The sequence below is a fragment of the Fragaria vesca genome, linkage group LG4, assembly GCF_000184155.1.
Source record: "Fragaria vesca subsp. vesca linkage group LG4, FraVesHawaii_1.0, whole genome shotgun sequence".
NCBI classification, from domain to species: Eukaryota; Viridiplantae; Streptophyta; class Magnoliopsida; order Rosales; family Rosaceae; genus Fragaria; species Fragaria vesca.
The window spans coordinates 521,513-591,953 of record NC_020494.1 but is presented as its reverse complement, the minus strand read 5'-3'; the positions used below and the strand labels follow the sequence as shown (position 1 = coordinate 591,953).

The 70,441-nt window shown below is 37.5% G+C and overlaps 8 protein-coding genes, 1 non-coding gene and 1 pseudogene across 9 annotated transcripts in view; 2 read left to right on the top strand and 8 right to left on the bottom strand.

The window, feature by feature from the left end:
- The window catches only part of LOC101308367 (probable cyclic nucleotide-gated ion channel 3-like), a 1,365-nt gene extending 447 nt beyond the window's left edge, over positions 1-918 (bottom strand). The window contains exons 1-3 of the mRNA XM_004296344.1: positions 830-918; positions 450-719; positions 1-322 (exon numbers count right to left, since the gene is read on the bottom strand). The exon at positions 1-322 is cut by the window's left edge and continues 447 nt beyond it. Of these exons, the coding sequence (XP_004296392.1) occupies positions 1-322; positions 450-719; positions 830-835 (598 nt within the window). The 5' untranslated portion in view covers positions 836-918. The remainder of the gene's footprint in view (positions 323-449; positions 720-829) is intronic.
- A 4,805-nt stretch (positions 919-5,723) lies between these two features.
- Positions 5,724-9,595, bottom strand: LOC101299290 (cyclic nucleotide-gated ion channel 1-like). Its single transcript, XM_004297790.1, has 8 exons — positions 9,571-9,595; positions 9,138-9,289; positions 8,497-8,959; positions 8,207-8,401; positions 7,808-8,103; positions 7,176-7,287; positions 6,519-6,785; positions 5,724-6,394 (listed from the first exon to the last, which is right to left on the bottom strand). Exons 2-8 carry the CDS (start codon positions 9,164-9,166, stop codon positions 5,834-5,836), a joined length of 1,923 nt encoding a protein of 640 aa, XP_004297838.1. The 5' UTR covers positions 9,167-9,289; positions 9,571-9,595; the 3' UTR covers positions 5,724-5,833.
- Positions 9,596-16,849: 7,254 nt separating this feature from the next.
- On the top strand, positions 16,850-22,742 carry LOC101298702 (annotated as a pseudogene).
- A 113-nt stretch (positions 22,743-22,855) lies between these two features.
- TRNAA-AGC lies at positions 22,856-22,928 on the top strand. The gene has a single exon. It is a non-coding gene; the product is annotated as a tRNA-Ala (tRNA).
- A 20-nt stretch (positions 22,929-22,948) lies between these two features.
- Positions 22,949-25,030, bottom strand: LOC101307774 (GDSL esterase/lipase At5g45910-like). Its single transcript, XM_004296343.1, has 5 exons — positions 24,748-25,030; positions 24,413-24,643; positions 24,177-24,325; positions 23,672-23,948; positions 22,949-23,290 (listed from the first exon to the last, which is right to left on the bottom strand). Exons 1-5 carry the CDS (start codon positions 24,983-24,985, stop codon positions 23,085-23,087), a joined length of 1,101 nt encoding a protein of 366 aa, XP_004296391.1. The 5' UTR covers positions 24,986-25,030; the 3' UTR covers positions 22,949-23,084.
- A 163-nt stretch (positions 25,031-25,193) lies between these two features.
- LOC101307480 (splicing factor U2AF 50 kDa subunit-like) lies at positions 25,194-32,243 on the bottom strand. The gene is made up of 9 exons (XM_004296342.1): positions 31,425-32,243; positions 31,185-31,322; positions 28,855-28,941; positions 27,968-28,009; positions 27,745-27,834; positions 27,129-27,236; positions 26,941-27,033; positions 26,346-26,425; positions 25,194-26,237 (listed from the first exon to the last, which is right to left on the bottom strand). The coding sequence occupies exons 1-9, from the start codon at positions 31,680-31,682 to the stop codon at positions 25,505-25,507; spliced, it is 1,629 nt and encodes a 542-aa protein (XP_004296390.1). The 5' UTR covers positions 31,683-32,243; the 3' UTR covers positions 25,194-25,504.
- LOC101298413 lies at positions 31,705-33,205 on the bottom strand. The gene is made up of 3 exons (XM_004297789.1): positions 33,067-33,205; positions 31,808-32,882; positions 31,705-31,718 (listed from the first exon to the last, which is right to left on the bottom strand). Exons 2-3 carry the CDS (start codon positions 32,787-32,789, stop codon positions 31,705-31,707), a joined length of 996 nt encoding a protein of 331 aa, XP_004297837.1. The 5' UTR covers positions 32,790-32,882; positions 33,067-33,205.
- Positions 33,206-35,116: 1,911 nt separating this feature from the next.
- LOC101298118 (translation initiation factor eIF-2B subunit beta-like) lies at positions 35,117-38,042 on the bottom strand. The gene is made up of 9 exons (XM_004297788.1): positions 37,990-38,042; positions 37,752-37,894; positions 37,264-37,500; positions 36,942-37,068; positions 36,494-36,601; positions 36,301-36,403; positions 36,092-36,217; positions 35,726-35,919; positions 35,117-35,207 (listed from the first exon to the last, which is right to left on the bottom strand). The coding sequence occupies exons 1-9, from the start codon at positions 38,040-38,042 to the stop codon at positions 35,117-35,119; spliced, it is 1,182 nt and encodes a 393-aa protein (XP_004297836.1).
- Positions 38,043-38,898: 856 nt separating this feature from the next.
- LOC101307194 (60S ribosomal protein L14-2-like) lies at positions 38,899-40,375 on the bottom strand. The gene is made up of 5 exons (XM_004296341.1): positions 40,300-40,375; positions 40,109-40,210; positions 39,497-39,626; positions 39,289-39,401; positions 38,899-39,131 (listed from the first exon to the last, which is right to left on the bottom strand). The coding sequence occupies exons 1-5, from the start codon at positions 40,300-40,302 to the stop codon at positions 39,075-39,077; spliced, it is 405 nt and encodes a 134-aa protein (XP_004296389.1). The 5' UTR covers positions 40,303-40,375; the 3' UTR covers positions 38,899-39,074.
- Positions 40,376-42,644: 2,269 nt separating this feature from the next.
- On the bottom strand, positions 42,645-49,056 carry LOC101306906 (tetratricopeptide repeat protein 7B-like). The gene is made up of 6 exons (XM_004296340.1): positions 48,879-49,056; positions 47,953-48,227; positions 45,741-45,993; positions 44,192-45,408; positions 43,701-43,854; positions 42,645-43,228 (listed from the first exon to the last, which is right to left on the bottom strand). The coding sequence occupies exons 2-6, from the start codon at positions 48,205-48,207 to the stop codon at positions 42,912-42,914; spliced, it is 2,196 nt and encodes a 731-aa protein (XP_004296388.1). The 5' UTR covers positions 48,208-48,227; positions 48,879-49,056; the 3' UTR covers positions 42,645-42,911.
- Between the last annotated feature and the right edge of the window lie 21,385 nt (positions 49,057-70,441).

Here is a 70,441-nt window from a genome sequence, read left to right as displayed (position 1 = left end):
CGGACATGTCGGGTGGTGACGCCCAACTCAAGAGTTGTTCATCTCCATAGACATCACCGTTCTCAAGGGAGCACCGGATTGTCGATGAGGAACCTATATTTGCTCTTCCAACTTCATAATCAGTTGTAGTGTTGGCGACGGCAGCAGCAGCAGTAGTAGTACTAGTCGGGTAGATCAACATAATACCTTCCATGATAAAGAGCATGCTATCAAGTGGTTCTCCCATTCGAAAAGCAATTTTTTTCTCAGTGTAGGTCACTGGCTTGAGATACTGACAGATCAGTCTCAATCCTCTTTCATCCATATGTTTGAGCCTTCGTACCTATGCACAAACACATAGTGGCCTTGTTAGAATCGAACTATATAGTGCAGCACACTAATCAATATCGAAGAACAAAATTTAATTGTTCGAAACTCCTTTAGCTGAAGGCCAGGCTATAGGAACATACTTTCTTTAGCATACTCATGCAGATTGAAAGTTTGAGATCTTTTACGGTATTCCAGGGAAGAAGAGAGAACAGATTTTGTACTTGAGCATTTTGGTCCTCTTTCAGATTTTCTGCTATCTTTGTCATGATCTCTATCCTCAGCTTCTGATCTGCGTCTTTGCCCAACTTCTCAGGGAGACCATTTTTGTCCATCCATTCTTGTAGTTCTTGCTCTTTCATTTGCACCTTATCAGTTGCCACATTCTTGTCCTCCGATGATTGCATACAATGCTGTCAGATACGTCGACATTATGACAAAGAATTAAGCTTAAATTACCCAAAGGTGGGTCTGTTTCTTAATCTTATGATTATAGTTGAAAGTTAGGGAAAACGTTACCAACCTGCATATTTCCAATAAGCAAAGCAAATAGTACTAATCCAGTAACAGACACAAAAATTGCAAAGCAATTTATCCACAGATATCTACTCGTATCGATATTTGTACCATAGTTGCTGCAATAAATTTGACAGTTGGGAACAAGAATATGTGAGATACGCATAATATATTGGAATTTTCTTACGTACATACCCAGTTGTATCAGATACCCTTATTTACTAATTACTGATATGACAACAAATTTGTTAGGGGTAATTTGAGTCATAACATAAGTACATATATATTTTAGTTCTATTAGGGATAATTACTCAATCTATGACTTTTTACAAGTTTATTATCAAATTGTTGTCAATGTTCACTTATATGTAAATGTGTAAAACTAATGTGGTAAATTTATTGTCAATGTTGTAAAATGTTGTAAATTTGGTTCAAATAAATTGTAATTTGTCCGATTAGTGGTAAATGAGCTAGGGTAGGTAATACATCGAGGTACCAACAACCCCATAATCTTCTTCAAGTTTCCTCAATGAAAAAATAACCAATTGGCCTTACCTTAGATTTTTTAGTCCCCACCACACAAAGTAAATTAACTTATCACGACGTATTTTACGTGATGTGTGGTCGGCCTGAATTGTCTTGAGAAAAAAATCATAATCAAATCTAGAACCTTCCGTAGAACTCTCTCCTGTAAAATTTTGGCAATCTGCATAAAGTTTGCTACTATCGGTTTCAGACAGACGATCGGCATCACATTGGAATATTGTGACATTTCCTTCCAAGACCGAGTTCCAACATATTGCCTGAATTTGAACGCAACTAACGTACCAAAAGGCTCCAATCACCTAAAATCAACAAAGAGTTCGTTATTGATACAAATAGAAGAAACATGGCAAGAAATGAAATTGCACAAAAAGAAAGATGAGAACTTAAATTGGGACCTCCAAATTTGCTCACTTGACCTCACTCTATTATGAATTATTAAATAACATATTTATCCTCTTACACAATGACTATTAAGGACACTAATTAAACAAAAAGTAATATTACATCTCTCTAAACTTTCTAATTCAATAATAATGGATTAATATGCATTTTATTATTTTCCTTATTGATTTTTATTTTCTAGTTTTACCACATACTTATTAAAGCATTTATATATTTATATTATCATACATGTCACATGCATATACAAAATGAAAAAATATTTTTACAAAAATAAATTATTAAAAAATAAATAAATAAGTATCATAATATTTTTACAAAAATCTATCAATTATTAAAATAATGTATCATCATGAGGTATAAAAACAAAACATATAAACTTACAAAAAAAAATAGTATATGTAAAATAGAAATACAAAAGTAACAAAAATATAGAATAATTCATGTAAGAACATTCTTTTGATGATCGATAAATAAAATTTGAGATAATCCTTGTTTTTATTTTTATTTTTAAGACAATAGTATTCTTCTTGATTCGAATTAACTTTTCTCAAAAATTGATATCATTGAAAATTATTTCTTACAATTTAATCAAAAAATGAATTTCTAGTGACATTTTATGCAAAATAAAAAATACAAAAAGTAAACAAAATCAAGAAATCAAGGTCGGGAATAGAGGCTTAGGGTTCAAAAGAGAAAAAAAAATTTAAAGAATAGAAAGTTGGGAATAGATGTTCGCATAGCAAAAAAGAAAAAATTGAAAAAAAAAAAGAATTAGAGGTATAGTGAGTGAATAAGAGGTGTAATGAGTAATATATCAATATATATATATATATATATGAATTACATAAACAAGGCTATTTTAGGAATTTGAAAAGAAGTCTAATGAGCAAATGTTTATATATAAAAGTAAAACGAATGTGTAGAGAGAATGAGAGGTATACTGAGCAAATTTGGAAGTCCTAATAGCCGTACTCATTAATTTTAACTTACATGACTTGAGAGGATGTACATTAAAAAATAAAATGTAGCGTTGACCCACATGCTACTGTGTCTTCTAAACAGCTTGGATGAAGTGAAGATCCGATACGTTCTTGGAACATATTGCGCAAGAAGCAAGTAATTCAAAGTCATTTTGTTATCTGTAAATTCATAATTGGGAGCATAAAAGAGAGCTAATAGTAGCACCTGCAATGGACAAAATTAACTATAAGAGTTAGAAATCTTCCAATATTAATCACCGGGCCAAAAAAACAAAGAAGAATGCTTAATTTCTGCTACATACGTGTGGAATTGGAAGAAGAGCTAAAATGTCAGTTAGGAAAGAACTCCATGATAACTTGTTAGCTATTGCCTTGGCGTGTCCAAACCAGTTGAAGAGTACTCTTGAGTTGCATCTTTGTACCTGCTGCTTGCGCTTGGACACAGAGGTCTTCACTGCTTTCATAGCTTCACGAAGTTGATATATGATGTGAATTAGGAACGTGAAATCTGTGAGTGATCGCGTAATGAGGACTGCGGTCCTCAGCCTTGTGTCCGTTTCGAGGCACACCTTCTTATAATCAAGGATTGGAATGTAAAGGAATAAGGGATCAACGGAGACTGCAATCATACATGAAATCACAGATATCTTATTCCAGAATGTAACTGAAAGCATCATTCTTTCCCATTTCTTCTTTGTTGCATTTACTATTATGGCTGACGCGCTAGCATTTCCGACAGCATAAGAGCTGATATCTGGGTAAGAGCTGATAAAAGAACAAAAATAAAATTATTTGCATAATGGAATCCAGAACGAAATTGGGAGGTAGCTAGCTGATGATATACTAACATAAGGAGTTAACTTGCTAGTTAATATTAAGCAAAGTATAATAATACAAAGACTTTCTTGCCTTGAGAAGCAAACAATAACTAAAGTTGTTAGAGCATATATGTGTGTGTCTGTGTGTGTGTGGATCTGCAGTTCGGCACTGCTCTTCAAATCAATCTGTCCTCAAATTTGTATGGGTAAAAAGGACAAAAAATATATGGGAAAGCAGTGGCCGGAGATGCTCGAAATGGGTTGAAATGTTGAATTCTGGGGATCGGCCCCAAAGAATTGCAACGAGGTCAATCAAAAGAAACAATACTACTAGCTTCATAGAAGTTAACCTCATTTCGATGTGGTTTTCGTGCTCATCCTTTGAGTGATTCATGATGTACACCTTTTTGTATCCAACGTAGTCTCCCTTAATAGTCAAATATGATTATCAGAAAAACCCTAATTCGTGAAAACTGCAGATAGAAGTAAGAGGCAGGTTAACCCTGCATCAAATATTTAAGCTAAACCTTTCAAACAAGTATCACCACGAAACTTTAACAATCAGTGCTGTGAAGTAAGATTTTTTTTTTTTTTTAATAGAATAAAGGATTAGGCGATATGCTGTGAAGTGAGATCTTCTACGTTAAGATTTAAGTATACTTACATCAGCGAATTAAGCAAGCATGGATTGGTATATGGAACACAGCATTTCTTCGAATTCAGTTTAGACTTGGTATGGTCTGTAGCTCTGTGTATGCAACTTATTGTCCGAATACAAATTTATAGACTGGGGAAGGAAGTGGCAAACTATTAACTATAGGACTACGTACCAATAATATTGGGAAGACTTGAAAGTTCTTTGAAACAGTCTACGCAGCTAGCTAGCTGCTCTATATATTATATGTTCTGTCATGTTTTCCTTCTTTGTTATTATCCCCTATATATCTGCGACGAGTGGCTAATTGATATATATATTAACGGATTCAAGGCCAACGTCGACGGTGATATGAAGCCATTATGAATTTAGGGTTGATTAAGACCTAGCTTAATGAATATATATATTTATATGTTAGGGTACGTACGTACGTACGGGTGTATTGCCATTCTAAATATAATTGTAATATCATATTCAGATTCACTTATCTAACCCGCCAACTCATATGAGAAATGAAAATCTGATATTTTCTATTGTTTCTTTCAATCTCATCAGTACGTGTTCCTCTATTTGAAGAAATTAAGATAAAATAATTTAATTGCAAGTCAGAAATTTAATTGAGCAACTAATTAAAGAGAGGATCGATGAACTTTGGATTTATTTTCGTTAATTAAAACAGAACAATTTTTGCAGCCAAAAAGAGTATGGAGATCGAATTAAGAAGATATACAACATTAATTGCTCAAGCTTTAATTAAAAAATTTATCAAATTGGCATGCAGGACGTTAATCTAATGTTCTACAAACACAAGGCTTCACGCTACATTAAAGTTAACCCTATAAATCATATGATTAATTTCTATTTTATTTTCGATCGGATTACATATCAAACCATGCATGCGTATAGGTTGTGTGACGATGTTACTATATATGTTAATTAGCATAATACGAGTTGACAATGTAAGAATATCTAAGCAATACAAAATTAAAAGATATACAGAGAAACGAATATAATGTTCGTACTTAAACCTCACCAATTAGAATGAAGTTGACAAAATGACAAGCGTACCAGCTGGAATTTGACAGCAATGTGAGTGTTTGTTGCATCTTCTGAATATATAATTTTGTGTATATCCTTATATATATAGAACGTTAGAATAACTTCTCGGGGTATTTAATGCCATTGTCGACACCAATTAGCTAGGGAGTTATATAAAACAATGCATGACCATGTTCATTATAAAGTTTCTAGAAATTAACAGGGCATGCTCATGGACGCTACTGCTGATGTTTGCTGATGTTGCATCATCGATCATAGTTTGCCTAAATTTTACATTGCACCCATTCATAAATCCCACGTTTGTTGAACTGCAACAATTGAAAGTAAGAAACCTATATTACAAAACGACTAAGCAATATATGTCACTAATTAATTCTAGTGCAATAATCAGTTTCTACAAAAGCACTTACACAGTTACACTCAAGAAACTCTCACGTATTACTACAAAGTAGCCAAGCTGCAGGTATGTGGCTGAACCAAATTGCAATCTCCCACACAGTATAGGACATTTCAGTAGTTGTTGGTTTGAAGCTTCAATAATTTCTGTTTCCTCATCCCTGAGCGCCGTCTGTGCCTTGCCGTGGACTAGGATTAATGTGATCGCGACGTATTGTTGATGGTTCTCTTGAGAAAGAAGTCGTAGAACGTTCCACTTCCACCACCAGATGGACGGAACTATTGTGATTCTCCTGTAAGTTATATACAGAGACTACATATTTCAAGTCCTTGGCATTGAGAACGAACCCTTCTACTTCTGAAAGACATTTTACATTTTCGGTCAATACAGGAAGGTCTGCATAAGAAATATCGGACATATCCAGTGGTGATGCCCAGCTCAAGAGTTGTTCATCTCCATAGACATCACCGTTCTCGAGGGAGCACCGGATTGTCGATGGGGAACCTACATTTGCTCTTCCAACTTCATGATCAGTTTTAGTAGTAGTAGTAGTATTATTCGGGTAGACCAACATAATACCTTCCATGATAAAGAGCATGCTATCAAGTGGCTCTCCCATTCGAAAAGCAAATGTTTTCTCAGTGTAGGTCACTGGCTTCAGATACTGGCAGATCAGTCTCAATCCTCTTTCATCCATAAGTTTGAGCCTTTGTACCTATACGCATACACATATGGTGGCCTCGTTAGAACTTGCAGCACACCAATTAGTATTGATCACTATGGAAGAACATAATTTGATTGTTAGATACTCTTAGCTTAAGGCAAGTCGAAGAACGTACTTTCTTTAGCATACTCGTGCAGACTGAAAGTTTGAGATCTTTTACGGTATTCCAGGGAAGAAGAGAGAACAAGTTTTGTACTTGAGCATTTTGGCCGTCCTTCAAGTTTTCTGTTATCTTTGTCATGATCTCTATCCTCAACTTCTCAGCGTCTTTACCCAACTTCTCAGGGAGGCCATTTTTGTCCATCCATTCTTGAAGTTCTTGCTCTTTCATTTGCACCTTATCAGTTGCCACATTCTTGTCCTCCGATGATTGCATACACAGCTGTTGGTTGTCGACATCAATTAAGGTTAAGTAGTTACCATAAAAATTTGACCGTGGTCTGCTAGCTTCTTATAAGAATTGAAATTTGTTTAGTCTTTGTGGTTTAAAGTTGATATATGTTCAATCTTTGTGATTTTATTTTAATCTGAATGGTCCTTCAAGTCACGATTTTTTATCCAAATAGTCTTTTTATCAATTTTTTTGTTACAATACTGACGTGGCCATTAAAGATAATGTAATTTTTAACGGCCACATCAGCCATTTAAGGGTCATTCAAATTAAAATAAAACCATAAGGACTAAACAGATGTCGACTTCAAACCACCAGGACTATACAATATTTTACCTTTCTTATAAATATAGATGAAAGTTAGGAAAATTCTTTACCAACCTGCATATTTCCAATGAGTAAAGCAAATAGCACCAGTCCAATACCAGAAACAAGAATGGCAAAGCAATTTTCCCAAATGAACTCACTTGTATCAATGTTTGTTCCAAAGTTACTGCAATCAGTTTAACAAATGGGAACAAGAGAATATGAGACACAAAATCTTCAAAGAGAATATGAGACACAAAATCTTCAAAGAAAAAATGACAATTGGTTGGCTTTATGGTACGTAAGGCTACGGTGCGTTAAACCCAATTAACTTCAAGTAACAGGAAAATTTTAATATATCATATGGTATAGTATGCCTTACAAAATGTATGACTATTATTGATATCATTGATTTAAGAAATAACTAAATGATCATGTAATAACTATTTACTCCTTCAAAATCCCAATGTGTCGTACAATTAGACACATTTGCAATAAGTATGTCATAACATATGATATGATAGACAAACCCCATGTAACATAACACTTCGAGCTAGAGATCATCTGGTAGCTAGAAAGAAAAGTCCTCATTGAAGTAAATAATATCCTCATGAGAGTAAATCAAGTTCTTGTTTAAGTAATAATTCTATGTATATCATACATTAACATATATATCGTAGAATTTTCGTTAGTGTTACGGTAGTTACCTTATATTTTTAAGTCCCCACCACACAAAGTAAAATAACTTTTCTTGAAATCTTGTACGTGTAGATCCTGTGTAGCCGGTTTGAACTGTCTTCCGAAACAATCCGTAATCATAACCTGAATCTCCCGTAAAATTTCTGCAACTTGCATAAATTTTCGTATGATTGATTTTAGATTGAGGATCTTCATCGGATATTCCACTTTCATGACATTGGAATTTAGCATTTCCTCCCAGGGCTATTTTCCAACATACTAACTCCATTAGAATAGTACTAAAGTACCAAAAGGCTCCGATTACCTAAAATCAACAAAAAGTTGGTTATTGATACAATAGAGAATCATAGCCAACTCTTGGTTTAACAATTTGACTTACATCCTTGACCAAAAAAAATTTGACTTACATGACTTGAGAGGATGTACATAAAAAAATAGAATGCAGATTTGACCCACACGCTACTGTTTTTCCTGAACATCTTAGATGAAGTGAAGATCCGATATGTTCTTGGAACGTATTGCGCAAGAAGCAAGTAATTCAAAGTCATTTTGTTCTGTGAAAATCCATAATTGGGAGAATAAAAGAGATCTAATATTAGCACCTGTTTGGACAACATAAACAACCAGAGTTAGAAATCCACCATTAAACACAAGACCCAAAAACAAAGAATAATGCTCAATTTCTGCTACTACGTACTTGTGGAATTGGAAGAATAGCTAAAATGTCAGTTAGGAAAGAGCTCCATGATAACTTGTTAGCTATTGCCTTGGCGTGTCCAAACCAGTTGAAGAGTACTCTTGAGTTTTTGTCTCTCTGTAACATCTTGTGCTTGGACTCAGAGGCCACTGCCTTCGCAGCTTCAAGAAGTTGATATACGATATGCAGTAGGAAGGTGAAATCTGAGAGTGATCGCGTAATGAAGACCACGGTCCTCAGCCTTTTGTCTTTCTTGAGGCAGAATTTTGAATGATCAAGAAATGGAATGTAAAAGAACAATGGATCCATTGAGACTGCAATCATACATACGATCACCGATATCTTCCTCCAGAATGAAGCTGAATGTAGCCTAATTTTCCATTTTTGACTAGTTGAAACTGAAAATGGCTTAATAGTAGTTTCATCATCAGGATTATTTATCTCTTGGTGGAGGCGATTAAACCTGACAAAGAAATTGTAATTAAAAAGGAAAGCAACAACAAATTAGAGCATGAGAGCAGAACACTGTAATTATTTCTTTTTAATTTGGGGTTACATAAATATTACATGAGTCAGCCCCAATGCAATCAATTTGAATTGTTCCATGCACAAGTATAGAAAATATGTTCTTAGAAACTAACCTCATTTCCTGCTTCTCTGAGTGAATCATGAATTTATACTCTGTTAGTGTTCGGTAGAAACTTGTAGATCGATCAGCCAAACCGGATTCTTGGCCGGACTACCACAAATGCCGGCTAGATGAAAATGTCAGGCGTTTTTGTTGCCGCCTAAGCTGTCATAGACGCCACCAGGCCTTTTAACACAGTGATATGATAGTAGGTGATATACATATAGAATCCATACATATATATATATATATATATATATATATACTGATATGATAGTAGGTGATATACATATAGAATCATATATATATATATATATATATAGTCCGGATCACAGATGGACGCCGCAAACTTGTAAAAGTGCGGATGTCCCGATCAAGCGCCAACTATATATATAGACACACACATCCAGCTAGTAGAGAATGAGCGATAGAACATAATTAGTTACCCGGTCTAGAATGGTTTCATGGATGAAAATAAGACTCCAGGCCAAAGCATGCAAGCATGAAGAGAGAGCTGTGTGCCTTCGAATATGGAGCACAATATAATATTGTTCAACTTCATATTCAGATTTATAGACTTTGGCATGGGAATGCGGTGGCGCAACCTATGGTCAAATATCCAATAGCCAATAAGAACTTTGCCAATTGGCCAATTGGGAATGAAGACTTGGAAAGTTCTTAGTCTATGCGCGCAGCACATGTATTGGTAGTTCCAAACTTCCATCTTCCAATAGGGCATTTTCTCAGACATAAAAAAATAAATCCAATATTGCATGGATTTATTAAGACTAACATTAATGAATTTAGGGCAACGTACCCTACGTCCACTAATGAATTTAGGGCAAACTAAGACTAACATTTGAGACCCTTTATTTTTGGGTGCTGTTAGATGTATCCAGCAAATGACTAAGTAAACCCAGCACTCAATTTTTCGTCATATATTTTCTTATTATGCCCCTGTAATTGAATATAAAAATATAACTATTATTATTGTTATTAAACAAGGAAACCCAGCATCTCTTCTTGTTGTTCTGTTTCAACTTTCAACAACAGTATGAAGATCAATGCCATCGATCTACCATTATTGTTCTTGTTCATATTTGTGCTTAGTTTCAAGATGCATTCAACTGAAATACAAAATATATGAAAGATGAAATTTCACAAGAAGGTGAAGAAGATCGCGGACAAAAGTTTGAGAGAGATCTAAGAGACCACCAAACAATTGACCATGCGACCATGATTCTTATTGTATATGGGCACTTCCCAGATTCCCAATGATCCAACCATCATTCTTCTTTCTCTTTAATTACACAATTATAAGAATAGGATTTGTAGTGATAGGATCCATCTCTCCGCATGAAGCAAACCATTGACGTGTGTCTCCTTGGAGTTTCTCCTCTACTTTTCAACTATCAACCTTATAATCAAATATACTTATACTTATAAGATCTCGATCTGTTCATCACACACATATACTTATCATGGTTTAGAAACACAAGATTGTGAATAGATCTTGTAGAGGATGAGTCCTAGAAGGAACGAACAAACCACAGTTTTATTTTAATTTATTTTCTTATATTGAAACAGGGATAAAATTGTCTTAAAAAATAATACTGGGTCTACTTAGACATTTGTTGGGTACATTTAGCAACACCCTTATTTTTTTGGACGAAAACGTTTCAGAACTGAGGACTATATGTTAGTGTACGTACGGCTATTATATACTTTCTTCTTTTTCTTCTTTTTAGTGGCCGGAAGACTTAGGTCTGGAGTATGGTAATAAGCCCCTAGCAATCGGGCTGCACATCTACATCAAAACTATTTAACTATAGCTAGCCGATCTATGAGCTACACTCAAAGTTCTATGGGGCATGAAATACATGAAATTGAGGAGCTCCACGCATGAAGAACAGATTTAATGTTCTAAAAAAAAAAGCTTCTAATTAAGGATCGATATATGCACGTCTTCCAGCTCCGCCGATTCCCCCGCCTAATCTATTGTATAAGTAGCCAGAAGACAGTAGCCACCAAAGTTGAATTGGGACTTCCTCATTGTTTCACTGTGACTCTTACTAGCCCACTGAAAATCTTGAAGCTTTGATGGTTTCATATATACTTCCAATTTCTACAATGCAAGTTGACGAAAGAAGATTCTCCTGAGAAAGAAATTCAGGGACGGATGGTAGTGGAAAGGTATCTGGGTTGTAGCCCATAGGAATTTCAGTTGCTCTTCATTTGTAAGCTAACTTAGGTTGAAATAAACTCTACTTTATGAATCATAGCCCACCCATTTTGAAATGAACGTAAGTGCAAGTCTATGCATGAATTAGCCAAATCATCAACAAGCCGTTTTCCTATCAACATTCCTCAAAAATGTCTCTTCTGCAAGGAGATCTATCAATATCCTTCTTTAATTCTTACCTTCTAAATCTTAAATTATAGGTGTAGAAATTTAAATGAGAATACAATCTAATAAAAAAAATTCTAAAGGTAATAAACCAAAAAAGTATACAAAAATTTAGTCGAATATAACCCAGACTACTTTAAAATCTTGGCTCCGTCTCGGAAAGAATAGCAACCAAATCACAAATCCATCATATCCAAACCGAGAGTTACATATATTGATTCACCCACTTGTAGCGTACGTAATGTCTTTGTTCCAATATTATTAGACTTCTGGCTTTCATATTGTATAGAGAAGCACAACTCTAACATGAAGATTCAATCTAAAAATAATAGACGACAAACACCATAACAAATGAAATTGTTAAGGTTTAGCCCTATAGTGTGTTATGGTACTATGTACGTAGAACTTCCCAAGTCATTATCCAATATGTAAGACCGATATGTGTATTTTAACTATCTTCTATATCATATCTGGTGTCATCACCAATATTGTCTTATATGTTGGAGACTGGCCTTCTTCAACTTGCCAACATCCCATCATAATCATCCAATGTATGAATAAGAAGTGAATAAGTGCTTTGCAGCAAGACAAAATGGTCGGCCACTTCCTACCTATTATAATGAATTGGTGGGAATGTTTCAGGAGATCGATCAACGTATTGCCTCTCAAAATAACACAGTAGCTGGAGTTGTTCAAGAAACGACTACTATGGCACGTATGCGAGTTCACATGTTCCTTAGTGGGCTCGATTCAGAGTATGATCAGATTTGTGGTGAAATCCTTTGCAAAGACCCAAAATTCACCTTGGAGCAAAGTTATGCCTATGTTTGAAAAGTGCATTCTAATCGACAAGTTATGGGACATGCCTCTGAGTCTTCTGTTATGGTTGTCCAACGCAAACAAGGACCTCCTCCAGGCTTCTCAAATGCTCCTCCACGTAGCTTCCCAGCAAAACCAAATCCCTATGCAAATGTCAAGTGTCCGGTTTGTGGCGACTTGGGTCATAGCAAGCGACGATGCTATGAAGTCATCGGTTACCCAGATTGATGGGATTTCACAAGAAAACCTCGAAAAAATCAAGCAAATGCTGCCTTAGCTACTACAGATGAAGATCAACCATCCACCGTTGCATCCACCAATGTCGCACAAACAGGTATGACCGGTAAGGTATCTAGGAATAGTTCTTGGATTATTGATTCAGGGGCGTCAGACCACATGGTTAATGATCCTAGTCGCTTGGAAAAATTTAAACCCTCCACTCAAAATATTGTTTCTACTGCTGATGGCTCTCACACTCCGGTTACCAGAGAAGGCACTATTGTCCTCTCCAACACATTAACCCTTGATTCTGTTTTAGTTGTCCCATCATTAGCATACAATCTCCTCCCAGTTGGCCAAATCATTCAAGCATTATCATGTATTGTGACTTTTTATCTTTCGTTTTGTGTGTTTCAAGACATTCTAACTCGACGGGTTCTCGGTTATGGTACTAGACAGGGAAAACTTTACTACCTGGATCTAACAGAGCAAGGAGAGCAACAGTTGGGACAAGTGAATCAGGTCAGTGGAGTAGAGAATGCAAAGGCAACAATATGGTTATGGCACAAGCAATTGGGACATCTATCTTTTGGTTATCTTAAGAAACTACAACCCCATTTATTTTCAACTATGAGTGATTCAGAGTTTCGTTGTGATGTATGTGAATTGGCTAAAAGCCAAAGGATTTCATATTCACCTAGTCTTAATAAAAGTCCTATTCCGTTCATGAAAATTCATTCTGATGTTTGGGGACTTGCCCAGATCCCTACTTATTCTGGAACTCGATATTATGTGACTTTTATTGATGACTGTACTCGAATGACTTGGGTGTCTCTATTGAACAATAAGAGTGATATTGTTCCTTGTTCAAAGAATTTCACAAGATGGTGTCTACACAGTATCAACATGCTATTCGAGTTTTTCAATCTGACAGTGGTGGCGAATATGTTAATGGTCCCATGCAAGAATTTATGCAAGCTCATGGAATTCGACATCAGACTTCAAATTCCTATACTCCTCAACAGAATGGCTTGGCAGAGCGAAAGAATCGTCAGTTGCTTGAAGTTGTTCGCGCATCCTTATTTGGCATGAATGTACCTCTTGAATATTGGGGAGAAGCTTTGAAGTCTGCTGCCTACCTCATTAATCGTACTCTCTCTCGGGTGATTGGATTTCAGAGTCCTCTACAGCAGCTTCAACATCTTCTTTCCATACCATCCTTGCCTAACTTGGAGCCCCATGTTTTCGGATGCGTAGTATATGTTCATGTTCCTAAGGCTCAAAGAAGCAAACTTGATCCTCGTGCCAAACGGTGTATCTTTCATGGGTATGCCGAGTTCCAGAAAGGCTATCGGTGTTACGATCCTCTCACCGACACCATTCATGTATCCTTGGACGTTTCTTTTCGTGAATCTGAACCATACTATTCATGGGGAGTCTCCGAGTCTTCCCTTCAGGGGGAGAGATATTGTGAAGGAAATACTCGACAATTATTTGACTTCGAAGAGTTTGATGAAATAGAATCTTTGGAGTCGAGATTTGGAATTAATACAGACATAGAACACAGCCCGGCATCATGTGGACCTGCCCAGCCTGTCATGTTAGCTATTAGGCCACGTGGTTCACAGCAACTTGCACGGGAAGAAAAGGAAGTTGAACAGACGCCTCCAAGCCTCGACGTTTCAGCTCCATCACTCAGCCAAGCCGCATTGTTTCAGCTCCCATCATTGAGCCGTACCAATCTTCACCAGAAGCCAAGCCGATACCTGAAACGGCTGGACAAGCCGCTAACACACATATGGATCCAGATGGGTCCCATGTTGAGATAAATCAGAGTTCTTCAGATTCAAGTTCAGGTCCGTCAAGATTTCCCCTGTCTACACCATTAGCTGAAGAATCTGCCAGAGATGTCCCCTCACAGGTACCTTTGTTTCAAAATAACTTGGATGGGGTAGATAATTTTGTGTCTAGGAAATCACAAAGGGTTACAAAGGGTATTCCAAAGAAACAATATGAACCTGATATCAAAGCCAAAGCTAAGTATCCTATAGCCAATTACATATCTAACCATAGATTGTCCGAGTCACACGCCCTTGTCATTAATCAATTATCCAATGTTTCTATTCCTAGTACTGTACAAGATGCAATGGTGGATTCAAAGTGGACTCAGGCGATGCACGAAGAACTAGAGCCATTACAGAAAAACTCGACTTGGGATATTGTACCTAAACCAGCTGGGAAGAAGACAGTTGGATGCCGTTGGGTATTCACCGTAAAGTTGAAAGCAGATGGGAGCATTGACAGGTATAAAGCAGGTTGGTTGCCAAGGGATACACCTAGCGGTATGACATTGATTATGAAGAAACATTTGCACCTGTAGCAAAGATTAATATTGTACGAATCTTGATTTCACTTGCAGCAACTAAAGATTGGCCTCTGCGACAGTTTGATGTGAAGAATGCTTTCCTCAATGGAAACTTGGAGGAAGAGGTGTATATGGACATGCCGCCAGGAGTCAAAAGTAAACCATGCGATGTCGGCAAGGTTTGTAAGTTGAAGAAGTCCTTGTATGGTTTGAAGCAATCTCCTAGAGCTTGGTTTGGAAGATTCTCCAAATCAATGAAGGTGTTTGGTTATAGACAAAGCAACTCAGACAACACTTTGTTCATCAAGTGTAGTCAGGGTAAGATCACTGCTCTGATCGTGTATGTTGATGATATGATTGTCACAAGGGATGACCCAAAGGAGATGGAGGCCCTACAGAAGTATTTTTCAAAGGAGTTTGAAATGAAGGACCTTGGACAATTGAACTATTTTCTTGGAATTGAAGTTGCAAGGTCAAAGAAGGGGATTTCTTTGTTCCAACGTAAGTATGTACTTGATTTGTTAGCTGAGACCGGAATGTTTGACTGCAAACCGGTTGAGACACCAATTGAGATGAACCACAACCTCGCCATTTATCTGGATCAAGTCCCGACTGATAAAGGAAGGTATCAACGTCTAGTAGGGAGACTTATTTATCTTTCTCATACCAGACCTGATATTGCTTATGCTGTGAGTGTGGTTAGTCAGTTTATGCATTGTCCCAGTGAAGAGCATATGGATGCAGTGTACCGTATTTTGAAGTATCTTAAGATGGCACCTGGCAAAGGCTTGTTGTTTGAAAAGAAGGGTGAGTTGGAAGTTGTGAGGTACACCGATGCTGATTGGGCTGGTGATAAGACTGACTGACGATCTACATCTGGGTATTTTACATTTGTTGGAGAAAACCTTGTAACTTGGCGTAGTAAGAAGCAGAAGGTTGTTGCCAGGTCAAGTACTGAAGCAGAATTTCGAGGAATGGCACATGAAGTTTGTGAGATGTTATGGATTTGTAATGTGTTAAAAGAATTGGGTTTTAAACTCAAACAACCTATGGACTTGCCTTGTGATAATACGTCTGCAATTGAAATTGCTCATAATCCTGTTCAACATGACCGGACCAAGCATGTGGAGGTAGATCAGCATTTTATCAAGGAAAACTTGGATAGGAAAATAATTTGTTTTCTTTTTGTGTATACAGAAGACCAATTGGCAGATGTTCTTATGAAAGGAGTGTCATGGAAAGTGTTTGACGACTCAGTTGGCAAGTTGAGCTTGATTGATATCTATGCACCAACTTGAGGGGGAGTGTAGAATATTTGTAAATATTTACTTTTCTTGTATGTGTAGGTTAAATATTATGTATAGGTGTAGGAGATATTTTTTTATTAGCACTACAATTGTATCTCTATATAAACCTTCTATATGGAGAAAAATATACATTGAACCATTCTAAATCATATTGAAACCTTATTTTCTACTGATATTGCCTTTTAGTGAAAGCAAAGCCATGAACCTCTCTCTTTTTGCAACCAAAAAAAGGGATCATCTCTTCCTTTTTTGCAACAAAAAAAAATGGTAATTTCTTTCATGGTGTCAATATAGAAATAGAAAAGCCAATTCTCTAAAAGTCCAAACCCAATTTGCCAAAAAATAAAGCTAGAGAATTGCATTTGAAGTTGAAACTTTGTCCCTTCTAAGCCAAGTGTAGTGGAATATTCTAACCAAACCTCGTTAGAGAGATAGGGTTTCATTTAGGAGATGCAATCAGATTGCTTGCAGCAACAAAATTACAGAATTGCACTCCAAACTTTCTCATGCTTTTGTCTATGAAACCATTACAAATCTGGAGACGAATGGAGCAAAGATTAAACATGTGACTGTATGGGATCATAAAATTCTTTTTCGTCATTCAAATGATGGAAGTAACCTACAAGGCTTCAAAGGTCAAGGTGATGATGCAAATAATCGTCACATAATCTTCTTCAAAATGCGTTCTAATTTTTCCGAGGAGTGTATATAAAGAGGGCGGTAAGACTCATCATCCCAACAAGAATGTTTGGTCACAAAAAAAGATGGATACCATTAGTAGTAAGCACAGCATTGCGAAAAGATGGAAGAAACTAAGCGGCGAAAACAACTGGGAAGGCCTATTGGATCCCCTCGACATAGATCTCCGAAAGTACATAATTCACTACGGTGAAATGGCTCAAGCTACATATGATGCCTTCAACACAGAGAGGGCATCAAAGTTTGCAGGAAGCAGCAGGTATGCTAGGAAGAGCTTCTTCTCGAGAGTTGGTTTAGAGAAGGGCAATGCATTTAGGTACAATGTGACCAAGTTTGTGTATGCAACTTCACAAATTCAAGTCCCGGAAGCATTTATCGTCAAGTCTTTGTCAAGGGAAGCTTGGAGCAAAAGAATTGAATTGGATAGGGTATGTTGTTGTTGCCACAGATGAGGGGAATGTTTTGTTGGGCAGGAGGGATATTGTGATTGCTTGGAGAGGTACTGTTAGATCCTTGGAGTGGGTTAATGACTTGCAGTTCAATATGGTTTCTGCTTCAAATATACTAGGTCATGAGTGATAGGAATCAAGGTTTATTGAATCTAAAGAGCTGAAAACGTAACGCAGAAGATATATGGACTACATCCTGACTGTGTTGTATTCAATCAGCAAGAGAGGTTTACAGCAATATATAGGCAATCATAGAAGATGACTAAGCATTATGGTTGCCTGCAAACTACACAACTATAGCCCAAAAAATACAAGATATCATCTCAAAATCAAAACCCAATATCACTGCAGCAATATGTGATTCTTCCAAACTTAGGATGCCTTGGTCGCAGTAGAGCAGAGGATAATCATGGCAGCAGGACAGCAAAGAAACCATCTAAAAGACTGAACAATTCTGGAAATCTGTATATCTATGAAAATTTGAAAAACTGATACATTGAAAATTGTTGATGGTTGCACACTACCATAATCATTCTTCTGCAATTTTATGGCCTTACACTCTTTGAAATCATTCATAATTACCACGACCAACAACATATAACCAACAAGAAGCAATATTGTCATCTCCTCTCGACAAGCGCCATTCAAGTCGTAACTACTGATAGCTAAATTAAAAGCTATTTATTTTCCTTATTCTCCTGTAAATTTGTCGATTGTCATATAGAGAAATAAGGGTCTCCCGCAGAGGATTAAGTTAAACTAAAAGCTTCAACAAAAGTCACAAAACGTGACTGCAGCTCCTATTGAACAACAGTCGAAAAATAAAAGTAAAACCTAATCTAGATTGCTCAGAAAAATAAGAAAATTTACAGAGGTATACTAGACACACAGAGCGTCTAGCACACAAAATTTGAGATAAATCGGAGTTGATTTGATAGGGAAATAAAATACGGGAATATGACGAACAGAAGATAAGAAAACTGAAAACTGATTTCAAAGTAGTTGAAAATCAAGATAATGAGACTAGCTAGGGAGGAAGTATCCACCCCCGACAATCACACACAACACACTTTGTCCAATTTGTGACCAACTAACTCAATTGAAGATGCTCAGATTGACTCGGTACGCTTGAGCACAATCTATTACTCTTTCTTACTTTGTACGTTAGGCAGGAAGTGTTCTACACCTAAACTATTCTCAAACATTGTAACCTAAAGGTACGTTTATTAGGTTAAACAAGCAGAGATCAATAAGCATGAAAAGAGTTTGAGCAAACACTAGGCATCGCAATAAACTTAGCGTCTTGCTAAACCTAGGGTTTCGTCTACTTGCTAGTGAAAACTACCGATTACTTCTCTAGACAATTTGAGGGATCCGATATTGACCCAGGCATCAAATAATCAAAGTATTAGAACCCTAACATGTATACTAAGTAGGCCTCCAAAGCACACACACAAAGAATTCATCGATGAACAATCGGTAAACAAAACCTCAATCTTATTAATTGCAAAAACAAATTGAAAATCAAAGCATGTTATGAATCATGTCTAGGGGCTTCAACAGCCGCCTAGCTACTATGAGTTTACTTACACATAATGAAAATTAAAAACACAAAAGAGTTCGTGGAAGGGGAAGACAACAATAACCGATCTTGGAGAATCCTTGAGAAGAGCTTGTTCGTCTGATTCTTGCGTTCTATTTCTTTCCCACTTCTTCCTTCTTTTTTTTTTCATCTTGTGTATCTGATGATATTAGGGTTAGAGAAGCCCCAATTTACGTTCATGGGCCAGCTGATTTGGATTGGGCCTTGAAATTGAAGTTTCGGTCCAAATCAAAAATTCGGGCAGACTGACTTTCGGCCACTAAAATGATCATAACTTCTTCTCCAAAATAGGTATTGACGATCCGTAAAAAGTTCTAGAAAGTAGACTCTCGTAGCTTTCTATTGATATATAACTCATCGTCTGGATCATTGTGAACTGATCACAATCCTCAGTCGAAGTTAGATGATAATTTCTGGCAGATCTTCATAATTATTTCCTTCCACGACATGGATTCATTTTCCTTCAAGATTTCTCCTCTTTTGCTTCAGATTCCCTTCTTTGCTCCGAAACACCTAATAAACATAAAAATAACTAAATCAAATGGAAAATACGATAAACTAACAAAGTAAAGAGGGGAATTAACCATCATATCGTCGCATATTTATGCTCCTTTCAACTACAACCAATCCCTCTTCAGAATGCTATTCACCAGAGTCATGAACCCATTCCCAGAACACATCTATCCAGAAAACCTCCATAGCAACTTGAAAATTTCAACACCATATCTCTCAATTAGGCAGAACAAGCACACAGACCCATACACCTAAACCATAATCCAACTCATTAGGCCGATTCACCGGTCCGAAAAATCAAGATTTAAAACTGCTTCATCACCTTCTTCTTTGGTTGATGGCAGACACATCTTTGATAAAAGAAAAGAAACGAAAAACTGACAGTATTGAGCACAATAGCCAAATCAAAGAAAGAATCCATGAATCCAAGTGATAGAATTACCAAATCTGAGAGATAATATCAAAATTTGCTATGTGTTCTGGATAGTTTGAAGAGATTAAACATGCAGCTGTGTGAGAGGCAGATGAAACTCCAATTGCAGATTCTCAATTCTAGCAAGTTCACAGCAACATTTCATCAAGGACCACCATTCAAATAGAAGCATCAAACAACAAAGCTGGAAATCCGGAGCAATTCAAGGCATAGAGCAACAACTTAGTAGTCTCCATCAACAAGAATACCAACTTATCATTGAGCTTTCATACTTTACAATTAAAAGACACAATAGAAGAATGCTGAAACCATAAGTAGCCCAAGAGTATGCGATTCCAGAACCATATCAATTAATATATATATATATATATATATATATATATCAGTCCCCTTCGAGAGTGGGATCCCTCTTTGAAATTAAAATAAGGGGCTTTTTATCTCACTCACTTTCAGGTCGTATTTCCACATCTCAACCTTACAATGTCTAAAGCACAGTGTGTAGATCATTCCTATAAAGTTTCATCAAATTTAAAGATCATTTGGATACCGAATTAGATTAAATAAATCAACAGAACAAAAGTTGTCCAAACTGAACCGTTCGTGTAAATTACGATTCCCCAATGACCTTCAAATTTGATGAAACTTTGTAAGAATGATCTACACACTGTGTTTTAGACATTGTACGGTTGAGATATGGAAATACGACCTGAAAGTGAGCGAAATAAGGAGTCCCTTACTTTAATTTCAAAAAGGGATCCCACTCTGAAAAGAGACTGATATATATATATAGCTTCTACTGTCCTCATCATCAAATGCAACAATACTACCAGAAAAGCATTCCAAAAACCATACTACCAACTGCTAGCTTCAATACTAGATCATAGGAAACTATCTCCCAAAAATAAACATAACCAGCACCCAGAGCCATTCAAATCAATTCTACAATCCAACTTCTCAACCCAATTCACCAGTCCAAAACAAAAGAAAAATAAACTGCTTCGTCACCTTTCTTCTTTTGGTTAACGGCAAACAAACTTTGATAGAAAAATAAATTGGAAAACTGATGAAGCAAATAGAACAATCGTATTTCAGAAAGAGATTTCATGTTCCAAGAGATAGATATCCCTAAATCAGGAAGAAATTACCAGATGCTATGAAATTGAAGCAAAGTGCTGGATGCTCTGAATTTGGACAAAACGACTGCGTTTTGGAGGATGAGAGGAACAGACCAGAGACCACTAACATCACCCCCTTAGACGTACGTAACACCAGAGTGACATCGGAAAATCAAAGAACCGAAACACCGATGAGCTCTCAGATTCAGGAACGAACCGATAGATGAAGCGTGTTTCGATGAACACAGAGCTCGAGGAGATGCAGAGGTAGCAACTAGCGATTCAGATCCGAGAGAATAAAAAATTGGGGGAAACGGCCTAGGGTTTTGAAATTGGGGGAAACCAAATCTAAGAGAATGAAAATTTGCGGAAGCAAAAACCTAATCACAGAAGCCACAAGGTACTAGATTGGATACCATGTTAGGAATAAGAGATTTATTGAAAATGAAAGAACAAGAAAGTAAAGAAACGTTGAAGAGTTCGGAGACTATATTGTGGCTATTCTCATTGATTGTAAAATGTAGATATAACAAGGTAACTAAGTTGGATAACTAAAAGACCAAACTACCCTACTTTAACCTGGCTCTGATATAGGAATCAAGGTTTATTGAATCTAAAGAGCTGAAAACGTAAGGAAACGCAGAAGATATATGGACTACATCGTGACTGTGTTGTATTCAATCAACAAGAGAGGTTTACAGCAATATATAGGCAATCATAGAAGATGACGATACTACCCTTTTGCAATACAATTGCTACACTCTTAACAATGAGAAGGCTGATGCTAAGGTGCACCAAGGATGGTACTCATCTATACTTCTGATGATTCACATTCGCCTTTCAACAAAACCAGTGCCAGAAACCAGGTTTAAGTTTGCAAGAACATAAGATTATTGATGAAAATTGAAGAAATTATTGTAACAGTTGCTAAAATTAAAATTGGTGTACGTGTGTCTTAAGTTTTCCGAAAATAACATGTTTAAACTATAGTTTAGCTACCATATAAACAACATTTCTCACTAACTTTGAGCTCTTTCCTCCCTCAATTTTGGTACTTCTGGCAGGTTCTTGCTGAGGTGAGCAGACTAGTAGAGCAATACAAGGATGAAGAAATCAGCATAACCATAACAGGGCACAGTTTGGGAGCAGCAATTGCAACACTCAGTGCAGTTGACACTGTTGCCAAACGGTATCAACAAACCGAAAGACCGGACAGCAAATAAACTCTCATCATGTCCAGTAACAGCCTTTGTATTTGCTTGCCCTCGTGTGGGAGACTCAAACTTCAAGAAACTCTTCTCTAGCTACCAAAACCTCCGAGTCTTGCGAGTTCGCAACGCACTCGATATTGTCCCCAACTATCCATTTCTAGTAGGCTATGCTGAGGTGGGAGAAGAGCTGGGAATCGACACTCGAAAGTCGAGCTACTTGAAGAGCCCCGGAAGCGTGGCGAGTTGGCATAACTTGGAAGGGCATTTGCATGGAGTTGCAGGAACACAAGGGAGTAAAGGAGGGTTCAAGTTGGAAGTGAAGCGTGACATAGCACTGGTTAACACAAGCAATGACGCTCTCAAGGACGAGTATCTTGTGCCGGTTTCTTGGCGTTGCGAGAAGGACAAAGGGATGGTTCAAATGGATGATGGTTCTTGGCAGCTCATGGATCATGAGAAGGAGGATTTTGATTCTTGATCTTAACATACGATTAGAATCATACTTGTGTTGAAATAGGTTTTGTATGCATGGGTTTGTAACTTTAATAACAAAAATCTAATTATCATATAATTGAATAACTTTACGACAATGGGGATGTAGCTCAGATGGTAGAGCGCTCGCTTAGCATGCGAGAGGTACGGGGATCGATACCCCGCATCTCCATCTTATTTTCATCTTTTTTTTTTTACAAATTTACTCCACAAGGTTCAGCTGGGTTTGTGAATTAAAGCCATGAAGTGTTTAAACTCCTTATTCATACATCAGTTTTCTTAGTTTTACTGGGGAGTTAAATGGCAAACTACCTGAACCAGAAGCAAGCTAGATGGGGATGGTGAACTTTCCATGGATCAAACCCTTGGCAATGTGGCTATAAGCTGCTTGTGTTAAGTGAATTCCATCCCAATTTGCATACGAAGATGGATCTTTGCAGACCTTGGAACCAATTTGTCCACACCTTGCTGAATTGTTGAAGTTGTATGGTCCTCCTCCTCCACAACAAACATCTAGACTCCCACTTGTGAACCCTAATCAAATTGTAATTAACAGTAAATACATGTTAAAATGCAGTACTTTCCGAAACTTTAATGAAAAAATTATTGAATAAAACTAAAGTGAGCTACATGTTTCGACATAAATAACAGTCTTTTAAGTTTTATTCATTTTCACTTTTTATATTGGCAGACATGTCAATCATTTTTATCGGTTATCATTATTGTGGGTCTTAGACGTTAGTCATTTTTACGTTTCAAATCAGATAATACTACGTGTATATATATGAAAAGAAAATTAGGATGTAAACGCTGGTAGTCTAAAAGGGTGAAAACACTTCTAAAAAAAAGAGGGTGAAAGCATAGAAGCACATATGGAAAATACAAAGAAAGGAAGCAAGTGGTCTCAACTCTCACCATAGTGTTGAGGAGCATGAAAAAAAGGCATGGAAGCACCATAGTAGTCGGCATATATGATCCTTGCATGAGGGTATTTTTGTTCCACTGTTCCTAGGGCACGTTTGAGCTCTTTGTTATGGTACTTGGCAAAAGCATTGAACGCCTTCAAACACCCATTTCGTTTATCATAATAAGCTTTGTTAGGGCTTCCATTAAAAGTCAAGTAGACTGCTAAGCACCCAATTGGCAAATTTCCAGGCACCACTAGCTCCACTGCTCCTTCCTCTATCAATACCTAGTTACCACAAGAACCGAATAAGATCACATACTATAGAAGGCGACTCAAATTTTATGTACTTATATCGTATTGAAATTTGAAGTTTTCGAGTTCCTATCCATAATATTAAAGAGGGTTTCCGTCACACTCATTTGGAGATTTTTAAGAACTAGGTATTTTGACGTGTTAATGCTACACTCGCTAAAATTTGTATATCAATAGTGACAACTGTTTGATGTGACATACACTGGTGGCCATAGTGATTGCATCCACAACAAGAGGCACCAAGGCTTTGAGCTGTTTAATGCTCCCACCAGCAAAGAAACCGTAGTTGTAATCGTTTCCACCGATCTCCCCCACCAGAAACAGAGCCTTGTTGAAGTAGCTCTCACATTCTGTGAAGAATTCAAACTCGAACTTTTGAGACGTACGTAAGAATGCATATACTCGCATATATAGTTAGACATTTGTTAGTTAATTACCTTGTTTGGTGTTGCAAAGTGAGGGCTTGAGCTCCTTGAACCAACCAAGCTGAGCGCTTAAGGAATAGTTTGTGAGCATTGCTCCCACTTTACCTCGCAACAGCTTGGAAAGGAATTCAGGTGCAAGTACAGTAGCTCCGGCAACAGCAAAGTTTACTCCTCGGTAAAAGTTTTGGCCGCCTTTCTTTAGGGCTAAATAAGGTGGTAAATGCGGCAACTCACATGCCTCAGCTACAAAAAATGTCAAAATGTTACCATATATATAGGGTGGTCAAACCTTATCATACAAATTATATACATTATAGTATGAGAGGGAGGAGATCGATGATAGTTACCGATGAAGTCAACAATAAGGCGGCCGTCGGAGGACCGGCCGGTTGCATGGTGGAAAAAGGTCTCTCCATAAGGTAGCTTAGCAATGACTTGGGATGCGAGGGGATCGGAGAGAAGGAAATTTCCAGTGTCACTGAGGGAGTCTCCGAAGTTGAATATTGCTTCATATTTTGGAAGACCTGATGAGACTCTGCCCAAAGTGAAGAAGCACAAAGTAGCTAGCAGGAAAAACAGCTTCATGTTTAACAACTATTGGCAATTCTGTTTCATCAGCATGCATTAAGCTCTCTCAACCATTTAAGTAGTGTCAAGAATGGTGGAGGAATTATAAGCTAAATGTAGCTGCCGACAACCATGACTGGCTTTGACCCTACATGACAAGACTGAAGGTACCTAAAGGTAAAACATGAAGGTAGGTGCCAATGTTGTTCACCTGCCAATGCCATATATCTAGAATCTCTATTGAGAAATTGAATTTTACGTTTGGTCAAAAGACCGTACTGGCCAAAAGGAAAGGACCTAATCTTCAGAAACGTGGCTCAGCCAATGATAAGAATAAAAGAGTCCACCTGATCATTTCCTACTCTAGTCTGCATTAGGTTAAATCAAACTGAATATTTCAAAATAACATTTCCTTGATGAAACTCTAATTTTGATTTCTCCAACTGGATTTACATGGCACTATCATAGCAACCAGCTAAAATGAATCACCGACTACCATTGAAAAGTACATGTCATGTAATTAGCAACCGTACATGCTCAGTTTGAAAAATGAGCCCTGTAATGATCAGAGGCGACATACTCCACTGTCACAATCCGATCCTCAAAAACTCGCCCATGTAAGCAGTGCGCTGCCATCCAAGAAGCTTCTGTCCTCCCAAACTCAACAAAGACACTCCCTGGCTCAAATATACTTCCAGGATCAAAATCACTCTCCTTCCCATTATGCTGCTCCTTAGTTTCACTCTCCAGAATAGAGTCGGTTTCTGCTCCCACATTGTCAACTGTTCCAGCAAAAGTATCTTGATTCTCACCATCAACTTCCTCTGGCATAGAATTCTGTATCCTTGTAACTTCAGAAGTTTTATCATTACACTCTGATGCATCTTCCTTGCTGTTTGGCAGGTTAGTGAGTTCTTCAGAATCTTGATTAGATAAGTCATCACTTCCTTGGATTTCAGTATCTTTATCTAGTTGACCTATTTGACATGACTTGTCCTCTACTAAATCATCTGCTGGTTTATCAAAACCAAGGCAATTGCTTTCTGGGACTTCATCTTCTTTAAGTTCTCCTGTAAGCTTCACTCCACTAGTTACCTTGACGTCCTTATCAATATGTTCGTCCAAAGTGTCTGTTTTTGCTCCTTTTTCTTTGGAATAATTTTGCCATTGCCCACCAGATTCTACATTGTTGACAGCTTCACACGCTCCAGTAGTGACAACGTGATTGTTTGCATGCTTGACAATCTTTACAGATTTAACCATACCAAACCTGCAGCATTGAAGTCTTGAAGATTTAATCGAAAGCATCGCTAATAAAACAACCAAATAAAAATCCAAAAAGACAGTCAAAAGGTGAAATTTTAAATTTGTCAGGGACCTGGCACATTCTAATCGCACATCTTCCAGGACTTCTTCGATCTCTTGTTCAGACAGTGATGACATGTTCTCCAGATTGAACTAATTCACAATGTGGAAAAAGAAAAAGGATCATAAGTGATCCTGTATAAACTATACATCTTACTATTCAATATTCAAGTGATGCCATTTTCACTAAGCTTTTAATTGCTCAGAAGACCCAAAACTGGTAAATCCCTTATATGTATGTATTTCAATATTAGTATATGTGTCTACATATATCCTGTGGACTGGTGTATCTTCACACTCCCATTTGTACGTTTGCACCCTTGTTTCTCATTCAATATCCATTCATTTACTCAAAAGAACTCAAAGGCAGGAGTGAATTCTACAAATGGGAATGTGATAGTACCCTTGATTAATCCTCTTATTTTCCATGACTTTAATAAGAAGTCTAACACAAGGGCGCAAAATAAATAATCTGACAGTATTAGTTTTGATACTTTCCCCTATTGGTGTGGGGGAAAGGGGGAAAAAATAAAATAAATACAAAAATAAATAAATGAGACAACTAACATAAATAATGAAGTATATGATCAAACAAGAAAAGACCTTACCACATTTCTAAGCTTTAGGATGTGTGATGGTTGTTTGAGAAGCGGCTTTGCATGTTCTGGGATCTCATAAACTGATGCATTTCCACTATTTACCTAGCATATGTCAGTTATTCCATCAGAAAACATCTACATGGAAATCAGTGGACACGGATAAATCGAAGTTTAAGAAAGAAGGGTGGTATTAGTACCGAGGATGATCCACTACGAATGGCCTGAACCACAGTTATCACTCTCCCTCCCAATTTTATACCATTCAGACCCGCACAGGCTTTGAGAGTTACTGACTGGTCGACATACTGATGCAACATCCGGAAGTCAGCGAGGTTAAGAAGAAAGGGAAACAAAACATTCAATCTTCAAAGATGGAAGAAGATGAAGAAAAATGGATCCAGCATCACAATCCAAAATGAACAATGGTAATTGATATATATGTAAAACACAGATGCTTCTCCACAAGAAGAATGTTATATAACAATACTAATCAAAACTACAAAAATATCTGTAAGAAAATTAAGTGCACTAAATTGTGCAAGCACATGTACACACACACACTAACACTAAGAGACTCTCCCTATCCCTACGGAGTATGGGTGTGTGCGTCTCTAATGAGGAAAATTAGGACTTTCAAATCAAAGGTTGGATGACTTGTATGGTTATTTAACTAGAATTTATCCAAGAGTCCACATGGAACCATTACAACTGCAACATGAGAAAGTCGGAAGATGTAACAAGCATATATATATTGACCCCGTACAGAGAATTTACAGAAAATAAGTTTCATAAGAGCTATAAATGTTGCATTACCTCTAGAAAAGCATATGGTTCAGTAAGTTCCTCATTGGCCTCAAAATGGTATGCCTTCAAAGGTCCAAAGACACTAACGATTTCCAGAAGCTGAAAAAGTAGCATAAAAAGGTTGGTCACTAAAGTGGTAGATGAGCATAGAAAAAGAAGAGAAGAGAAAGACAGAGCAGAATAGGTTTTGGTGAAGAAAGTGAAGTGCATCATAAGCATTGTACATATTTACCATTTCTGAGGAAAGAACCTTTGATATCCCACCAATGAAAATCTGCAGAAACACAGAAAAATGAAAAACATGAAAGGTCCAGATATCAACAAGTGCGAGTGCATCTGACATTTAACCTACAGTACAGACTCACTGACTCAAGCAACAAGGTAAACATTTGACACTTTCTAAACTATGAAGGTAACACATTAGAAAGAAAAGTCAATAAACAACCATCATATAAGGTATCAGTAATGTTAATCCAGAGACATTCCTCAATACAAAAGGTAATGGTGGTGATGATATGTCCCCTTTGCGTGTTTGTACAACTCTTTAGGTAAGGCCACAGGTTGTCTTAACATATTATAATTTTACCCAGACGAAAAAATGGAGTTTACTACAATAGCTCTTAAAATCACTGAAACTTATTCAAAATTATCTTAATCATGCGTAACGAAAATAGCATGGATGTTTCCAAACTTCGTCAGAAAAAGGCAAGAACTTAAGTGTTATCCAAATAAGTAAACTTTCATGTAGATTTTAATTTATAATAAACACCATGTTAGGTATGATCATCGATCTAATTCTGAAAGACCTAAATAAACTCAATATGAGATAACATAACATAACCGAATACCCCAAATCCAATTGTAAAAGTTTTATGAGAAGAGCTCTCTTAGTACAGTAACAGTTTGATTAGCTTAAATATTGTTGTGAGCACCATCAATTCTTAATCTGCTGTTTAAACCACACCAACCTTTTACCTTGAGTAGTACATTATGAGACCACCTAACTATAATCATTTTCCAGTATACTAATGAGTCAAGTGTAAAGACAAAGGTCAAGACTGAAAATTGTGGTAAGAGAAGTTAATTAGGCAATACCGATGTCAAGTTTTACCAATGTACCTTGTTAGGAGAATCATTCACAACATCACTTATTGTCACAATACCATCAGCTGCAGCCACTGATTTCTCGGGGTCATGGTCACCAGTCTGCATGAAAATAGCAACTGTCTGAAAACCTGCTCCATGGATGATAAGGACAATATACCTCAGATTTGGCAAAGCAGCAGTAGATAGTAGTTCAACCAAAAATAGTTCATGTTACAGCAATAGGCACCGAATTGTTGGATTCAAACATTAAATTATTGGTATCAAAGCTTCTGCTTTTATTATGGTCTTTTAATTGGCATATGGTCACAAGAAAATATATAAAATCAATTACTGAGAATAAAATAAAAAATCAACGGAATCTTTCGTACAAGACACTACAAAATCTTCAACACTAAGTAGCATTTTCATCATCTGCTAATTCTCCAATCAGAAAATGTAATCAACCTATCAAACAATTGGATAACTGGTCAAAAGAGTTCACCAGTTGAATTTCTTAAATATATCATCTAACCTAGGTCCTCATCTTTCTAGTCAGAGAATGAATACAATGAAACCGCAGACTTCAAACTTCAAGAATAACAGGTATCAAAATGCCGCTGGATGTTTATACTTAAGGGCTAGATTCAGTAAATGATAAATAAGTTATGAAAGAATAAAATAAAATATCAGACTATTTAATATTATAGACCCCTCAGGCTTTTAAAGAGGTAAGTCAAGTCTGTATCTTTGGATGATATAGCCCATAGGTTTCACAATTAAAGACTGCATGGCGGAGATAAACTGTTCTTGCCTAGAGCATAGGATTAAAGGCAATACCAACAAGGATGAGTCATTTTGTTAGTAAGAGGGCAAGTAGGCAACACATAGAAACACGGTGACCATTGGCTTGTAATTCAAAATAACTGTAGCCACCCAGGAATGAGCTTCAAAATTATTTATCTCTACTCACCTAGTCCTCCAGATAATATAGGGAGTCTACAGGTTGGTTAAATATGAATTAATTAATTGATCAATTAAAAAAAAACAAAACAAACAAACAAACAACAGAAACAGGAAAACAAACACTGGAATGGACTGACCATCTTAAGCACTGTTGTATGAATGTATCATATTACTCCCTAAACAATCAAACAAACAGAGAAGAAGCTCCTCGTCAACCATCTTCATGTTTTTGATGATGTCTGCAATATGCTATGAAAAGAATTGTTTGGACAACTTTAAAAAAAGCACGGAAAAAAATAGAGTTTGCAAGAACACTACAAAGAAGTGTATGACAACAAGTTGGGTCTAAGGCTAAAATTGGCTTGAAAGTCAAGCACATCAATCAGGAAATCAAACCAGTAGATACTAACAATAAGAAAGAGCATAGGTGAACCCTAAAAGTCTATATCAAATGCAATTTAAAAATGATGAACATCAAATAAAATTGTACTCCATGTCATTAAGATTCACATTTTAAGAACCTAGCTCATCGACCCAAATCCAAAATTAAGAGAATAAGCTGCAAGCACAGCAAACTTGTCACTGCACCTGGAAATATTCTTATTAAGAGTCAGCTTCATCACCATCCTGAATGTGAATTACGACATACCCAACATAAACACCCTATTTAAGAGATTCCAACATGACCGTCAGAAAACAAAGCTGATGTAGCAGGACACACAAGTATATTATTCGATTTATAATAAAAGTTTATGAAGCTACAGTAATATATCCCAGAGTTAAATTTAACAAGAACACTCTTGAGTCTTGATACTCCCTCCAATGTGCAAAAACACACTTAAGTTACTAGTGGACAAACAAAGTGACACTAAACAAAATTGCACAGCCAAGACCAATCCTAGTTCTGTGGATGTCTTTATGACCGACTCCATCAAATAGAAAAGGTATAAAGCCAAGTACTCAAGACGAGCATAAGTTCAATGGGATATTAAGGCTCTTCTTTTTCTTGCACTGCTCTACATCCATCCTTCCCTCCCGTTACAGAAAGAAAAGAAGACGAGAGGGTAGCATGTATAAACAGATACAAAATCAAAGATCAGTTGAAGGGAAACACTCCATCAAATAGCGTAATGTTTTAAGCCACTTGTATACGTTTTCCAAGTATATGCTACATTGTGTGTTTTTGCAGCAGTTAACACAAACTTATATGTTAAAACACATAAGATCAAACACATAAGGTACTAAAGAAATAGGTGCATTGTTTCTTTTTAAATAAGAACAATAAAAAAGTGGTTAACCAAAGAAATGATTTTATAGGTCATGCATCAAAAGGATAAGATTAGACTACTAACAATACATTCGAAACAATAAAAAGCATGCAAGGTAGGAAAGATTCTTACAGCAACGTCAATAAAGTCCTTAGGGCGCCTGATTTTGAGAATAGAACCAAAGAATGAAGTGCCATCAAATGCCAGAGCAGCCAAAGCGTCTTCAGGTGTAAGAAACTCCACAAGAGCTTGCCCCTTCTCTTTGTTAATCTGAAGTTAAAACCAAATAGTTAAGGTATTCCTCATTTTTGACTTGTATCCAAATTTATCACAAGGATCAACAATACATGCTCAGAAATAATATTAACTTACCACACAACTGATGCAGGGTCGTGTTCCTTGAATATGATTTACCCCCGAAGATAACAAAAAATTATTCAGAGATTCTACCAAAGTGCTTTCAGAGGTTGTAGATGGAATATTTTCTACATGAAGCCTCCTCATACGCCGGGTGGCTTGTGTTAATTGGACAGAGTCAATGGAAGCATTTTTCTTAGTCAATATAGAATCAGGAGAAACTCCGGGAATAGATGTTGTGGTGGTTGAGGCAACAGAAACAGCAATGGCCATCCCATGTATATTTGACGTTACATTACTGTTTGATGACTGGAAACGAGAAGCAACTGAACTAGATAATGACTTGTCAGTTGATGCAAGGGGGGGATCCCACCTAGCTTTTTTCTTTTCAGGTGAACGATTGGGTGGGGATGGAGTCTTAATAGCAGACTCAGTCCTTCTCTTCCTAGGGGAATAGCCGCCAAGTCTATTTGCAGACTCATCATGTCGCTGATAGTGGCTGCTTGAGCCATTAGAAGACACTCTACTACTATCAATACCCAAATGTTGTCTTCCAGTCCTATCTTTGAGCGAATGGGATGATACATCACTGCGAGGCCCCAAATTATTTGAAGCATGTTTGTGTGCCCTTGGTGAGAGAGATCTTAACCTATGTCTATTCCCACGGTCTCTACTCCACGATCTTCCCCTTTTACGTCTTGATTCTTCAAAGTGTGACTTTGATGATTCTTTCCTCTCCTTTCTCTCTGAAAATTCTAAAGCGCGAAGCTTTCCTGGATCATGTTTCTTTGCAGCATTTCTGTCTCTGATTTTCTCATCATTTTCATGTTGGTATTTTCTCTTGGTTTCTCTTTCATGTTCCCCTCTACTGTCCAAATGTCTTTCTTTTCTTGTTGAATAATCTCGTGACTGCTTCTTGACAGACTCATCAATTGAATCCTTGTCAATTTTCCTCCTACCATGTACTTCTCTGTCAGTTTTGTCTCCTCTACCTCCACTTCTTGTATCTTTTTTTGGCTTATCCTTCAAGCTCTCTGGCTCATTGCTTCTTCTAACTCTCCCTTTAACAACATCGTCTTCCGTTTTACTACTCTTAGAACTATATCTTTCTTTCTTTCCGGAGCTTTCCTTTACCGGCTCCTCCGACAAAGGCTTTTCAACAACAGCGGCCAAATCATTATCCCATCTCTCACCCCTTCCAGACTCAAAAGGCTCTGAAACATTTTCAACAGTAGCTTCTGTCACGACATTATCACACAACTTCTTATCCTTCCTCCTAAGCATAATCTCTTCATAACTCAAAGGCCTTGTCCTAGCAGCACTTTCTTCCTCATGGTCATGCACTTCCTTTTTGTGCCGCCTACTAGACGATGTGCTCATCTTCCCCACTCTAAATGCACAACTAAACCAAGAAACACAAAGAGCTCAACTTTCTACCTCATTTCTATGGTTGGTATATCAAAGTGAGTATCCCTGCACCAAGAAACAAAGAGCATTTGATATTACTAATAAGAACCATGTTTGACACAATCAAAATTGCAAGAAGCATAAATTGAATCTAATATCTTCAAATTCTGAATGAAACCCAAGAAAGCTAACACCTTTATTTCCGAATTACAGGAACAAGATATAGTAAAGTTCAATGAAGATAGCAAACCTGTATAAAGATCTGTTGTTGAAGAAACTAAGAAGAAAAGATTGTATCTTTTTGGGGGCCAAGATGTGGCGGCGAACAGTTGTGAAGGCCTAACTCAAGGGTTTAGCGGGAACAAGGAGAAGAAGCGCAGCTGATGCCCGAGAGTGAAAACGAAATTGAGAAATTAGGAATATTGGGGAACCTAGAAAACCAGTTATCCACATAACACCTTTCTTGATTATTTTAATAGTATATTTTATATTTATTAATTTTTGATCAAATACATAATTAATGTGTTACAATACTCAGAGTCGAACGAACTCACGACCTCTCACTTACATTAAGAGACTTATGTCACTAGATATATTTATAAATTTACATTTTACATATTTTGGTCAAGTCAACTTGGTCGCTTACCTAATTCGGCTCTTGTTAAATTTCTTGACATGACAGTCTCTCCTCTTCAGAGTGAAGACAAGTATTTTTTATTAGAGTTAATGGCTCGTAGTTTTAATCTCATGTGGATGTGTTGTGAATGCTTTGTAATTGCAGTTTTATTGAATGAATTTTATTTAATAAAAACAAAAACCACTTTGTGTGGTAAAGTTGGTCGAATTGCCTGGTATGAAACTCTAATGTCTAGAGTTTAAGTCCAAACTCCCACCAGATTATGACCGGTAAATTCGAGAGGCCTTTGTGTTCGTGTACCTGCGTCGGGAGATTAATCTGGTCCGAACACTGATTGTGTGGGTATGTTACTAACTTGTTAACGTAATTGATCGAGGTGACCCCACCCGTAATAACAAAGAAAGAAATAGTTTTTCTTGTATGTCACAATTTTAGGGCTTAAAAGAATGAAAGTCTTCAAAAAGAAAAAGTTTGAAATTTAGTTAGATCTAGATTATAGTTCGATTCTCTTTCGAATTATGATGTGGGAAAATATCTAAATTACAATCAACGAGTCCAATTTTGAACAAACATCAAAATAGATGATTGACAATAATCTAGGATGAATGTAAATGTATCAGCTCAAATGAACTTGCCAAGCATAACATTTAGTCAGATTTCACAAACTGTCTGCAAGTTTTTCTTTTTTGAAAACAAATGTATCAACTCCAATGATTCAAAGCCAGGCATTGCCACGGTAATGAGCCTCAATTTGCCAATGCCTCTGACGATGGAGGTATCTGAAATTTATTCTAGCAAATAAATGCAACCCCCAAATTCCCAAACACCATTTGAACTATACAAGTCAATAACCAGCGCGTTGCAACATAAAACAAACAAAACACACTGCAACTCAAATGTGCATGCACCACGCTTATAATTTAACAAAACAAATTATCTCCATCGATCTGCATCTCCATCTAGTATGAAATACATGGCAATAAACAGAGACGTACTGTTAAAAAAATACTTATAAGGCCTTACATTTTTAACTTTTCCGAGATCCACTAGGACTTACACCAATTAAAAACAGTGTACTCGGACATTCTGGTGAATGCATTCTTATCATAAAGCTTATGATTTTCTATCATTCAACTGATATGCATCTCGATTTGGTATAAAAACACAGAGCAGCCAAGAGAGACATAATTTGATGCAGAAAATCATCCTAAACCAACATTGATACTGCCTACTCAACTGTAAGAATTCCACAGAAAGATAAGATCAACAGTGTACTCCAAGAACATCAAAGGCTCCATCATTGCAACTCCACTAGTTGTCAAGATCGTATACTGTAGTGGATTGCCATCTGAGAATCTGAAACATGCCAACATTGATCTGAATGTGTAGAGTCACGTCGCAACTGGTCTTGCTTAATGTTTATGCTATCTCGACTTGTTCTAGTAAGTAGTGTATTTTGTGTTCAGTTTTGCTTATGTGCTAGCTGCACTTGAACTTCTTCTTTTCCTTTGTTCAAATATTTGATCCAAAAAAGTTAAATAGCTAATATAGTTTTCCTTTGTGATACTTGAATATGTATAAAGACTACAATCATTAACATTCTGATGTTACATAACAATTTGAAAAAGAAAAGAGACAGCTCAATTGTATTGAATTAGAAGTATCAGCAAGCAGGTTTTTGTTGCAGAACTATATCATCATCAGAGTAATAATCCGCAATGAGCCTATAGATGTACGATGGATGATAACCCCCTCTGCAAAGGAAGCACAAAATGATCAGGACTAATATATTAGAGCCTGGAAGAGATCAGACAGTAAATGTTATACAAAATGGTATCATATCAGTTAATACATGATAAGAATAATGTGTAAAGCACCCAAACTTGTTCATACCCCTGGTACTAAACACTGTGACTGACTCGTATAAACAATCATAAATCATTAAGGAAATAGGAATGACTGCTTGGGATGTCCTTCGCCTATTATATCCAGACATCCCATCATAGCCGACACTTCGTTTGTGGCCCAAGTAATTGGAAACATGAAAGAATAGAAGAATTCTATAGTGGAACAGTGAAAGTGAAAGTGTGTCCATCTTATAATTGTGCTATTTCTATATAACTTAACCAAGAAAACTACTTGACAGCAGGCAAAAATCGACACTGAGAGTTAATACTGAAGACTGAAAATCATATAACAATTTACATAGTAGCAAGATATCAACGGAAACTTTGAATTAAAAACTGCATAAAGGAAGGAAAAAAGGTCTTACAGTTCAGTAACAAAAAGACTGACTAGCTCGGGAGGCACATAATCAAATGCAGGATTAACAACATGCAAATGAGGAGCTCCACTACCAACACTATAATCCATGCAATCTGAGAAATCCCCAAAAGGTAATAGCTCGGATGGACATCTCATATCATTCAGCAAAACCTCTGGATTGTTTGGAAATAGGGGACATAACTGAAACAAACAAGGCAATATTAAGAAAACAATATACAAATAGGGGAACAAAAACCTCATATTTTCAGTAGAATGTAAAGTTATCATGGAGCAAAATCATGATCCTAATACATCCAAACAAGAGCCCTTAACATTCAATGCCTTATTTTTTTCAGGTTTTCTTATACAATACCTTATGAGTGCCAGCAACCACAACAAATGGAACAGCGTGCCTTTTCGCAGCAAGTGCAACCATATTCATCCCAACAGGCGCAATGACCCCACCGTTGGCCATCACAGCATGAACCCCGACTATAACCTGCATGTCATCTGCAAGTTAAGGCAACGAAATTTGCATATTATCAAAATATAAGAGAACAAGTATGTGAATCCCACAATTACCATGTTAACTCTTGAAATCATGGCAAACACTGAAGAGTCTGGAATAACGGTTGTTCGCAAATGCTTTTCAGCCAACTCATTTGCAAGCACATGCCCCAAATGCCTAATAGCACCGAGTAAGGAACAAAAAATTATAGAAGAAGAAGAAAGAAGAAATAGTAAACAACAGAATGGATTCAGATTGTGTACAAACTTAGGAGCACCCTCGGCCACATAGACATGGAACGATCTTTTCTTCTCCTTTGCAGCATAGAGGAAGTTCTTCACTGTCCTTGAATGACCTAATGTTAGTATCACCTCACTGAAAAACAGTTCCAGTATTAAATTAGTAATGCAAGTTAAAGAAATTGACCTAAGGTTACAGAAATTTTAATTGTACATCTTAGTGCATAGACTATTGCACAAGTTAAAGAAACAAAAATCTCCAATTCACAACTAGTGCATAACCCTTTTGTGTATGGAATATCAAAACAGAAACATGAATTAATGAGTTAGGACAACAAGAAGGTTTCAACTCAGAGAATGACATCACCATACTGCATAGCAGAAATCAAATTCACTTATGAAAACAAATACTCGATATGTTTCAATATGCAGGAATTCAGTAGCTGAATTACTAGCTCGGGTAAAATAGTTTATACTTTTGATGTATAAGCTCCAACGCCTGGTCTGCGATCAGTTCATGGCAAGTATTTATATCCTCAATGAGATCATTAACTCCCTCAATGATGTGGTGCTTAAACTGCCAGCTCCTAGGAGTTTTATCAGCTGCAACAAATTAGAAATCTACATCAACTCTTGAATAATACATACGTATTAAACTTCCTATGTTTTTCTTTAATTAGACATGTAAAAACTTATCATTAATAGTGTTGCAAGCATAAAAAAACGAAATGTTCTTAAGTAACAGTGTAACCGGAATCATGTGCGTACAATAAACCATTTAAGTGCCTCGAAACTTGCCTTTTCCCTCAAAGTGGCGAACCAAGTTGGGTTTGCTTTCAAGCTGTGCCACCAATGAAGGCGGATGGAAAATTGTTTGGGAAATAGCATCAGATAATCGAAATGGTTTATCATCTTCCTCAACAACATCTCCATCATCACCTTGAGAGACTAAAGTTAATCCTTCAACTTCCAGTGAAAGATCACTGTCCCTAATGATGCGCAGAACACGCCTAACAATGTTCCCAACAGCAAGCTCTGCATTATAACATAGTCAAAACATGTTCATTACAAATATACTCCACAAAAACACAATTGAAAGCTATACATAACTCTACAGATATATTCGAGTCCTGTTATAAACTTGTGCAACCTCAACAGGTTATAGTATCCCACAAATTCAATTAGGAAGATTATATGTAACCAAAGTTGTGCAAGACACCTTCTCCATTGAAAGCTTAGTATTTTTTTCAACATTCTGTTCCAAATCAAATTCCAAACACACATACCAACAGGGTTGGCAGCAATAAGCTTCTGGCCAACATCTCTGACTACCTCAACAAGGGCGGCTGACGTCACCCTCTGCAGGGATATCACCGTCCGGAACAACTCCGCCGTCAGCCGAGCAGTCTCTCTAGAACCCACCACCTTCCTGCAGCAACCAACAGTAAATACGACACACCGTTTGATTTGTATAGATACAAACATTGCATGCATGCTGCACTTGTAACAATCATAAAAACTCACCGTTTCCTGAGCTTGGTGGCGAGTTCATTGACGAGAGCTTCACCTTCCACCATGTTTAGACCAAACCCAAATTTCTGCAGGGGTTTTGAGGTAGTTGATAATACAGAGACTTGAGAGAAAGACCAAATTCTTTGTTAGGGTTTATGAGGACTTGGTCTACACGGAACAAGATTACAGGGTATGGTTAAGAAGAGGCAGATTATGTTGAGCGGTTTCTTACCCTTTTCTATTCCCTTTTGGTTTTGGGAAGTTACAAGTCTTGAAAAAACAAAAAAATCAGTTTTTTTTTTTTTTTTTTTTCTTGAAATTGACAAGCATCTAATGTACAATCCAAATTCTCAAGCATAAACGGATTGGGAATTAATTCCATATGCCATAGCATTGTCGGATACCAAAATCAAACCACACCCGTCTTTCATTAGGCTTTTAGGGTCAAGTCATTCACATGTTCGCACCTAAATCATATGATTCGAGCACAGAACTATACCAAAGAGAGTAATGTAGGCACTTCAATGACAGCAACTGATGATTTCAATGACAATGGCTATGAAACTTCAGCCACAGCAGCGAGTCGGTATGGCAAGTACAATTTCAAAGTTCTCTAGTAGACAAATCCATAAAAAAGGCCGACAAGCTGAGACTAGTTCTACCAGTACACCAATAAACCCAAAACCTATCATTCTCAAGTGAATTACTATCAAAATGATGAATCAGGGAAGCAATACGACAACGGGGCATCTAATTGTTCTGTTAGACAACTGCACAGCCATCCACTGTAATGTGGACTGAACCATACCGCATCTGAGTAAGTGATAGATTCACCTCAGATCCCTCAGATCACGAGTATGCACCAATAGAATGCATGAAACATTGATACAAGATACTGAAACTCCACATGGAACCAGCAAGTAAAAGTTGGAAAGGGAGTTGAGAAAAATAAACTGAAGGTGCCCAATCATTAATAATACAACAGATATCAATGATTTCTCTGAAATCTAAAATCTTTTTAACAAAAATCAAGGTACACAATCCGAGGTTTGGTTTTAAAAAGAAATTCATGACAAAACTGTAAGCCTGAGTATTGCTTAAGCTGTAACCCCCTTCTTCAGTTTAGAAAGCTCGTTCTTCACCAGCCCAGCCCTCTGAAATAAGGAGGAGTTATTAGCTTGGGGGAGTTCAAGAGAATGATGAAATCCATATAAAAGATTCAAAAATAATCAAATAGATTGTGTATGACACTCTTTACAGAAAATGAATTCAAAGTCGAAAATATATGCATTTGATACGGAAAGAACCAACCTTGATCTTAGCCAACATGAGCTTGAATCGATCAAAGTCATTAAGAGATGCCCTTCTCTTCTGAACAATCAGTTTCCTACCCCAAGAGCTGCTTTCCCACTTCTTCTTCACATCTACCGACAAATATACAATTATAAACAAAAAGAAGACGATGAAAGCATGGAGGAAATGCAAAGAAGAGCAACATTTAAAGCGTTGCCAAGCCTACCAGCAGCCTCCATTGCAGCCAGCAGTTCCTTCTTCTTGGGGACCCTCTTGATATCAATCTTGATGTCAGTGAGGGAAAGTCTCTTGAAATTCATTTGGGACCTCACCATATCGGGGGCATCCACAAGAGCCTACAGGAAGCAAATGAAACAATAATTACCAACGGCTCAAAACTTTCAAAAACCCTGAAAACACATTCATGAGACAAAGTATAAATCATGCCATGCTCTCAAGTCTCAACATTGTGCAGCTGCGTTATAACACAACGCAAGTCACTGCTTTGAGCCTCCATAAAAGAAAAGAAAAAATGCACAATGCCAGATAACCCTCAAAGGCTATGCAAAACTATTCAACTTGGATCTTTTCATTTCACACCAACAGAGTGAGCACCATTGTAAGTGTTAACACACTACTTCCCTCCGAAAACTTGAAACTGATTACTAAAATAAAATACATAGATACTTAGCAATTAGCCAATTTTAATTAGGAACATTCATATGCATATAATTCTCATGAAAGCACAAAATTCCTAACCTACAATTTGCTAAATAAAAACAATAATAAAAATATAAAAAATTGGACAACTGAAAATGGAGAGAAAGAGGGAATTTACTCTGTTCTGGTCGATGACGTCGACGATGACGACGAGCTTGCCGTAGTCCTCGCCGTAGTTGACGAGAGCCACCCTTCCGATCTCGACGTACCTCTTGAAAGGCTGCGCAAAACAAAGACAACAAACGGAGTCAGAGAGAGAGACAGAGGAGGTAAACGACGGCGTTTAGAGGAGACGGGAGGAAAGCTCACCATTTTTGGTCCGGTGCGGCGGGGTGGGTCGGGTCAGTAAGAGAGAGAGAGAACAAATGAAACTGAGAGTTTTTTTTCGACAATGAAACTGGAGAGTCGGGGTTTTGTAGTTTTTTTCTTCTTTGAATACGGGGATTTTTTCTTAATATTGTGTTCGGACGCGGGTGAATTTTTAATTTAATTAAATATAGAAAATTTTTAATTTTAGGATTGTTTCTCCCGTTTAGATTTTTATCCCGTAGAATTAGCAATTTTTACGGGAAAATAATCATGAAATTTAGAAACTTAAATTCTCAACTTGAATTTCTCACAAAATAAAATTTCTTATCTTGTAGAATTAGCAATTTCCACAAGAAAATAATCGTGGAATTTAGAAACTTAAATTCCCGACTTGAATTTCTCATAAAATAGATGTCATTTGTCAATTCCCTTGACTGAGGTTAGTCTAAATACAAATTCTTGTTATTTTAAAACTCTACGTCATGAAATCCAAACAACGGAATTCTTAATTAATGGAATTTAAATTTATGGAATTGTAATTCCCATGATTTTAAAATTTCTATAGAAATTGAAATTACTTTATCCAAACTAAATACAGCCAATATGGGTATTTAGTACACTTTTGAAAAACGATCTCTAGCTTAGGTCCAAACTAAATCATTATATTTTAACATATGAAATAAGTTTTAGTCAAACAGAACAAGGTATTTGGGAATTTGTGATATGTTTATGCTTTCTCCATAAACAGAGTATATACAAGATACGCCCAAGTCTTATTAGGAAACTAATTACGACGACAGAATATTCCTAACAATACATAATATTCATTATCTTAACTACAACATATGACTCACGTTAACACTCCCCCTCAAGTTGGGGCATACAGATCACAGATGTCCAACTTGTCAAGTGAGTCATAAAACGCCTTATTAGAGACTGTTTTCGTAAGAACGTCTGCCAACTGCTCCTTAGTAGGTACAAATAGGAATGTAATAATCTGCCGATCCAACTTCTCCTTAGTGAAATGTCTATCGACCTCCACATGTTTCGTTTGGTCATGTTGAACTAGATTATAAGCAATTTCAACAGCAGCTTTATTATCACAATATATAGACATCGCCTTCTTTTGTCTGAAACCCAAATCTCTCAACAAGTGTCTCAACCACAACATCTCACATACTCCAAGAGCCATTCCGTGATACTTTGCTTTAGTACTGGAGCGAGCTACCACCTTTTGTTCTTACTTTTCCATGTAACCAAATTACCACCTACGAAAGTGCAGTAGCCCAAAGTAAACCTACGATCTGTAATATTATCAGCCCAATCGGCATCTATGTACCCAGAAACATCCAAGTGGCTGTGTTTCGAAAAGATTAATCCCTTCCCAGAAGCAGACTTTAAATACCGTAAGATACGAAACACAACATCCATATGAGTCTCACTAAGGTTATGCATAAACTGACTCACAACACTAATTGCATAGGCCAAATCTGGTCTGGTGTGCGACAAATAAATTAACCGGCCAACTAACCTCTGATATCTCGCTTTATTTGTAGGCACTTGATCTAAATACTCTGCTAATTGATGATTTTGTTCAATAGGAGTATCAGTAGGCTTACAGTCAAGCATGCCTCTTTTGCCAACAAATGTAGGAGTGTAGGACATATTTTCTCTGACTCAGCACAATACAATCTTTCCCACGAGCAACTTTAATTCCTAAGAAGTACTTCAAACTACCCAAATCTTTCATCTCAAATTCAGAAGACAATTGACCTTGTAACCTCTAAATCTCCTCACTATCATCAGCTGATATTGTGACTTCATTCTCAAAATTGATGTTGAACAACCAAATGTACACAATTAATGTTATCTAAAAACAATGTTATGGGTGCTCCTTATGTGTTTGGAATTCTACTATACATGTAAGCTGCCCAGGATTCCTTTAAAGCTTATTCCTCATTTGGTTTTCTCATACATACTATTAACTTTAACCGTGGGATAGACCCTATCAAAATTTTTGTTTGGTCACAGATTCCTGCCTTTTTCTTTTAGATTCCAAGTTTATAACCTCTTTTACACAGACTTCATGGTAGTCAATTATAGTATTCCGCGGGGTTGCTGGATTGTGTCAGCAAACTGCGTTATGAAATATATTATCAAATATTGTGGCTTCAATCTTGACATGGATACTGAAGTCTATTAAACTGTAATGTTGACCCTGAATAATTGAAGACTGTAGTCTTTTCACTTTCATATTATTCCTAAACCTTTGCAATTCAGACATTCAGTCATAGAGCTTTTCTGTTAACTTCAAAATAGTGTTATGGTCTCCAAGAACAGTGCTTAGGTGAATCAAGATCATACTCTCCAGAGATTAAAATAACAAAACTTACAAATACAAAACTAAGGCGATATCATAAGCTCGTGAGGTAGCCCAATGTAATAGAGCTCAATATAATTTGGAGTGAAGCCAATTGAACACTATAACTATAACATTTTTCGTATTCTATGTTCGACTGTCCGTATCATCAAAAAATATCAGTTCCAAAAACTATAATAGAGTTCTTAGTCGACTATCATACATCGTTGAGAAGGTGTGCAAGTAGAGATGTTCATCTGAAGGATTCAATAGGTGCATGTTCTTCTAGATAAGCTGCTGCCTCGAAGCACTCGGCAGTTTCTAATGGCGATGACCGTGGATCAGCTTTGTAGAGCAGCCCAAGATTGTACCAGGCGGAAGGGTTTGATCTGTCAAGTCGTAGCGCATCCATGAGAAAGCTTCTGACAACCGGGAATGATTGTCCACCAAATTTTCTGAGAATACATGCAGTGGATATCAAGCTTGGGACATGGGTGGGTTCAACATCTAAAGCTTTCCTGAATGATTTCAAAGCTTCTTGGTGAAGACCCTTGGCTTCATAGAGTAAACCTAACAAAATAACCAGGCTTAGGCGTGCTTTAATCCTCGTAAACAAGCAGTGGTCATCAATTTAACTATTTTCCATATACCATGTTACCCCCTTACAATATGTAGAGGATCAAATAATGGTAGTGTGTACATTCAAACTGATTTCAAGAAAATGAAACTTTCATGCCACAATTTTGTAAGATCTAGATTAAACTACAAGTCGATTGTTCCAAGCAACTGTTTTAATTTGTTGTTAGAAAATCAGTTATCAATTCATTTCTACAAGTTTGATTACGAAGCTTGTAAAAGTTATGCACCACATTCTCACTTTAGACTTAAAGCCATATTCAGCACTTGTTATTCAGGATTGCCACTTTTTCCAGAGACCAATTACCCCTATGTAGCGCAGCCATTGTCTACTATAAATTAAATATACCAACAAATGCGTACTAGTATTATTATCAATGTATGATGCAGTTTAACAGTAATATACCTGTACAGTGCCATCTGGAAGCAGAATGAGGATTGATAGCCTGGGATTTTGAAAGACAGACCTCAGCATCCCGCCATTGTGACAAATTTGTGTATAAATTAGCTAAATCATGCCATGTCTCCATTTCCAAGCTTCTGTTATGGTTTCTCCTACTCTGTAAAAAAGCAAATGAATGTACCATGTTATCCAATCTGCTACTTCAGAACAAGTCTTCTATTTTGAGGTTCACAGCAAAGCTTTGCCTTTTCCTTGACCACAGAAAAAGGTTTTCTTTTTAAAGTTTGTTTATTTGCTGTAAAATATTCCTTATGAACCACAAATATCATATGTGCAATTCCAGCCCATTTATAAATATTTAGAAAACTATTGTCAAACCCATATTTGGTGATAGATTATTGAATATGATATATACTATTAAAAGAGTATCATAAACATGCATGTCTTTAAAGAATAAAGACCAGACCAGATTTGTATCACGTAATCATCAGTACCTTAAGAAGCCTCTTCTCAACACCAAAGTTTTTACTCCGAACTTGAAGAACAGCAAGAAGGTGAGTATATGTATCTATGGCATTTTTCAGCTGGCCCTGCGCAATCTGAAGTTTTGCTTTAGTTCGCAACAGTTCTCCTTGATCCCACTTCCCCGTCTGATCGAGAGCAGCATTGATTACAGTCTCAGCATCAATGAATCTTTTTTGAGCTGACAATATTCGTGCCAAAAGAGTATATGCTTTTATACTAGACCCGGCCTCAAGTTTTAATAGCTCCTTTGCATAAGAAAGTGCAACATCCAACTTCCTTTGCTCAGCATGTTCTAGACAAAGATGAAAAACAATATATGGATTCCTTTCTCTCATGATTGTCTCAGCAGTTTCTAGAGCTTGTAATGCTTCAGACTGCTTCAAAATCCTTTCAGAATCAGAAGAAACTGATCTGGATTTAACCGACAGGGAAACACCCAGCAAGCAATTTGCAATACTTAGCAGTGGGTAGCATTTTCCATCCAACCCTGAAAGTGCTTTACACGCAAATTTTATTCCATCCTCAATGCAAACCAAATTTTCGCTGCAAATCTTGGAGGCAAGTAATAATTCCAGAATGCAGTCTGTGCTCTCGCGATCATTTAAAATATTCCTTAAAAGATTCAAAGCAACCGAGTTCTCACCTTCCCCATAGTAACACAGAGCCAGAGTGAAGTATCTTTCTTTTCTTCCCATAATACCGGGAATCAATTCTTCAATATGATGGGCCAGAGCACTTAATTTCCCTGAAATAGACAAGGCAAAGGAAAGATGCTCAACGATAGATGGATCCCATCCAATCCTTCCAACAACGAATTTCCTTAATAGAATCAGCAGCAGCAGAACAGCCTCTTCTATATTGTTTCTTGGCACAAAGGAGCTTTCCATCTGTGAACGGAGATTCGGAGGGCTTGCATCACAACCACTGTACAGTAGAAAAACTGCAAACTCTTTTTCTATCTTTGAAGTAGATTCAATATCAAGACTCCATTGGTAGAGGAGAGCTTGCCGGTACGACAAGATAGCTTCTTGGGGATCCCCAGCAAGTATCCACAACTCTGGAAGTAACTCAACAGCTTTACCAACAGTCTCTTGTAATTTACAATCAGAAGCAAAATTTAAAGGCAAGCCTTCTGGTAATGCAGTTTCAACAGTGTCCAGAATAATTTTGCATGATTGAGCAGCTTCTGCGAAAATGCGGATGGGGAAGGGAAATTAGAACTGCTGCTGTTATTATGAAAGTGCAGTATCTCAAGAATCTTATAGGTGCACCATTTCAATAGTCAAAAAATTTCATTAATTGTTTTGGAAAACTCAGCAGATGCAGACAAATTGTGTAGGGGACTATATAACAAAGTAAAAGAAATAAACAAAGAGACAGTAAACTTAGCACCGTCTTCAGACAGTGTAAATTATATTAGCATGAAAATCTTATGTTCCTGGATTATCTAAAGCTCATGAGTCATGACATGAAGACATCCCAGACAAGAGGATAGTGAACAGGAGATAGGAAAAGTACCTCCAAACCTTCCAAGACCCTGTAATGATTTCGCTTTAAGCAAAACAGCTTCAAGGAGCAAACTAACAGCATGCATAGACATGGGTGGAACAGCATCACTTTGAGAACGACGTCTGTTGGACTCACATCTTCTAGAAATGGAGACTTTTATCTTGGGAATCACAGCACCAATGTCTATTCCTTCAAATACTTGAAGAGCAGCTTGTGTGTTACCTTTTTGATACTCGAGCCTTCCTAATAGAGCTCTTGCTTCCTGTGAAATATGCAGGCCTCTTAGCTTTTAGAAATTATCAATACGATTGAAGATTCAAGAAAAGCACAATTTATAAATGCGACCATCCAAAATCATTTTGGTATGAAGTAAACTTTTTACTTGAATTCCTTTTATAGCGGAAATGGCCAAATTCTATACTGTTGTACAAAAAATTAATCCAGGTTCAAATTCAGCATCACTGTTGATTGCCCCCATGATAAACATAATCCAAAACCAACTGGTTGCATCTTGAAAGAGGTGATAGTTCATATGTCATTGCTGGAAAATTCCTACCATGGTTTTGGGGAAGGAAAAAACAGGATTGAAATCCAAAAACTTCTTTGTCCTCGACAGGACATTTTGACGAGGAGACTTACAAATGTAACAATATAATATGTTAAACTCTTAACACGAAGAAAAGCACAACATGAGCTCAAGGTGCCTACATAACCCATATTCTGTACAATTCACCCACTGCCAAATCTATTAACCAGTAAAGTCAAGGACTGCAACATAGACCATACCTTCACAATGGCCGTCACCTTTCTTTAAATTTTCATCATGATTAAACCTGGTTTCATAATCAAATAACTTAACAAATCTATTGTACAATTTGTGTTTGAAATAAACTTTCCAATCCACCCAGATGTCAAACATTACTACACAGAAAGCTGCCGAAATTAGCATTATCTTGCTTGAATTACTTAATGCTGTTGGAAACCATCTTTAACTCATAAGGTAAAACCTACAAGTGAGCTCATTTGGATAGTAACAACTAATAGCCATAAATTTACTGTGAGGCATAAGTTGCAAGATCATCCAAGAACAATATAAGTTTACAAGTGTAATTTTTTATTTTTGGACTTGTTAGAGTTGATAATTCTTCTTCTCCTATCATGCCTCAATCTCTGCCTCAATATCCGCCTAACTGATTTCATTCACAATTACTGTGTATATTTGCATTCAATATATATCAAAGGTGTAGAGTCGTAATTGTAGATTTATAGCAGCAAGATTATTGTGTAGTGCATATATAATGTAAAGGTTGTATCGATACTGATTCAATGGAAATCTGTTTCTACATGGTATCAACCTATCGATCCTTACCTGTGCTCTTCTTCCTCTCCTCTTCTTGATTCCTTCCTCTTTTCTTTCCTGCTGTGCCTTACGTTGTTATACCATCATCATCCTTCTTCTTAGTTGTTACCAAAAAAAAAAAAACAATTCCTCTCATCTTCATGGCTGTACACAGTTCCTTCACTTGTCCTCCTTGGACTAGTCATGCATCTTGGGCTCAAGGACTTCCCATCCCAGCATACCAATGGTGCTATGGTTGTCTCAATACTCTCACAAGTTCGCCAGACCCGCTACCGCTCCTCCTTTTGCTGGAGCTCACTTTTCTAGTACTGATCCAAATTGGTATCCCGACACCGACGCTACTCGTCACATGACTGCCATGCCTCTTCAAAACACTCAACCCTACGATGGTTCGCATAATGTTTTTATGGGTGATGGTAGATCTATGCCAGTATCTCATACTGGCACCCTTCCCTTTTCCTTAGGCTCCTCCAATTGTCGAAACAGATTTCCATTGAATCATTATCGATACAACCTTTACATTATATATGCACTACAGCAATAATCTTGCTGCTATAAATCTACAATTACGACTCTACACCTACGATATGTATTGAAAGCAAATATAGTAATATACACAGTAATTGTGAATGAAATCAGTTAGGCAGATATTGAGGCAGAGATTGAGGCATGATAGAAGGAGAAGAATTATCAACTCTAACAGGACTAGCTAGTATAGAGGCATAATTAACCACAAACAATTTTCATTTATAGCCATCGGAGAGTTGATTCCATATATGAATTTCAAGTTGCTAAACTTACAATACAAGGAAATAAATCACAAAAAGCCAAGAAGAAAGACGAAGAATAGATGCAACCAACCTCGTAGTTCAGATAACCACTTTCACGCAGAGAGGACTCTGCTTCTTCAATATTGCTATTATCCACCTTTGCTTCTACCTCGCCTGTTCGAGATGAGTACCCGCTAGCTGAATAGTCTCTAGTAGCCAGGGAGTCCGATGAATGAGCTACATCTTCTACCCTGAATTGCTCACCCGAACGCATACACTTCAGCATCTTTTGCAACCGTCCTCTGATGCTGAATCTTCTTTTATTCATCCACTTCTTAGCTTTCATACCGGATCATTCCAGTTGAACTTCTCTCCAAAAAAAGCATCAATACAACAATAAAAAGAAAAAACATAAATCAGAATTTTCCAAAGAAAAAGTACATATCAGAGCACCCTAGCCTAAAGTTCTAAGATTATGAGAAGACATGTATGTACCCAACAACTTGCTTCTTGGACCTGAAGATTTAGTACGCTTATCTACCAAGAAAAGGAATTTCACTTTGCCATTTCACATCCAAATGGGAGAGACAGAAACTTTAAGCTCCAAAAGACCAAGTTCCAAGAAAGAATTGTAGACAAATTTTAGAACACTTCTGAGTTCTGACAGTAAAGGAAGACTCTAAAATCCTGATTCCCAGTACTCAAATTTCAACAGCACAATTTTCTTTTACAGTAAAGTTCAAGCCCAATTCACAGACTCAACAGCTTCCACCAATTGCAAACACTAACACCCCACAACCAGCTCATTAAAGATGAAGAAAAGCAAGCAACACATATAAAACTCATAAATTTCCCAAAGCCAGTTCAATTCAACACCACAATCAAAGGAAACACAATGATTGTGCTACATAAAGTCAAAGTCAAAGAAAGAGGAAAAGGAAAAACAAAAACAAAACCCATTACAGTATAACAGAAGAGAAAACAGATATAGAGAGATCAAAGAGAGAAAGGAAGTACCTTTTGGTTGGTAAAAGGAAGCAATGACAGAGCCCACAAAGCACCAACTTCCCCATGCATCTCTCTCCAATTTCATCATCCAAAAGAAAAACAAAACAAAAGGGTCAGCTGAAAACTTCTCCTCCTGTTCACCCACGAATCCAAAGCTCCTGTCTTTTTTTTCTTCTTCTTCTTCTTCTTGTTTCTCAGTTTGTGTTTTGTCTGAATAAGTCTTCTGGGTTGCTTGAGATTGTTGTCCCTACAGCTGGGGGGCATTAAATTATGAAATCTAACCCTCTGAATCTTCATTCAAGGGTGTCAACAGAGGGAACAGTTTTTTTGTGGACTTGTTAATTTACTTGAAAACGCATGATTTATATTAAACTCCAATTATATGTGTTGATCTGGTTTAAATGGCAGGCCATTCGAAAGGAATGTCAGGGCCCCAGTTTGAAAATCAAACCCTCATTTTCCACTGGCATGGGTTCAGTCAACTACCCAGAGCCATATTCAATTATGCGTGTGAATTTGGGCAAGAGGGGTTTGGAATGGTAAGCCAAAGGCCAACAAATCGAAATAAGAGATGTTAGTCATTCCTTTTGAGATCTTTTTAACCTTGAGCACATGAAATTACAGTCAAGACGTAATGAGTAAATTATTTCTTCTGAAACTTAGATAACTTCGTTACTTATTAACGGTCAGAAAACATATATGGTACAACAATAATTGTCGTCGTGTGTAAGCATATTGACTATAAACTATTAAACTAAGTGACAAGTGATTTCATTGCAAACAATTAAGCTCAATTATTGAAAAAAACAGTGTTATATTTATACATCACAAATAAAAAAAGGTAAGAAATGAACAAGGACAATTCTCACTACAAATTGATACATAGTGTGAAGACACACCATCACTAGAGAGATTGCCTTCGATGACGTCCTCATAGAATTGATCGGGTATTGAGAATAATTAGATGTCTACTTTACGAGTGACTGATATTGAGCATGTTTCTTATCTCTTCTCGAGGAACGAGTAGGTTATGCGAAATTGTGATGCTGCCAAGAAGGATAACGTCTCTAAACTAAACAAAAATAAGAACCATTTGTCGGTAAATTTGAAAACAATCTTATTACTTTTAGTTTCCGCCCGGCCATATTTCATATTAGATTATCAACATAAATAAATTATATGCCGATAAGACAAGATATAACACATTGTTCTGTTAAATGAGTTACTTCTCTTTAAATGACAAACTAATACACAACGTTTGACATGTTATTTTTGTGTGCATATATACTAATTACTAATCACGCACAACATGACTCATGCTACAGAAAACAGATGGGTGACTCGATTGTCATGAAACTGATAATTAATTGAATTACATTCCCATTTTTCGTGGCTTAACTCAGATGGAGCTTTTATCATCTATGATACATGTATATGTGAGCAAAACGCAATATCCTATAGCTAACTCTAAAATTATAGAGTAATAACTCAACGTTTTCTATTGCAATTTGAGATCTCAAGGTCGAAACAAAGCATTGAAATTGATCTCTATATATATCATTCACGCATACATTCATGTTACTATCTATATATTAGAAATTAATTATGAACAAATTGTACGTATCAACATGGGTTATAACTTTAGCCCTAGACGCGCGACACACTGTGTGATTGTTTTACTTGGATCTTTTGAGGTCTTAGACTCGTCAGCAGATCATATAACAGACCAGAGTAGGGTTCTTGACTGGCTGATAAATGAAATTTTCAGCTAGCTATCTGCCGGCAGCTCCTAGCTAACGGTGCCCGTGCCCGTGCCGGTGCCGGCCGAACTACAACGTGATTATAGAGAAGACGTACAACAAGAATATGTACGTGATCGAAGTCTAGTTGGCATGCATGGTCTCATTACATCGTACTCCATTATCGTGTACGTAGAGTCTGTTATCGACTTGGTCGTCCGGCCATGGTGCCAAACTGACGAGCCCTTCGCATAAAACCATTTTTAACCACGTTCAGACGTCGAGATATTCTGCTTAAAAACCCTAATTCTCTCAGCAAGCAAATTAATCAAATTGTGGACCAAATTCCATAACATATGAAGCAAATGGTAGATGCATGCATGGACCAAATTCCAACTGGTTGGTAGCATCATTAATTAATTTAATTTGGTACTGATGATCAGTAGCTCATTCCCTGAAGGTAATCATCTGTACCGGATTTCCCAACGCCAAACCTGTGCCATCAATAAGAAACTGACACGTGGACATCCATTTAACAAAATTCAACAGAACCGTGGTGCAGGTTCTTCAGCTCACATAGTGATGCTTCACCAACGGAGGTATTAACAGCGCGTAACAGACCGTTGGAAAAAAAAAAGGCAACGATCAAGCTACGGTAAAAAGGAGTTACAATAGGGTATCGGTTTAAAACAAACACCAACTAGCCTCCAAACAGAGAGCAAGCCTCCAAACAAACGATTTCATCTCAGTTGGAGTGAGAGCATGATTGTGTTCTGTAATGAATTCAGCAGCTCGGAACTTACCTGTTTTATTGCATCTCTTAACAGTTAGGCGGGCAAGACAATCCCCTCTTGTTTCTCTGTGAGAATGTGGACACTTTCTTTTGTTGGGGTTACCGCCCTCCTCCTCAGCTTGCATGTCTTGAGAATTTCTCTGCTTCCCTTTTTCAGGTATGCCAACAGATTTCATAAAGGATGTTCTCGAGCCTAGGTTGTGTGATACTGGATTATCCTTAGGAGGACCATTTTTCTTTCTAGTGCCTTCCTTAGAACAAACCAACTGCCTTCTGACCACAATCCCATATATATTTTTGTCCAACTTCTCCTTTCGAAAGCTAAAACCCATTGCAAGTGAATAAAAAGAATAGAATGTGTCCACTTCTTCCACAGATTCGAAGTCAACTTCTTTCAAATCTTCATATCTAAGATCTTCATACCGCTTCCCCTTATAGTGTAAGCAGTTTTGCGTATCAACCGAGTTTGATACAAGAGTCTCTTCCGGTTCATCCTCCAAATCTTCTTCCTCAGATTGGACCTCTTCATTTTCCACTGAATCGTAATAATTAGATTCGGAAAACCGCAAGCCATTATCATCCATGAAACCAACGACTTTGGAGATCTGCAAAAGAGATAAACTACCAAAAGATTTTGCAGAACTTCAGTTATACAGAATACAATGTAACAACAGAAAGCTAGATTTCGAATGGAAGGAAGAAACTCATACCGAGTAGTTGACAAAGTACAGTTGAATAGTGGCAGTGCTGTCTTGCGGCCAAAATATCCTAACTACCAAGTGGTGTTCTCGACTAAAACACTACAAGTCGTCTCCTTCTTCTTTTATTTTTTTAAAAAAGGAAACGACATCGTTTCACTATTCATTTAACTAATTAAGACTATCTTTTCAACTTAATTGGTCTTTTTTGTAAGATGAAAGACCATTGACACATGTGAATTAGGATAATCCAACCGTTAGATGATATGAGAGTGATACCATCAACTTTGGGAAAAAAAAATTATGAAATTTCGCTCATTTTTGGACGTCAATCTTTTCAGTCAAACCTAAGAATGTTTATAAATAACTAACGGGTTGACCAAAGTAGTATCCACTCGAGAATCAAACAATGACAAAAACGGATTAATTTTCTACCATAGCCATGTTTCAGTATACCGATCACATCCAACGGCCAATTTTTCAAAATTTTATTTGGTAAATATAGTTGTGAATACCCCGGAATTTTATATTCTAGTTTCTATTATTTTTATTCAGTTGACTTTTTAGTTGACTTTTTATTCATTGGGTTTGTCAAGAAACTTCCTTCACGGAAGTTGTAGAGCATGGCAATATGAGTTCGTAGACACGCGGCACGCATAAAACGGACTTTGTATGAAGAAGTTATGGTCAGCAGAAATTCGTGGTTTTCCGGGGTTTTGTGTTAAATAAGAAAAAGTTAGGGTTCTCATTTCATTTTTCCGGAAAACCCTCTTTTTCTCTCCCCTTCTCTCCCACGCCTCACCCTCACTGTCAAAGTTTTTCAGCTGACCCGACCCGGACCCGATTGACCCGACCCGGCTTTTCCGGCCACCTCCGACCTAACTGGACGTCGGCACCAGTCAGGTCTTCTTCCTCTCCTTGGCGTGGTCCTCCCTGTGTAGGTGGGTGAGGACGACTCGACCTGAAATTGAGAGAATCAAACGCCACAGAGAGGGTGGCGGACCCGACTTCGACCCGATGACATTCCAGCAGTGTAGGGCAGCGACTGGAGGTGAGGCAGCTCGGTTCTTGAAGCTTTCTTCCGTATAAGCAAGTTTCAAGCTGCCATTCACCTCGTTTTGAGGTCTAGAAGTCGGTTTGAGCCGCCTTGGCAGCCGACCTTCTTTTGGACGATTCCGGCCGAATTGGTTCAACCGTCAGGTATGAAAGATGCTCACCATGCTTCATTATACAAGTTTGTTGTTGGAAGTTTGTTGTGATTTTGAAGTTGTTGGGGTGGCGCGTGGGGCCCACTCGCCGCTGCCCGTGGTGGCGCGTGGCGGTGCGTCGGGCAGAGTGTGTAGGTTCAGTTGCTTTGATTTGCTAGTTCTTGTTGATGCGAGCATGTTGGTATATTATGAGAATAGGTCAAGTTTGAGTAAGTTTTGCTTGTTAGATTTTATGTTATAGTAGACTTGTGCGAAGTGTGATCTTTGAGAATCCAAAGTTAGGCAACGGGGGGAATGTGGTTAAGTGTTCGACGACCTTGGGAGGTCTCGGAAGAAGGTTGTCCTTTTTGGGCAAAGCTTGGGTTAAGGCTTGTTAAGGGTGTAATGTTCTTTTTGTTAAGTTGTTATTTAAGTTATTAATTTTTGTTAATAGGTGACTTGTGGAGTGTGGTTTGGTGTTATATTCTTCTGTTGTGCATGCAAAGACGCAGCTGGATTTTAAGTGAGTAACATCTCATCAAGGTTCACTTGGAACCAATTATTGAATAAAATGATGATGATTATTGTTGATGATTTTGATAATTATTGTGTGTTGATGATGATTATTATGATGTTGATGGTGATGATGATAAGGTTGATGATGATAAATGATTATGATAATTATTGTGTGTTGATAATGATTATTATGATGTTGATGGTGATAATGATAAGGTTTATAATGATAAAATGATGATGAATTACGAAGATGATTTTTGTTAATGATTTCAATGTTTTTAATTTAAAAATTTTATTTTAGGTTGTTTTAAAATATATGAGCTTGATCGCCAACGGCTTATAGGTAAGATAAAACAAATTTTCCTTTTATATGATTATTTTTAAGGTTTATGAAATTATAATATTTTTGGTTCTTGATTGGTCATTTTTGTGGGAATAACCTTGTTTTGTGCCTATAAATATATCTATGTGAAAGGATATAAATTGATAATGTGCTATTGGGTTGTTGATGTTGATTTTATTATATTATGATTTGTGGTTTAGATAGTCAAACCGGGTTCCAAGCCTTTAATCAGGTGATTGGTTACGGTTATGATGATTCTACTCTTTTTGTGATTTGTTGTTTAAATAGTCAAACCGGGTTCCAAGTCTTTAATTGGGTGATTGGTTGCGGTTATGATGCTATTATTATTTTGTGATTTGATATTGGACAGTCAAACTGGGTTACAAGCCTTTGGCCGGGTGATTGGTTACGGTTAGGAATAGAGCTCTAGTCCGTCTGTCGGTGTAGGTCATGGGAGATACCTTATGGTATCTGGGACCCATGGGTGCACAAATTGTTATTGTAGGTCATGAGAGGTATTTATTAATATCTGGGACTCATGGGTACATGTATTTGTGAAAGTGTTGAAAGTGTGGTTTTAACTTTGTTCTTAATTGTTGTCATTTAACTTGTTTTGAATATCTCCTGAACTATGTTTAATGCAAGAAATTCTTCAATTCTTATTTGTGTGAATTTTTAGTGGAATTCCTGAACTATCATTATTTTCAGGATTCTCTTATGATTGATTGTTTTATGAATTGTTATGTTTTCTCAATTTCTTTCTTTGAATTTTATGGTTGAGGAAATTCCTGAACTAAGTGCTAAGCAAGAATTTCCGGGTTTATTTTGTGTGATGTTGGGTTGAAATACTTTTTTAGAGTTACTCATACGGACTTCTTAGCTTACCGGGTTTGCTGTTTACAACCCGGTGCACCAATTTTTGGTGTAGGGGTTAGAACTGCAGGTGATAATCAGCAGGGTTGAGGCGGTGGCTTAGGAGCTGGGTTTTAGACATTGTACAATTATTTTGTATATTTTGCTAAGTTGTCTTTAAGCTCATGTGAGCGACGATATTATTACTAGACTTTTGAAGTTGATGTAATTAAGGAGATATAATATTAACTCAGTTGTTGAGTTTGTTGACATTTATATTATCATTATTTGTTTATAGTTTGAAAGTTGTTAAGCAGGTTTTGGGATAATAAGATTTTAAGATATATCATGCCTAAATTTTTGAAAATTTATCCTTCGAAAATTGGGGTGTGACAGTTCAAAAGATATACACTTACATATAACCAACTAAACAAGTTATACCACATTAGTAGGCATATTGTGGTTCCAATGACAAATATTCATAAAATGAAAATTCAACCGTCTGATGTGATAAATATGCTTAAATATGGATATAGAAAAAAAATTCACTTATTTTCGATAAGGTTTGGGTCTCGATCGACGTGGTCAACTATAAAATTATGTCACTTATTACACGAGAACGCTTTTACATATCCCTTCGTTGCTTATTTTGGTCGATTCTTCGATTTACACACTCTCACATATATGAGATGTAGCAGCCCATAAAAATATTTAATAAAATTTTAATTCCGACAATAGGCTTTCCCATAAGGAACCATAAGCATAGAAAGAGTTGACCACCTTGATCGGGGTCCAAATATTATCGAAAATGATTGAATTTTCAACCATAGCCGTATTTCACTATACCGATCACATCCTACGGCCAATTTTTCAAAATTTAATCCCCAAGATATAGTTGGTTTATAAAAGATGTACATATATAATCCACTAAACAAGTTATACCACATTAGTAGTCACGTTGTGGTTTCTATGATTGAATTCACAAAATGAAAATCTGACTGTCTGATGTAATAATTATATTTAAATATGGATATAGAAAAAATTTCACTTACTTTCGATAAGGTTTGGGTCTCGATCGACGCGGTCAACTATAAATTCACATCACGTATTACATGAAAACGCTCTTACCTATCCCTTTGTGACTTATTTTGGTCAATTTTTCTGCCTACACACTCTCACATATATGACATGCAACAACCTTTATAAAAATTTAGGGAAATTTACCTTCCGACAATTCTCCATAAGGAAACACAAGTGTAAATATAGTTGACCACCTTGATCGAGGACCAAATATTATCAAAAATATGTGAATTTTATACCATAACCGTATTTCACTATACAGGTCACATCCAACGGCCAATTTTTCAAAATTTTATTTGCTAGATATAGTTGGTTTATAAATATGGATACTTGTCAATAACCCACTAAACAAGTTAAACCACATTAGTAGACATGTTGTGGTTCTATTAACTAAAATTTATAAAATAAAAATTTGATCGTCTGATGTGATCAATACACTTAAATACGTCAAGGAAAAAAAATTACATATTTTCGATAATGTTTGGATTTTGATCCGCGTGGTGAATTATATATATCATTTTACCTACATAAGGGTAGCTGTGTCTATAGATGAATTTCTGAAAATTTTAAAATATGTGGATAGAACACATCCTCACGGGAGCATAACAATTTTCGACAATGTGAGCAATTGAGCTATATTTGTGATTTCCTAAGATTCGAAACTTTTAAAAATCATTTTAATGTAAAATATAACCTATTAGGCAACATGGTTCGTTTATTTATTTACTTTATTAAATCTTAATTTCTAAAGGCCACTCTCATATAATTTAATATAACATCAATATTTCATATTTGAAATCAAAATTTTCCAAAATAGTGTTAGGAATATTGTATATAAAGAAATTTAAAAGAAAAATAAAAAATTGTATTTATGCAACCCAAACCCAAACCTAAACCTCATCTCTTTCATCTCTTTTTTTTTTTTTTGTGTTCAATACACAAACCTCATCTCTTTCTTTTTTTTGGTCATTTTGGTCAATACGCAAACCTCATCTCTTTTTTTTTTTTTGTTCAATACCCAAACCTCATCTCACCCTAATATTTGACTATTCCCGGATCTTTTCTCTCCGCTCTCCACCGTTGCGTTCACTCCACCACCACTACTTGTGCAAATTACATCTCAGTCAAAAAAAACCCCAAATCTCATCTTTGTTTCCCTTTTTTCAAACCCAAACCCTCGGCGCCCATCCCCTATGACTCCTCCGCTAACTCCATCGCCTCCCTCGTCGACGATCCACTCGCCGCCTCCAGGGGCCAGCCCATCGTCGACGTTGAGAGCTGCTTCCGCGTCGTCTACCGCCTTGTCATCTTGATCTACGTCCTCGACATCACCATCGCTGACCACGACAACTCCATCAACTATTATGAAGACCTCGTTTGGGGCAGAAGAGATTTGTTTTTTTTTTGGGTTCTGAAGGGGCAGAAGAATTTATCCCTTTGTTTTTACCTTCCACCCACCAATTCTGAAGTTTAAAAAAAAACGTTAACGGAGAAAATGGTGTTAAGTCAAATTTGGGTCAACACTGAAATGGGTGATTGTAATGCTGCCACGTCACTTGGTGAGTTTTCACGAAGTAAATGGAAGAATTTTGTTGAGTCAGAGAGTTAACTACTTTTAATTTTGAGATTTAGTAAAAAGAAAATATCTCCCGGTCTTTTCTTCTTGCTTCTCCAACCACGTTCCAAACCCAGATCTGAGATGGAATCCAAGGTTAAGCAGACAAGCTTGAAGAGTTATCTTTCCAGAAGATGAACATGTAAACCAAAAACCCATGGCAAGTGGGAAATTATATATACGATCCAAGGAGATGACAATACTCTCATATTTGGTGGCTATTTCCAGATTTTCTAACACTTGCTGTATTCTTAAGGATGAGATTCTCAATTTCTTATGGCTTGAATTCTCAAACGAAGCATCGATCGCTCTCCATCTTTCTTTATCTCTTTTCAAACTCCACAAAGCCTATTAGTTCACACCCTTCGATCACAACCAGCTTACCCACAATTCAATTTTAGCTCACCCAAAATTTTCATCGTCCTCTTTCAACTCCAAATCTATTGTCTGCAATTTTAATGCTTATACTTGATCAATTTTGTTTGCTAAATCATTACCAAAAACAGAATTCCACACCAAGCAAACAAAATTGCAGACAATAGATTTGGGGTTTTTTCTTTGTGTAAACCAAGGCTTCAGATTCATTCCTCGCTCTTCGTCTTTTTCCATTCTTTTCCATTATAATTAGATCTGGTAGAAAAAGAATTGAAGCAGCAGGAGTGAGAGAGAGGCAAATGCGTCGGTAGAGTAGTACCTGATTTTTGTTTTCAGGGTTTTTGTTTTCTGACTGATGTTTAAGTCTCACATGCTCAAGTGTGCTAGTTGACTTGTTTTGATTATATACCCATCAGAATTCAGATGAGCAACAAGAATTCAAAGGTCCATATGAGAATTCAAGTGAGGGCTGGGTTCGTTTGATGATCTCATCAGAACTAACAAAATTTTGGAGAGAGATAGAGAAAGGCAATTTTGGAATAAATTGATAAATAATATTTAAAAAATGTAAAGGGTGTGTAGGGTGTGTAAATTTCAGCACGCTAGTAAAATTACAGAAATTAAACAATCGATAATACTTGTAGACTTTCACATTAACCACGCACAACTAAATTATTTTAACTTATAATATCTCTTTTAACAAAATTAATTAATTTAAGCAGGAAGAGAACACATATGATAATAATTCGATCCTTGCAGTATGCCAGTATCTCATTAATTTCAGCATGCATGCACGTTGGAACACTGTAGGGTAGCTCTCTCAGTGGCCTCCAATTCCACCACCCCCTCCACTGCCAAATCCCCCGCCTCCCCCAGCTCCTCCGCCGGCTCCCCCAGCTCCACCACCGAATCCACCGCCAAATCCGCCACCTCCGCCAGAGCCTCCTCCTACTCCTCCACCAATACCACCACCTTTGCCAAATCCGCCACCTATTCCACCACCAGAGCCACCTCCAATGCCGCCACCGAATCCTCCACCTTTACCGACACCTCCACCAATGCCACCGCCTTTACCGAAACCACCACCACCACCAATTCCACCACCTTTGCCGATTCCACCACCTACTCCACCACCCTTACCAAAGCCTCCTCCTGCTCCGCCACCGGCTCCACCACCAGCTCCGCCTCCAATGCCACCACCTTTTCCAAATCCACCGCCGACTCCACCACCTTTCCCTATTCCTCCACCAACACCTCCACCTTTTCCAAATCCACCTCCAGCACCTCCTCCAACTCCACCACCCTTTCCAATGCCTCCTCCTTTCCCAAATCCACCACCAACACCATGGCCTCCGCCTTTTCCAAAACCACCTCCACCTCCAATTCCGCCACCCTTTCCAATTCCACCACCGATACCATGGCCTCCACCCTTGCCAAATCCACCACCAACACCATGGCCTCCACCCTTGCCAAAACCACCGCCACCTCCTATTCCGCCACCTTTTCCAATCCCACCACCAATACCATGGCCTCCACCCTTGCCGAAACCTCCCCCGGCTCCACCACCTTTACCTATTCCACCGCCAATGCCGCCACCTTTTCCAAAACCTCCCCCAGCACCACCACCTTTACCGATTCCACCGCCAATGCCTCCACCTTTCCCAAACCCACCACCAACGCCATGGCCACCACCTAAACCTCCACCACCACCAGCTCCACCTCCAACCCCATGTCCACCACCTAATCCTCCACCACCACCAGCTCCACCACCAAAGCCACCACCCCCTCCGGCTCCACCGCCTCCTCCAGCTCCACCACCAATGCCACCACCACTACCGCCACCGAAGCCACCACCTGCCCCACCTCCAGCACCTCCACCAAAGCCGCCTCCAAAGCCACCACCACCACCCCCACCAGCTCCACCTCCGAACCCACCTCCAGCTCCGCTGCCAAACCCAACTCCCAAATTCTTTTCCTCCTCATCTTTACTCACACTCACTACATTCCTTGCAGCAACACTCACTGCAAGAACCTGAATGCAAAACAAAGCGAACAAAGCAAGTGATTTCTTACTGCGCACCATCATTGAACTCTCTGGTCGAGCTCGTTTGTTAATGGTGAGTATAAGCGTTCTTACCACTCTCTCCTTTTATAGATGCATGATCCTTTTGGTTTCGCAATAAATCGGGTCTCAACAACTAACTGTTGGCCACATTTAAGTGCAAATCCACCCCACCATTATCGATCTGCATAATATCTATTGGCTACGCTTCTGGTTTTACTTTTATCACCGAAATGAAACCCTAAATACAGGACAGCGGTAGAGTCAGCTGCTCTAAATGCACCCACATGGGGAAGCTCGCTTGGTTCACTTCACGTACTGCAGCTTCTTGATTCTTATCTCTAACATTAATGAAACTTCTACATCAAAACTACAACAGACTAGATTCAAATCGACTACTGTTTCTGACCTACACAAAAATTCTCAGACTACTAATTTAAACATTTGAATAAGCTAGTGGTTTCAAAACTGGAAAGTCCTCTCTGCTGCTTCAGTTTTGAAAGCATTGAAGTGGGGAAGACAAGAGTTCTGTGTTACAGTAGTTACAAATTACCCATAACTCGAGAGTAGTCGAGACTGATATCATATTTGGAAATAATTTTAACTTGAGTCATCGGATTTTGAGTAAGATAAAACTCGATCATCTCTACGTACACAACATTATCGATGTAGTCACCGCAGTCCTATACAGATTGGTCATATATGTTTGCATGGAATTGGCCAGACCAGTGGGGATCGATGGTCGACCTAAGAAATTAAGAAGAATGATGACATGCATTTGCATATGCTTGGATTTGACTCATTGGAGTCTTTCAGCTACAGATCGACGTCCTTTCGGATCGAGTTATGAGATGTTATTTAACTAAGCCATGTGTTCTAGCTGGGGTGGGTAGAAGATTTAATGCTAATTGTTGAAAAACTTGTTCATATGATTAGCTCTCGCATTTAAATTCATCAAACCAAAAATTGACTACTGAACTGCTAGACCATAATTATTTTCTTTTTTATGATCAGTTGATCACCGCGCCGGTGATCAAAATAGAGAGCCGGGAGAATGGAGTTTCTGAACCTCGAGTGTACTAGAGTAAGAGACCTGCATATCTATGAAGGAGATTCGAGAGAGAACTCCATACTCATCACATTTGAAGTGTACATAGATATTGTTTCATGTCACCATTGCATTTCTCTTTATATTATCAAAGATGAATGTTATTGATAAGGGTAATAAACTCGAAAAAAGCAGAATGAAACTCGGGTTTGACATATGTGAAAAAACCAAATTAAGATTTTTTAATTTATTTTTGTTGAGGAAAACCAAATTAAGATTTAAGAGAAGATCAAGTATACATATGTTATTCCTCCGTCAGTGGAGGCACTTATTTCTCTTGATTGTAAATGAAAGAAATTTAATTCCCCTCAAAAGAAAAAAATTTAAGATACATTAAAATTAAGGAGAAGTAAACTTGTAAGCTTAAATTTAAACCCATTCTGTACGATCTCTATGCTTGTAAACTTGGTGCGTAAATCCAAACCCTCTCTATACTCGATCACTCGTAGCATCAGACCTTTGATTCACTTCCTCTACATTCTCACGAACAGCTGCCAACAATTCCCTTTGTGCCTTTGTTAAGTTCGCTGCCTTAAAAAAAACATCGCTCTTTACAATCCCAGGTTGAAGATGGGTGTCAAAACAAATTCTAAACCAGCAAAAATGTATGTGACTATATATATAGAGTTGATGACGAAGCGCATAAACTCACCAAATTTATTTCGTATAGTAACACCAGCACCGCGTCGATCATCCTCAACGCTCGATCACTTCCCCATCAGTATTACGTTTATACAAAAAAAAATAATGGGGAAAATGTGGTGATCACCTCCCAATTGATTTTGCAAGGATTATACGTATGAATAAGTTTACAATTCAGGTATCACCCTAAACCTAACTTTAAACCCTAAACCCTTAGGAAAATATAATTAACAAAACAATTCAAAAAAAAAATTTAAGAAAACAAATCCCCCATTGCAGATCACAGACATGATTAATTTTATCCAGAAAAGGAATTACAGACATGATCGAACAAACATTTTCCAGTATTATTGCATATTTGTAGTGGCGTAGGTGGAACGAAACAAAGTTGAACAATCTTGGATCAAAACATATTGCGGAATTTAGCAGGTTTATCAAACTGTTTTCTCGCAAGATGGGAAGATGGGAGCCGAATTCTCAGGATTATATATAGCAGTGAGATGTTGTGCTAAGAAGACACTCAAACTCATAGCTAAGGCCTCAGCATATAAGAGGGAAGGAGCAGAAACAAATAATTGGAAACCCTCAATCACAACTCCAAAAAATGTTCCTTGCAACTCAAACAATACCTGCCTGACAATCAGACTGTGATGTTGCACTGCTCATTTTGAGGAAGTCTTTGTGTCCTAGTAGTTGCAGCAGACAAATTAAGGAGGAATCTGGTAACCAATCACGTACTGATGTATTCCTGAGCAGCATCAAATGCCAAAAGAAGCCACCAAAACAAAATTTGGTTTAAGTGAGATTAAACAAGCGCAGTGACACAGATGATTCCAGATATGTCATAGAATGAAACTGGCTTTATGTTGTTGAACTTTCCTAGTAGTACGTACTACGTAGTAGGGAAAGTAAGAGTTAAAAACCAGACATTGAACCTCGAAAGTTGTTGAAGTACATGCTGATACTCTAATTCATGAAGACACCAAACTCGTTGAGCCCATGGACATGTAAAAAGAATAAGCTGAATTGTATCTAGATACTGATTACAGAAGATACACACTGGATATATATGGAGACAGCTTGGAAGGAAATGGACTATCTCTAGTTGACAAAGCATGGGACAAAGCTCTCCAAATGAAGTTTCTTACCAAGTTTAAAACTTTTGGCCAATTGAATTGCAAGTCGCATATGAAAGAGGCAAAACCCTGCCAAAATTCAATAGGGCATATGCATTCATTTGCACCACCCAAAGACAAGGAACCAAATAAGGGAGAGCTTAATTACCAGATTTTCCAAAACTCTCGACCCCCTGCCTCCTCAAACAACAACTCAATTTTAAACTAGACAGATCCTTCAGCAACTAACGGGACACATCCAACTTCAATCGCACCCAAAAGGAACAAGATTGTGAAAGCTAACCACGGAATCTTTCTATTGTGGATATATGGATCATCTGAAAGTAGTAGATATTAAGAAGGAGTAAATACTTGTGACACCCTGTAGTTTACAACTAAAATCAGTTTTGTCCCTCACTTTTTTTTTAAACTGGTATACCCCTATACTTTGAATTTTCGACTGATTTGCCATTTTCCCAGCTGATTATGACTGTGAGATGCTCATTAACAGTCTAAATAACCCTTCACTCTTATCTCTTCTAGCATAGTAATAAGGGGCTTCGACCTTGCTCTCAAAACCCAACCATTGAAGCTCTCACAAGCATTGTTAATGAGCATGTCACAGTCATAACCAGCTGGGAAAAGGGTAAATCAGTCGAGAATTCAAAGTATAGGGGTATACCAGTTTTAAAAAAAAAGTAAGGGACAAAACTGATTTTAGGTGTAAACTACAGGGTGTCACAAGCATTTACTCTTATTAAAAAAATTGACGGAGATTTGAACAAAAACAAAGAAATTTCCAACAAAACTTTAATTTGAGAAATGTTTGTTTTATCACTTTATACTATATTTGAAAATAAAACGTTGAATAATATTGATTTTCAATTAGTTACAGTAATTGAAGATATTACAATAAGTGCGAATCGTTGACAATATTCTTAAATATGTACTTTAAACATGTAATTGAGGGAAAATCTCCACGATAAACATCCAAATGAGGGAAAGTGTCCTCAAGACCAGTACTGCTGATAGAGTGAGGGGGAATCTCCTCAAGGCCAAAATTGCAAGCAAGCAACCTTATGCATTTTTAGTCGGATCAAAGTCATCAAACACCAACACCAACACCATGCTAGTTGTATATACAAGTTTAGAGAACCCTACCTGATGCTTTATTATGTATGTTGTTACTCGCCCTAAAGACCTATTCTGCTAAGGCTAAAGAGACCGGGTCGTGCGGGTCTTCCGAATTAATATGGCTAAGGCTGCGTTTGGTGCAGCTGTGCTTATCAGAAAAAGTTGGCTTTTACTTATTCTTGAGAATAAGTAGCTGAAAAGCAAAGTGGCCGAGTGTTTGGTAAACTGACTTCTAATAAGTGCTGTGAGTGTTAAAAGTAGTGGAAAGGTGTTTGCATTGGTAAATTAGAAACTAAAAGTGCTTCCAGTTTGTAAAATGACCAATTTGGTCATGAAACTAAAATTGACTTCTTATACTATAATTTGGCATCAAGAAGCATGCAAGCACAAAAGTATCTTAAAACATAAACATTTACAATGTTTACATTGATAGCAAAACACATTTAATATTGACATGAAGTAGCAACAAAAAATAGCTTAACACATCAAAACATTCCCAGTACTAAAATATTCTTGTGTACATCATGACCATAATATTCTTCTTGTGGATCATCATCCATCTGCATCCCATCATTTGATATGCCATCCGACCTCAATCCAAACCGCTGATTCTTTTCCCATCTAGGTAGACAAGAGAGCAATGATACAAATCAACACCATACATGCATAATATAATGAATCACTTCTAATATTAGATATGATCAATATACTACTGCGAATGTAGAACACAACCACAACAAGAATGCCTTTTCTGCAATATACTACTGCGAATGGGACTGTCCGTTCCATATGCATGATGATCTCACACTGCCAGGAACTCTATCACTTGAACAAAAACATAATTCAATAGTTTGTACATAAAAAGTAGCTAAAAACAAAAAATAGGTACCTGTCAAGTTTGCAAAACAAAAGCTATCCATTTTTCTACCAAATAGTACCTCTCAAGTTTGCAGATACATACTCCATATATAAATCAACCGGAAACATAAACTGGGACACTATCAAACTAAAACTGCTCGAAACATAAACCTGGACACTAAAATCTCACAATTGTCTACACCAATATATATCATAGGTTGTGCTTCCAGTTTGTAAAATTATACTTAGACAATGTTTGTCATCAATGACCAACCAACTTGATCATTAGTAATACTAATCAGCTCAAACTTGAATTTCTTTTCCTTTTCCAAAGGGTCGTATTGTGATATGCAATGAAAAATCATAGTCAAGACTGTAAAGTTGAATTAAGATTGTGCTTAAAAGCAGCTATGAAATAGGGACTCTGTATCCAACTGTTAATGATCAACAAAAAAAAATGCAACAATCACAGGTTCAGAATATCAACTAGTTGTATGAGAATCAAAGGTGGAAATTAATATAATGAATCAGATGTCAAGGTACAAGTCTTACATGAGAGGTAGAATATATGCAGCCGTTCACATTTAGATGTGCTTCTAAACAATCACAATAGATTGATAAGATAAATAGTAAGATCACTGCCACCAAAAATGACAATAACATTACTCGCCTAGTTGGTCAAACAAACATAAAGCTTTGCTGATCATTACAATTTTCAGATGACACTGATGAGCCCTATTGGATTAATCAAGTTTCAACCTTGTGCAGTTTAGCTATTCTTGACCAAAATTCATCAATACCTTTCATGAGTGATCTACAAATTAGATAAGCTACCTATATATGTTAAAACTTATCTATACGATTAGTCTATATCACATGAATTAAACTATAGATTCAGATAAGCCAAAAGCCTAACCAGCTTCTCTATACAAACGGAGAGAGATCATGAAAGGACCAAATCAAGTACATTTCTTAATTTCACAACCTTACAACATCCAATAATTTTAATGAAACATATGTGCTATGTTGCTACTGACCAATTAACCATTCTCACAGAAAAGGATTCTAACACAAATCTATTGGAAATTTCACACACAAACTTTGAAAAACTTAGATTTAATCGAATTTGAAGAAACTTACCTAGCCTTGCAAAAATCCAAGAATCAAGAGAGATCGTTAGAGCCGCAGCGATGATAGATATCCAAGATTAAAAATATTTTCTTTCTTCTGGGTTTTGAGGAGCCAATGGAATAAGGTAATTCGCTAAGTTTGAAATGAACTCCAAAACTGAGCAGAGGCCAAATGGGTTTTAGATAGAAAGTCTGAAAATTTGATATATGAATATCAAATACAAAATCATGAGAGCAAAAAACCCCTTACCACTGGGAAAATCAAACCCAGAAACAACGATCTCTTCCCACTGAGAGAGTGAGAGTCGAGGGAGAGAACAACAATGGAGTTTTGAGATTTGGAATTGTTGGAGTTTGCGAGGGCACCCAACGTCATTTCGAAATTTTCATTAATTCGCAGCTACAGTGCATAGCGTGTTTTCTGGCTTACTCGGCTTCTCCTTTTTTTCAAAAGGAGGGTATACCCAACTTCTCCTTTTTGCCTTAAAAAGGTCGCAGCTTCTTCGAGAAGTAACTTATTCTATGTTTACCAAACACCATTCTTCATTGCTTATAAGCACAGCGGCTTATAAGCCGCACCAAACGCAACCTAAATAGGGCCGAAATAAGCCCCATGACCTAACGTAGGGCTCAATAAGTAAGTAGTGGAGGAATAGTGGGATGTCGTTTCTTTTTCAATTCATCACTCATTAGGACTTGAAAGATAGCTTCATAGTTCATAGTAACCGCTTTTATTCATATTTGACAACCCAAATAGTTTGCATGACCCATGTGAATGTGAGACATACATACATACAAAGCTAATTGAATAGTTTCTTAAGTAAGCATAACAAGAAGATGTAAACAATCTTCACTCACTCGAATACATACACCGAACCTAATAAGCCATACAGATATAATATTAACCAAGAGCTAAGTTATCACACATCTAATTTTATCAATGTTTTAAAAATTCCCTTCTAGAGCCGATTAATTCTCGTCTAAATGTTAGAAGGTGTTTCACCGTTTTGATTATGGTCCTTCTAGATAGCTAGAAAACTGATTAATCCCCCATTAATCCTTTACGCCCTAATCATCAACTATCCACCCGACTAGCGCCTCGCATTTTTAGAATAATAATTTTTATGCATATAAATTTTACTCGATTTTAAATATTGTACGCCGGCTACACCACCGTGCAGCGAGTACCACATCCGGTGGCTATGACCTTGAGCCACCACACTAATTTTCATTTAAATTCAAAAACCACAAAAGTCCTAGTATTTCACCACCAAAAGGCACAACAGTCATTTCACCTTTAATGGCAATTACGTTATTCCTCCAAAACCTGAGGGCAATTACCAAACCAAGGTTCCCTATAAATCCCTGAAACGAACCCAAACGCCGCTTCAGTCACTCTTTTTCTCTCTCTAATCGGTCCCCAATCTTCTCCCTCCTCCTCTCCTCTTTATATTCGCCCTGAAATCTCCAACCTCTCTTCCTCCTCCGATCCTCCCCCTAAACCTGGCTCCCCTACTTCCTCAAAACGCCGTCGTTCCCTCCGATCCGCGCCCAATTCGATTCGACCCGCACCCATCCGGATCCGATTCCCACCTCCCGCAACCTAATCCCAATCTCAGCCTCATCTCCCCCTTTCATTTCATTTTTTCTTTTCCCTTCCCCCCCCCCCCCCCCCCCACACAGTAATTTTTGTGAAATTACATTTCTAACTCTGGGAACTTTAGCCCGTTTTTAAAAAGGTCCAGGCACCTGATTTGTCTATTTTGCCCCTCCCTGACGGTTTTGCCCCCGTCTTTTCCGGACTTGGCGTGAAAACTTTTTAAACCCCCACCATCTTCATCACATTTTACAAGATGAGTTACCAGGTCCATAACAGCCGTGGGATCCCGCCACGTGGCGCGCCCAGAAAGCGGAAGGAGAGAGACGATGGCTCCGAGCCGCTCGGCTTTATGCGACCACCATCGGCTCCGACTGCTGCTAAGCCTCCAACGACACCGCCGGCTGTGTCGTCGAATCGCCTCCTGGCCGGCTACATGGCGTACGAGTTTATAACCAGGGGAACGCTTCTGGGCCAGGAGTGCTGCTCGGCTGTTCCGGCCGAGCTGAGGAGGGTGGTGAAGCCGGTCGGAGCCGAGCCGGTTAAGGAGAGAGAGACGGGATCGGGTGAGGCTGCGGTGCAGGATAGGTACGCTGAGGTGGCGAGCATACTGAAGACGGAAGGGGCCCACATTCCGGGGATTGTGAACCCGACGCAACTGGCTCGGTGGATTCAGATGTGACTAAATGGGAAGCGGTACGTGGCGGGTTGTGGTTGGTCGGAGGGTTTTTGGTCCACGTCAGGTGGTAGTTAGCAGTAGCAAGAAGTTACTACTATCCACAGTGTCTCGATACCTCAAAAGCTCGTTCAATCGCTGATATCCAGCAGAGATAGAATTACGGTCACCGGTTGTCGGAATCACGGCTCTGTATTTTGATGGTTATATTTGTGGTTTGTTTTGTAGAATTTGTACGACGAAGTTGAAGGAGAAGAAGAAGCGAGACAATGTTGTTGCATCATTGCATGTAGAGGTTATTGGAGGGGAATATATCATCATCTGGATGTGAGGATTGTTACTGTTAATTGTAACCCTTTTTAAATTTTCAATGCCTTTGTAGCTATTCTTATTGCTCTGATCGGTTTGTGCTTGGAGATATCTGCATATGATGTGTTCTGGGTTTGGTGGAATTATTGCTTCATGCATGCATGAATGCATGGTTGGATATATTAATTGTTGCATGCAGACGTACTTGGATTTGCATTTGGGATTGGCATTATATATATTGCATGGAAAATGGGAAGGGCTGGGGTTGTGATTGTGGCTGTTTAACATTGGTATATTAGAGTCTTCTGTGGTTTCGTATGCATATTGATTCATTGAGTACGTATGCCATAGCTGTATATATATACAGTCTCTCGCACAATCTCCTTCAGAATATGAGGGGTGAATGTCAGAATGGCGATGTATGCACCTGTTGTAGGCAAGAATTTCTGGTCATGAGCATACTTGCTGGTGTTGTGGAATTATACATGTCGCTGCATGCCATGAAATTTTTGCAATATTTTCAGTTTTCTTGGTTTACTCTATAATTTTTAAATTTGTATATATGAATTTGCTGATGAACTATCTGTATAAACGAATTAACGATTAGGGTATTGTAGTAATGGAATATCATGGTGGGTGTTATTACCACTTACCGAGTTTACAATCAGTAACTAGATTAATCTGTTCTGCTAATCAATGGAAACAACACAAACTATCAACATTGATTGTCTAAACAGTTACAATGCAGTGTGTTGGTTTTGTTTTGTTTTTACATTTTATTTTATTTTTAATGAAACCTCGCAAAATCGAGAGAATTTGAATGATGAAGACTAGGGAAAGAATGACAAAAACAAAAACCTCTCGGACAAGATAGGAAAACAAAATATGAACTTAAACTTCGTGAACCGAAAATTGGAAATCCCCAACGTAACTCTATTGAGGATCGGAGAAAGAATGAAATCTGGCCACGGATCCCATCAAAACATACCAAATAAAGAGCTCGAATAATATTTAGAGCATCAGCCACTTGATTGTCATCCCAGTAAAATGTTAGCATGTTCTTAATCTTGTCGAACTGCTATATAATTTACATGCTCCCTCCCCATCAGCGATGATTGTCGAAAAAGTATCTTCCCAACGAAATTTCTCTTTACATGCTCGTTGTTGTGTCATCTTGTCGCTAAATGAACTTCCGAAAGTGAACGAATTCGTACGTGTAAATATTAATAATGGAGCATTGATTCATTTACATGATTAATTTGTAGCTGGATCGAATTATAGGACAGCTGAAGAACTATTGTAATGATTTAATCATTGATTAGTATATATGAAGAAACATATGATTCTTAACCACCCTTTAGGCACATGTAACAGGCTGCTTATGATGTAGTATCTTATCTCAGAATTAATAATATCTCTGTGTCTCTTATGGTATGAAGTGTTGGTCATTTTAAAACTGAATTTTCTTATACAATAATACGAATGAGAGCGATTTGGGTTGTTGACTTGTTGTCATAGCCTGGAGGACCCTCGTTTAATATACGAAATTGAAATTAGCAAGAACAGCTAGGGCGCTGGGTGATTTTACATTTTACTGTTCAGAAAAACACAACTACATTTTGATTTTACAATTTAGGTAGCATTTCTTGTCTGAAGAAAAGCTCTGTAGAGTGTAGACGATCGACGACATTTCTTGTGGAAAACGCATGCATTCTCTTATAGCCAATACATTATATTATATCT

What these genes read in the sequence shown, in the direction of transcription:
- LOC101298118 (XM_004297788.1), bottom strand. Translation starts at nt 38,042, where the DNA reads ATGGTGGAAGGTGAAGCTCTCGTCAATGAACTCGCCACCAAGCTCAGG. An exon ending in TATTGCTGCCAACCCTGTTG is followed by an intron (nt 37,501 to 37,751) that starts GTATGTGTGTTT and finishes GTTATAATGCAG; the next exon opens with AGCTTGCTGTTGGGAACATT. An exon ending in TTGGAGCTTATACATCAAAA is followed by an intron (nt 36,602 to 36,941) that starts GTATAAACTATT and finishes ACTGTTTTTCAG; the next exon opens with TGAGGTGATACTAACATTAG.
- LOC101307480 (XM_004296342.1), bottom strand. Translation starts at nt 31,682, where the DNA reads ATGGCCATTGCTGTTTCTGTTGCCTCAACCACCACAACATCTATTCCC. An exon ending in GACCCTGCATCAGTTGTGTG is followed by an intron (nt 31,323 to 31,424) that starts GTAAGTTAATAT and finishes TTTTAACTTCAG; the next exon opens with ATTAACAAAGAGAAGGGGCA. An exon ending in AACCATATGCTTTTCTAGAG is followed by an intron (nt 27,237 to 27,744) that starts GTAATGCAACAT and finishes ATGTTGCATCAG; the next exon opens with TATGTCGACCAGTCAGTAAC.
- LOC101307194 (XM_004296341.1), bottom strand. An exon ending in ACGTCATCGACCAGAACAGA is followed by an intron (nt 39,627 to 40,108) that starts GTAAATTCCCTC and finishes TGCTTCCTGTAG; the next exon opens with GCTCTTGTGGATGCCCCCGA. An exon ending in GGCTGCAATGGAGGCTGCTG is followed by an intron (nt 39,402 to 39,496) that starts GTAGGCTTGGCA and finishes ATTTGTCGGTAG; the next exon opens with ATGTGAAGAAGAAGTGGGAA.
- LOC101307774 (XM_004296343.1), bottom strand. Translation starts at nt 24,985, where the DNA reads ATGAAGCTGTTTTTCCTGCTAGCTACTTTGTGCTTCTTCACTTTGGGC. An exon ending in ACTTTGCAACACCAAACAAG is followed by an intron (nt 24,326 to 24,412) that starts GTAATTAACTAA and finishes AATTCTTCACAG; the next exon opens with AATGTGAGAGCTACTTCAAC. An exon ending in TCATGCTCCTCAACACTATG is followed by an intron (nt 23,291 to 23,671) that starts GTGAGAGTTGAG and finishes CAATTTGATTAG; the next exon opens with GGTTCACAAGTGGGAGTCTA.
- LOC101298413 (XM_004297789.1), bottom strand. Translation starts at nt 32,789, where the DNA reads ATGAGCACATCGTCTAGTAGGCGGCACAAAAAGGAAGTGCATGACCAT.
- LOC101306906 (XM_004296340.1), bottom strand. Translation starts at nt 48,207, where the DNA reads ATGAAAGCTAAGAAGTGGATGAATAAAAGAAGATTCAGCATCAGAGGA. An exon ending in GTGGTTATCTGAACTACGAG is followed by an intron (nt 45,994 to 47,952) that starts GTTGGTTGCATC and finishes CATATTTCACAG; the next exon opens with GAAGCAAGAGCTCTATTAGG. An exon ending in TTGAGAAGAGGCTTCTTAAG is followed by an intron (nt 43,855 to 44,191) that starts GTACTGATGATT and finishes GCTTTTTTACAG; the next exon opens with AGTAGGAGAAACCATAACAG.
- LOC101299290 (XM_004297790.1), bottom strand. Translation starts at nt 9,166, where the DNA reads ATGATTCACTCAGAGAAGCAGGAAATGAG. An exon ending in TGTACATCCTCTCAAGTCAT is followed by an intron (nt 8,104 to 8,206) that starts GTAAGTCAAATT and finishes TGTTGATTTTAG; the next exon opens with GTAATCGGAGCCTTTTGGTA. An exon ending in TGGGGACTTAAAAATATAAG is followed by an intron (nt 7,288 to 7,807) that starts GTAACTACCGTA and finishes AACTGATTGCAG; the next exon opens with TAACTTTGGAACAAACATTG.